Source organism: Heptranchias perlo, chromosome 5 (assembly GCF_035084215.1).
Source record: "Heptranchias perlo isolate sHepPer1 chromosome 5, sHepPer1.hap1, whole genome shotgun sequence".
Taxonomy (NCBI): domain Eukaryota; kingdom Metazoa; phylum Chordata; class Chondrichthyes; order Hexanchiformes; family Hexanchidae; genus Heptranchias; species Heptranchias perlo.
Genome location: NC_090329.1, coordinates 107941497 through 108000382, shown reverse-complemented (window position 1 = coordinate 108000382; position 58886 = coordinate 107941497). Strand labels below are relative to the sequence as shown.

Genomic DNA, 58886 nt, shown 5'->3' with positions numbered 1-58886 from the left:
AGAGCAATACTGAGGGAGTGCCATTTGTTAGAGGTGTTTTTTTATTCATTCATGGGATGTGGGCGGCGCTGGCGAGGCCGGCATTTATTGCCCATCCCTAATTGCCCTTGAGAAAGTGGTGGTGAGGTGCTGTCTTTTGGATGGGATGTTAATGACGGGCCCTTTCAGTCTCTTTAGGAAGATGTAAAAGATCCCAAGACACTATTCAAAGAAGAGCAGGCCAGTGCCTTGGCCAACATTTATTCTTTGGCCAATACCACCAAGAATAACTGCTCCTTTACCTCATCTAATACTTGTGGGACCTTGCTGTGCACAAATTGGCAGCCAGGTTTGCTTACATGGGGGTCGATTTTAGCATCCGCGATTGGGTGCGTTCCTGGCGGGGGGAGGGCTCCGAAAATCGGGGAATCCCGGGGCGGGTTGGGAGCCCGGCTCCAACCCGCCCACTTCCAGGTTTCCCACAGAAGCGCTGACATGTGCATGCAGCCCCTGCATGTGGGACTCCCGCAGGCAATTAAAGCTGGCGGGGTGCCACTTAAGCTATTTATTTAGGGATTTCAGGTCGTTTACAGACCTGATTAAGGATATATTTCAGGAGGGTTGGGATTTTACAAAAAACTGGGACTGTTTCTCGTACTGGGGGAAACACTCCCAGTTCAAATGGACGTGTTGCAGCTATCAGCCTGTGGCAGCTGCTAAGGTCCATTTGACAGGTTGGGGGAGAGACCCTCCCTCATTGCAGGAGGCCGCTCTGTCACTTTGGACAAAGTTTGGCCTCCACCACCCTCCTCCTAACAACAAAATTCACCAACTTGCACACTTACCCTGGTGTCCAGACACATGTACCTACCTTGCGGACCCCCTCAGATGTACATCTTCCGGATGGGGGCTGCCATAGCTGCAGTCATGACCTCCTCGGAGGGCGAACAGCATCACCAGCCTCGCCGGCCACGCTGTCCACCTCTGCCACGTGGAGCTCCACAACACAGTGCTGTGACACATCCACCTGCACAGCAGGAGGGAGGGCAACCGCAGAGAGAGATGCGTCGCAGAGGACACTACCCTCGCCACAGTGTCCACAGACCGAGGCTCAGCTTCCTGGACCTCTCTGAGCAGCAGTGCACACGGAGGCTCAGAGTCACTCGACATGTAGTCGTGGACATCTGTAGCCTCCTTCATGCCGAGCTGCTCCTGGCTGGCCCGAGCACCATCTTCTTACCTGTCGCTGTCAAAGTCACCACTGCCCTCAATAACTTCTCCTCCGCATCCTTCCAGGGTGCAACCGGGGACATCGCCGATGTCTCTCAGTCGTCTGCACAAAAGAGCCCTGCAAATACACCTACACCCACTCTGCAGTGACACAATGGGTGTCATCAGTTGTGGGTCTTCATTGTGATCCTCAGGAGAGGGCATTATTGCACAAACCAGACAAGATTCGCAAAGACGTGGCAGTAGTGGTGCCAATATAATATGTGATGTGAGTTGATCAGAAATTAAATATAAGTAAAAACCATGACAAACCCTCAAACACCCTTGTGCATCCCCTTCATGCTCACGACACATTTGCCTTACGCTGCCTACTGCACATATGTGATGCATGCCCTGTGGCTGCAGCACAGGTAGTGGCAGGTTGAGTGAGGCTGACCGTGAAAGAGATGCACGAGAGGGTGAGTATGAGATAGAGCCATGAGATTGTATGAGGATTGGGTTGAGTGGTAGTGGCGGGATGAGTACTGGCGAGGTGAGTAAGTGCAGGTAAGATGAGGATGAGGTTTGAGTGGGTGTGAGGGGTGATGTGACAGAGTAGTGTTGGCTGTGCAGAAGGAGGTGTGGGATGGGGGCGGTGATGTGGCAGACGGGGTGTAGGGGAATGAGTAAGTGTACTCACTTTAGCTGACCTACTTAGGTCATTGCAGTGCCTCCTGCACTGTATGCAGGTGGGCGATATGTTGGTGGTGCAGGTGACCTCCTCTGCCACCACGAGCCAGGCCTTCTTGGTGGCAGAGGCAGGCCGCTTCCTCCCACCCGCCGGGGGGAAGATCTGTGTCCTCCCCCTCCTCCTCACCCCATCCAATGATACCTGGAGTGAGGCATCATTAAACTGGGAGCAGCCTTCCTCCTGGGCTGCTCCATGCTGTAATTTTTCCTATTTCTTGCAGCATCTGTCAGTGGAGGACTGCCCCTTTAAATAGAGCTCCTCCAGCTGACAGACCTTACTGCGCATTCACAGTCAGCCCGACGCGCAGCTCAGCAGTGGGGAACCCGGAACAAGAGGTAAGTGAATCCAATTAGCCTGCGATTGCCCGCAGGGCAGATTGATTTCACCGGGCGCGTTACCCACGCGCCCAATCGCCCCCCGCCGCGAACCCGCCGCCCTGGTAATATCGGGCCCATTGTTACTTCTGACAGATCGACCAACAACCTGCATTTATACAGTGCCTTTATGGTAGTAAAACGTCCCAAGGAGCTTCACAGGAGTGATTATCAAACAAAATTTGACACCAAGCCACTTAAGGAGATATTAGGACCAGTGACCAAAACTTGGTCAAAGGGGTAGGTTTTTTAACAAAAAAAGGAGGTAGATTTTATGGAGCGTCTTAAACGAGAGAGAGGCGGAGAGGTTTAGGGAGGGAATTCCAGAGCTTCAGACAGAAGCAACCCGTGTGCTTGAGTCAACCCCTTTATTTTGCTTTAACGATGAGTAGAGTTTAATTTCCACCCGTCATTGCTTGCTTTCAATATTACCACATGCTTCTTGGGCAACGCCACTTTATTGGTGTACATACACAGTGCAGCCAAAATACTGTTGGGTTTCACACTGGCCGGGTGTGCCGAGTTACTCAGATGCCAGTTTGTTTGCAGTGTTTCTCGTGTGCTTGCACATTTTAATTTCTCGGCAAATGACTCTTCGCCCCCCCCCCCCCCACCACCACCAAAAAAGTCTGGAAAAGCGACGAGTTGGACTGTGCTGTCCATCCCGTGTCAAAACCCTGAGGTGAGATCGTGCCGGGAGTGGGGGGGCTGCTGACTGCCGCTTGAATACCGGTTGGATTGCGTTTTCACATGCTGTCTGCAGCTGAGATAGCGGTAATACGAGATTTGTAACTATTTTTAATACAGTAACAGGGTGGTTCATATATCCCGCTATATATAAAGTGATTGATGGTTGCTGCTAAATCTAGCGTGGATGGTTTTAACCCTAAGCATTCCTTAAGCAATACATTGTTTTCAGACAAAAACTTTTATCATAAGCCCTAAAGCTTCCAGAATACCAAGTCCAAAGTAATAAAGGTTATACTGTAATTTCTAAAACGAGGTGTATCCACTACACATGGCCCTGAGGGGACGTTTTAAATATTTCTGGCATCTAAGCTGGAGATGGGAGATTTTAGTTATCTCTTGTAAATATGGTATTGCTGCAAGGACGGTGTAACAAAAATGTAGTGCTGTTAATTGGAGAGAACATGTTCAATGACTCATCCACCCTGATGGGTTTCCGATCTCTGCCACCCTGATGTGGGCAGGGGCTGAACGGAGGCCGGCCAGGTGCTGCCCTAGCGCAATGCAAGTAGTCACCAGGTCCTATCGTGCACCTCCTACCGGTTAGCTGACGAGGGTATTAGCAGATGGTGCCTGGGAGCAGGTTGACTACCCACACCAAGTGTGTGGCCTGGTGAGATCTATGCAGGGACAGCGAGGATGGATAGCGGAATTTCTTGCCCTCAAAAATACACATGGTTTGAAAAGTATTTTTATATCAGGGCGCAGCTGAGGACAGTGATAACTAGAACAGAACAGGAAGCGAAAAGAAACACTTGGAGGAATGGTTTCGGGATTCCCGCCCTCTAGTCAAAGCTTTCCCATAGTTAGCACGGCTCCAGCAAGCCTAATTCAGTAAGTGGTAGATAACCGTGTGTTTAGACTTCTGTCTGGCAGTTACAGGGAATTACACTTTAAATGGGTTGTGGAAATGCTACTTGAAAGTAATTGAGATTTTGATACCAAGAGATAACAAACCCCGCCAACAATAATTGATGCTCTTTCAGGCCTAGAAGAAGTTTTAATGGAATAGTAGAATTTTTCAAGACAGAATGAAACCATTTGGCCCATCAAACCTGTGCGGGATCTCTCTACTTTACCATTACTTTCCCAGAGATGCATTTAAGGGGAAGCTAGACAAGTACACGAGGGAGAAAGGAATAGAAGGGTATGGTGATAGGATTAGATAAAGTAGGCTAGGAGGAGGTTCATGTGGGGTATAAACACCAACATAGACCAGTTGGACCGAATGGCCTGTTTCTGTGCTCTAAGGAATTACCTGCCCTTTCCCCATATTGTTTTACTTTTTTCAAACATTTATCTACTTTCCTTTTAAAAGTTTTCATGGATTCTGCTTCTACTACTGTTACTGGTAGGGCATTCCATGTTGGAACAACCCTCATTTAAAAAAAAAATCTACTAACCTCTCCCTTAATTCTTTTGATGATAATTTTGAAATTATGCCCTTTAGTTACCAACTAGTCGACCAGTGGAAATAAATCTTACCGTATCAAAACCTTTCAAAACTGTTAACAATGCTGCAATATTGATGTCTCCTGAGTCTGTTTCACGCTTTAATCCTTTTTGCCATCCCTACTAAAAACAAGTAATGGACTAACCCAGCTGTAAGGGGGATCAGGGTACCCAAGTAATTGTCGGCTTTCAATATATCTGGACTTGTTCCGTGTCCGTAAATCGATGGTCACTAGGACCCGTTATAAACCTGGTTTCAGCAGTGACTGTGGCACATGTTACATCCTCAACATACGGGGTGTATCTGGTCGCACCCGGGACTTGGGCTTCACTTCGTCGCTCTCAGAGCCGTTGTTTTATTTATTTTTTAAAATAAAAAAAATGAAAGAAAAGAAAGTCATAAAGTGTGGTCCATAACCGTGAAGAGATGGACCCTTTCCCCCCTAACGAGGCAGCCCTTCCCGCTCCAGCCTCCTCCCCGGACCTCGTCCTACTGCTATTTCTGACACTGTTTCCAAACATCTTTCGCACGCAGATCAGATCTGAGTGAGCGATCGCTGCAGGATGGAAGGCGAAAACATAACTTTATGGGAGACGCTGATATACAGTCACCATGCCTGCAACGGCTGGAAGCAGAGCGTGGAAGGTTCCATCTATCATTTAGCCAACATCTTTTTTATTTTGGGTTACATGGGCGGCAGCGGGCTCGTTGGGCTCCTGTACATCAACCTTTTCTTGTGCTGTGGTTTCCTCTGCACTTCCATCTGGGCGTGGACGGACGTGTGCGCCGCCGATATCTTCTCCTGGAATTTTGCTCTGGTGGCCATCTCCACGGTGCAGATCATCCACGTTGCCTACCAGCTCCGGAGTGTCACCTTCCAGGAGGATTTACAGAACCTGTACGGCGCTCTCTTCCAGCCGCTGGGGATCCCTTTGACCATCTACAAGAGAATCGTCACCTGTTGCAATGTGGTCTCTTTGGAGAAGGATCACTGCTACGCCATGGAGGGCAAAACCCCAATCGAAAGGCTTTCTCTTCTCTTGTCTGGAAGGTTTGTGACACTGCCCGGCTTATTTCATGTATGTATGTGTGTATGTGTGTGTTTTAAAACAAGGAGATACAGAGTGCTACACACGTTAGTGCCGCGAACTTCAATTTGACACCGGTACATGAAGGAAAGCAAACTAGATGCTCCTGGATGATTATTGGCAACTGTGATTCAATGAGGAGAAAAGTCCAGTTCCACCATAGGTGTAAATTCGTGTTTTATTCGTTAAATTTCATCTGAATTAATGTGATGTTTTTAAAAGCAAATGCATTGCAAATAAATTAACTTCTCAGAAACCTCAGGGCGCGCCTCCCGAAGAATTAAGGAACGAGCGGTCTGGTATACTGGCTGTTAGCGGATTCGTTACTATTTTATTCTTGTAAGACGATTATACTCTGTGTTTAGATCTATTATATTTCTATACTGTGATCGGCACACTGATGCCCAGAGGCTGCACTGTACTGATGTCTACTGGTGTCACATACTGTAAATAATCTCCCTTATTTGTCGGCAGGATTAGGGTGACGGTGGATGGGGAGTTTTTACATTACATTTATCCGTATCAGTTTTTGGATTCTCCTGAATGGGACTCACTCAGACCGTCAGAGGACGGGATCTTCCAGGTAAAGTGAGGAGCACACGTTTAGTGAGAGTTTAAGAGTAACTTTCTGATTCGCACCAAGCCGGCCACTTATGATTTTTTTAAAATAGTGCACCTTATCTTAGTCCATATACTTGAACCGTCTATTAGTTCATAAACACAAACCACCAACGTCGCCAGTCACTCCCTTCTCTGTGTATTAGTGAAGATTTTCAAGCTAAATCCCGAACTCGTTCTCTGAGGACCTGTTTACGATTTCACGAGAGGAAATTTTGAACACATTTGCCAGGTCCCAGCGCTCAGTGACCAGAGGAATTCCTCCTATTCCGCCTATTGTTAACTATCTTGGTCCCAATGGATCAAAAAAGATCCTGAACGAAGGATCAACTTCAGCCTATCTGTCGATTCTAGTCTTAGGCGCTGCTATACAGAGATTAAAATTAATATTACTGTAAAACTGTTAACCGGCCTAATCTATTTAGATTGCAACCCATGCCTTGTCACGGGTTAAAGTAACAGTAACAGAGCCTGCTTTCAGACTTTGAAAGCACCAGTTTGTAGGACTATTTTGCTGTTCTAATGGTTATTGGATGGCTATTTAAATCTGGACTGTCCGCTCTGATGAATATATTTTTATTTTGGATGACTTGAAGGCTGAGATGTTACACCGTTATACAATGATAAAATTGTAGGACCAGATATTGCAACCTCTCGGGATTTCAATCCATATTTTGTCTTATATATTCCTGTTATTCCCCCTTGTCTAGGTGACTCTAACAGCCGAGACGGGCTGTCGTTTTGCGGCCTGGAGGAGAAAGAAACTCTACTTGTTATTCGCCCAGCACCGCCGCATTTCCAGACTGTTTTCTGTCTTAATTGGGAAAGATATTGCCGACAAACTGCACTCGTTGAACGACAAAGTCTGCATCAGCAATGGATTCCGTTATGATATCAGGCTGCCAAGCTTCTATCACTTGGCCGTGTCTGTTGGCGAGCTGTCAGAAAGAAACCCCAGGCAACTTAAGATGTGAGCCGCCTTCCCCAGGAACGAAGCCCAGGACTGGCGGCGCGACCTGCTCCGGGATCCCCTTTATCGAGGGAGGGGCGAGATTGGAAGTCGGGAGGCTCTCTCCGCCGGGAGTCTTCTATTCCAGATAGATCTAAGGGACAGAATAGAGCAAAACCGAGTGACTGCTGATTCAGTGCTGTTGATGTATATATATATAGATTTTGTATGTGACGACGCCTATATGCATCCGTTCAACCTGACCTTTCAGAATATGTAAGGGAGTAAAAACAGCCTCGTGCTTTACGTTACCCCTGTTGGTTCGTAAATAAGAGATGAGGTCGGCACTTAGAGACATCCAAATACCAGAGCGTTTGAATCAGTGGTGTTTGCCAATAGTGTGTTAATGATTTACTAACATTTGAAAATGCACATACCCTATAAATTTATACAGTATTTTAGTTCAGTTCTGTACTGCCTTTTATTCTCGATCAGTGAAATATGCCTAGAGGAAACATTTGGAAAAGCTGAGGAACTTCCGAATTCTCTTGTACAGCTGTCATCAATCCCTTTATTTTGAATGTCGAACATGCACCGCCTGATCCACCGTGGTCCATATAACCGGCTGTGATCAAACAATGAGCACTCTGCATTTTGACTGTCTCCTGCTGGATTCTGATTCTCACACTGATGTTTCTTTTCTGTGGGGGTTGTGTTTACCTGCGTGCCTTTAACACAAAGATGGGGCTAGGCCGTACCGAATTACAAGGCACTCAAAATAAACCCTAAAGCTCGCCATACTTTCGAGGACAGGACTTACACTGCGAAATGAACGTTGAACGGGCTGCTTCCGTGATCCCTGGTGTTAACGGGCAGTGACAGATTAGTGAAATGCACGGCATATATTTCTATTTGTTTTTCCCACATCAATAATGAAAGTGGAATTTTTAAAAAACAAAATCTGAAACTGCGGCTCTAATTCATTTACTAAACTTTACATTGTGGTTTATTGTCCTGGGAAATTAGAACATTAAGGAAGGAAGGATATGTTTTGCATTTGCACTGAATACATATAAACATAAGTGGAACAAGTGCAGTTTCCTTTAAAAGGAGAAATTACTTGTTTAGTTGCGATCAATAATCACATTTGCTCTGAACGACAAAGGAAAGATATCTGGTTTCCTTGTAATACAATACATTAATGGTAGTTACTGACATGGAAGTTCAAAGCAATCGATGTAATTGGCACTTTCCAGCTGATTTATGTTCAATAAAGACTTAGCATCAAATGTATTCGGATTACCATATTACATCAATCCCCGAGAATGCCAGTATATGATTATAAATGTTTGCCGGTAGACTGGATATATTATCAAATAACAATAATTAATTCGGTCCCGGGAATTTACTGAAGTTATAATCATCCTCCTTTCTGCCAGAGCTGCAGCAAAGACACATCAGCCATGCACGTTACCTAAAAACAGAAATCAATTAAATTAAATGTTCTACTTTCATGAAGCCTTAAGGGGTAGTTTTTGGAAGCACAGTAATGTGGGCCAAGTATGTTCGTATCCAAAGAGATAGCTTCAAGACACTGATGTTTTAAAACTCTAGGGATGTCTTGCTCATGGGCGTTTTTAAAATTGAGAAACCAAGGTGAAGGGCTAAAGACCAGAATGTAAGACACAACCAAAGGGGAACATTATAATAATCAGGAAATAACGATTATGGTGGCAAGCTTAGGTTTTAAACACCTGAAAACTGTAAGTGAAATGAAAAGACTGTGGAAAGTAAGGTCATCCACAGTTTTACGATCCTGGGAAAGCATGAACCTGAATATTGAATGTACCATGAGTCTTGGTTTCAATGCAGTGATTATGTAGGAGGCCATGTAGGATGGCATATTTCAGCCTAGGAGAAACAACAGCTGAAAGTTCAGAGAATCACTGAGCATCATAGTACCAATAAAATTAAAACAAGAAAGGTTACAATAGAGAGAAGTTGAAAGCTAGAGGTGAGGGAGGACATGCCTATCAAATGATAAACCTTTTCTTGTATCCAAGAGTATGAAAGAGGTGGTAGAAGAACTTCCCCAGATATGGGAGCCATATTGATGCCTTGGATGGACTTGGGCCTTAGATAGAATTATCAGTTGTTGCAGAAATAGAGCAAACCAAGCTTTTGATTTTTAGCAGTGGAGGAGATGTGGGAGTTCCATTTGAGGCCAGAGAAGAAAGGGAGATCAAGAATGCTGATGGGCGAGAAGGACTAACATCAGGGTGATCAAGGATAACATAATCGTACTGTGATTCTAGGGACATAGTGAGAAATAACACAGGGCGAATGAAATGGATCAAATAATCTCTGCTGCCATCTGGATTGGTTCTCTAATTCCTTGTTTAGACACACTGATCCTCAATCTGCCAGCTAGAGTTTGCAAACATACCCAATGTATAGATTCATAGACATGTAATAGGGTAGAAATTGGACGGTGCCCTAAACTGAGTGAGATCGCAATGGTGCACAGCGATGGCGTGCTTGAACAGAGGCCCAAGGACTATCCTAAATTGGTCCTCAGGCCTCATCAAAATAATTCTGGTGAACTGCAGGCACCAATTGGACAGCCCAATGTAGCCTGATGGTCGAGGTCCAACTAATTTGAGCTGGCACCAAGGCCCGCAGCTTAGTCCAGGAGGGGAGAGATCATCATGGGGGGGTGGAATAAGCGTGGGCCATCAACAGACCGCAGTTGTTCTGTGAAACCAGGAGGAGCACTCCTGCTCCTTCGGACTCCACAAAAAATGACATTTCTCAAAGTTTTGGGGTCTCTAATCGAGCAGCCTCCAGTGTTCCCTTTAAGGACTGCTGATTAAGCTGCTCAAGACCCGGAAATACCAGCATCATAAGTTCTGACTAGTCTAACCGAATTTAAGAATTTGGGTTGGAAATAAGGAGCCTCATTCCGATGTTAAAATGAGGCCTGTGCTCATTTCAGGTGGCCATTAGAGTTTACTAAAAAAAAAGGTCCCGACCAATTTAGCAGTGGTTCGAATGCTCATACAGATTGGGCGCTGGCCTCTGCCCTGTTAAACTGGTTATCGTTATGGCCATTTTACATCAGTAAATTTATGCCCCAATGTGTCTTTGATGGTCTATGGCAAAACAAACCTTTCATAGAAGAAACATTATAAAATGTCCGACTTTATTTTGCTAATCAGAAATGGACTAATGTTAGTGACGAATGCATAATATATCTTCTCAAATGGGAAAAAGTAGTCTGCACTGGACTTTATATTTGATATTTGGCCTACACTTAGTGCCAGGTAACAGTGAAGGAAAGTTAATCAATCATATTGAAATTCAACATATATTATTGAAATGATGTAAAGGCGATGTAACAGTGGGTGAAATAAGTGGTTCTGTATCAAATTGCATGAATCTGTGGTCTGCATGCTCTCTAGTCTAATCAAGGTACAAGAATCTTTCTTGACAAACGCTGACCTTCAAATTGGAGCTCTTTTTTTTTGTGATTAATTTATATGCTCTTCAGGGTGAGGGATATTTGTGCTGGGCAACTGAACATTTTCCCATTTTAAATACTCAGTGTCAGCATCAAGCGCTCCTAGGTCAGGTGTAGCACAGCTAGCTGCAGAATAAATTTCCTTCCTCTCAGCTTCCGCAAACTGGTTTTAGCCTCAACATCAAAAGAACATCTTCCACTACAGTAGCGTAACCTTTCTATTTCCTACAATAGACTAAGTGATGTTACCAATTAGTGCTGCAAGTCCATGTCCATTGGGAACTGGGCTGAGATTTCCCAAACACATTTTACAAAGGAACCTCAAAGCCAACAGAGAGCAGACATTCATCGCATTAGTTTGAGCTGGATTCAAACCTATGGCAGAGGTGAAAATGCTAACCCACCGCACTACCCAATTGCATCCAGAACTAGAGCTCTATACTTCAGTAGTGGTTCCAGTATACTGAATGAAACTGCTACAATTTGGGCCACCTCCCAGCCCTCTTTACTTGTGCTCATTGTAAAAGGTGGCTTTCATAAAACAGGTCGACACTTCTTATGAACTGAAACATTTTATATATGTGGTGAATGGGATGTATCATGCCTCAGCAGAAACATCTACTCTTTTACCACTGGGTTATGTTGTAATATATATTATATTATTTATTATAATATACAATATAATAATAATATTGCCCAATTTGTACTCCGGATCTGTTGGAAAAACACCACACTGACAGACCACATAATTCAGGTAAAACAATGAATCATTTATTGTAAGAAAAGCAAGTGAATTCAGCAGATGAAATCAACAATATAGTATATAACTTTAAGCAGTACATTCAACTGTTTTCTGAATCAGAGCATAACAAATCATTTTGAGATTCTTATTTCATTAATTTGAGTCTTTTGAAGAGCTTTTATGTAAGTAAAGCCGTGGTGCTCACAGACTGTGGTCTTGTCACAGTGACTTGGGAATACAATTGATCTGCGTGAACTAAAGAACAAGTCATCGTCTTCTTGTATTTATCAAAGAGGCTTCCAAGCACAGAATTGTCAATCGAGCTAGGTTCAAAGGTACAATGGAGCATCTCAAATGTGGCACCATTTGATTGACTTATGGTTCACATATCATCCAGGCCTTGTACACCTGATTAATGCCTTGACAAGGTATAATCAGATTAGTCCTGGAAACAGCATTCTGTACCTCACTGATTTTGAAATCAAAGCACCTAGTTTGTGATGACCAAAGCATTAAGAAGACAATAGTGGCTTCAAGCTCATATCTTCTAACGCTTGTCAGTTTGGAATCTACAAAATAAAATATAAACTAGTAATATAATGTAAAATAATCATTGCCTTCAAAAGATCCATAATTTATATTTTCAAAAGTCATTGGGTCAATTAGAAGAGAATTTCTACTGCAATTAATGTGTATTTGCTCAAATCACACATATATATATACAAATACCTACAAAAAGACAGAATAAACTTCTTCCAGAGAACAGTTAAAAGAAACCAGTTTAAATTTACCAAATTTGGCTCAGTTAAAATTCCATTAAAAAGGAATATGGATGTATTTTCCATTTAGCAAAGTTCATGCACGATTGCTTAATGTGTTGATATTACATTCCTCTGTGCACTATTTTTAGGCAGGTGGAATCATATCAAATGTCTTCTGAAAGTTCAAGCATATTATATCCACTGAATATATCTTATTCTCTAACTTAGTCACCTTCTCAAACAATTCCAGTAGATTTGTGATGCACAACCTTCTGCATTTAAAAACCATGCTGTGACATCAATACTCTTTAATTGAACATTGATGTAATCTTGTAAAAGGTCCTCCAGAATTTCCCTAACAACAGATGTCAGACTAATTGATCTATAATTCTCCAATTCAGGCTTAACTCTTTGAATAGTGGGACTAGATGAAGAGCTTTCCAGGCCTCAGGAACAACTTAATTTATGTAAATAGTAACCAGAGCCTCATCCAGTTCATCATTCAATTCCTTAAGGGCTTTAACATGTGCCATATTTGGTACCAGGTGCTCCATAAACTTTAATGCTTTGGTTTTGCTTACAGTACATGCATAAGTAACCTCCACATCTATTATACATTCCAGAGGCATTTGAAACAGGTCCAGATCTTGTCAACCATCTTTAATTCTGAAGACTGAAGTTAAGAATTCATTTAGTTTAACTATTTCATGATTTCCCATGTCCACATGCCCAACATTGTCCATTAGGAGACCAATCTGGATCGTAACAATCTGTCCACTGTGTACATCAATAATATATAATATATAAAAAAACTTATGTCAGCACACATTTCCTGTCTGCACAACTTGACTTCCTGTTGTCATGCTTTTTGTTATTCTTTTCATGTCAACATTTTCCCATTAAAAATTCTTATCTCCATATTTATAATGGATTTTGTCTATGTAAACTTATCACTGTGATTGTGCAATCTGGCCATCTGTTTCCCACAAATCATTCAAATTATTTCTGAATTTTTTTTTTCCATTTTTTTCCCAGTGACCGAAATTTTTAATGCCCAAAATAAGGTTTTAAACAAATAAAAAATTCAATTAATAACATATTTCACAATAAAATAATTATATTTACCAATTGAATTTTCTTTTGTTTCTTCTAATGCCTTCATTGAAGTTTTAACTTAACGGCCTCAACCTCTCCCAAAAGCCTGGGCTTGGACTTGATATTTTTTATCTAGAGCTGTAACTGTGAGCTGAATTTGGAGTGTGCAGTCTGAGCATGTGCAGTGCACCCAATTTCCCAAGAAGTATTAGTACCATTCAGTCAGCTGTACTGATGGAATATTGTAGCAGTTTCTGCTCAAAAGCTTTTCAAAATTACTTGAAGAAAAGCTAGAGGACAAATTTCAAAATCTTTATTCAGAAAAAAATTATATTGAGTGTTTTTATTAAACTAAAAGGCTCTTTATGTTTTGTAAATAGGGAGGCTGTGTGTATGTGAATCTGATTAATAAAAAAGACAGACTACTAATTACACATCTATTGTAGCTTTTTTTTGCCCTATAAACTTCAAAAAGTGCATTAAGCTCAGAGAAAGACAAAATGGTGGTTTTTCTTCCACTATCCCACCTGATTTCAATTAGATATTAGGCGGTGCGTACCACCATGTTCCCACCCAACTACAACGAAAGCCCAAGTCCATCCCCTGGTGCAGCTAACGCCCATTCCCCCACCCTAGTATTGCTAAATACCAGCTATCTAGCTCCAATTTGTGAATCTTGCATACCAGCTTGCAGTGCATTCTCAGCTTTGCAAACGGCACAAGATAAAGATTAAATACATAAATATAGGAGTGTATAAACTAGCCACTCATTTATAGTTTTCACAGAATAATTGTGCTGTGAAATTGAATCCCCAAAGCACCATTAAAAAATCCCAGAATCCTAATTCGAGCAAGGCGCTGCACACTCACTGAGTGCTAGCGGGCAACTTACCACAGCAGGGGAGGGGCAGGAAATTCAGCTGCTCCATGGGTGAGCCAACTGGAAGTCAGCAGTAACAGAGGAAGGAGAGGCACACTGGGAGTGGGCCGTGGTATTTTTGTGGGACCAGGAGGAACATTCCTGTTCCTCCTGGCCCACTAAAAATTACACCCAAACATGTCCAGGCTATTTCTGGAGCCGCCTCCAGCAGTCTCTTTAATCTACAAATGGGCACAGCGTCCGTAGTGCGCACTCTGCCCATTTGTACCTGAAAATTGCAAAAGGGGTCCTACAACCGGCGTAGTACCCTAATTTGCATATGTAAGCAGCCTCTCACCCGTTTCAGGTGAACGAGCTGTGCGCCCATTTGCAGGCCCGTCTGAAAATTACATCAGGAAGGCCTTGGGCAACCACGGGGCAGCAGCTAAAAATCACCCCAATTATCTCCGCTGACTTCAAATGAAATTCCCACAATTTCTCCATTTTTAAAGCTGCATCCAAGAAGTTGAGTTTCCTCTTTAATGCCAAACATTTCTTTTCCTATCAATAACTCCTAAGTCTTTCTAAAGTCCAAGTCCATCCAAGACTAGAATGGGGTGACTAGAGTGGGGAGACTCTCTCTTGCACTCATAGAGGAGACACAATAAAAAGATTATTTTCTGATAGAGTTTTATCCTTTTTGTATTTGGGGCTTGTACTTTTAGCCTTGTTAAAAAATAATTCTGTAACTAGTGTTGTATAAAGCTGTTTTTGATATCTTGCTTAAACAAGACACAGTTAAATTGGTAAATATTGTTTTTTTATATTCCGGTAGAGGTACTTATAATTTCATATCTCAGTCATAATTGTAGTTTTTCTGGTAATACAACACATCATTACTTTTTGATTTTAAAATGTAAAGTTTAAAATGCAACAAGACCACACAATTAGACACCATAACTGTACATTAAGAGCATGGTTGAAATCCTGTGGCTATGATGTTTCTTGCTGCACAATTGCTTTGCATTAGTCTAATTTGGCCATATAATTGCAACTGAAGTAGGGATAAAACATCTCTAATGGATATCATTTCTATAAACCTCTTATCCAACCATAGCACATTTAATGAATCACAATTAAACAGAAAATCCTGTGTAAATTGAATGAACTCTACTTTTTTCTCCGTTGCAATCACCATTACAATAAAAGTAAAAGGAAAATGTTGCAGATGCTGGAAATCTGAAGAAATCTCTAACATCTTCGACTTGAAACGTTAACTCTGTTTCTCTCTCTACAGATGCTGCCTGACCTACTGAGTGCTGCCAGCATTTACTTCTTATTTTATAATAAAAATAAAATTGTGCAGGAGTAATATTATGCTCACTCTTATTAAGAACAATAATTTTGGTCAAGTACCGGTCATGTTCCACATAAGTGTTCACTGAATTTAAATTAGCTGTTATGTTGACCTTGTTTTGAACCATTAAATTAAACAGCAATGGGCTTTACTGGGACTTTCTCCAGAGTAATTGCTAAAGATTGTGGAATATGAGATAACAAATACCGGAAGGTTGTGCCTAAACCCAATTACAAATGTAGGTTTAAAGAGTTGCCTTGTTTCTGTTTTAAGAGCAGATGTTTGGTGCAGGCTCGGCCTCAGCTCCGTATAACTGTCCCTCTCCCGCTACCGGTTACATTGATCCCTGGACGTATGCCTCTCTCAGCCACTGGCTGCTTCATCTACAAGCAGGCCCTGTTTATTTGTAGAGTTGGTGGTGCAAAGAAAAAATGTTTGTTTGAGGCAGACGGATATTTAATAAAGGCAACCCAAACCAGGTTTCGATAAACGTTGCCATATGTCCCCGTGTTAATGAAATCAAAGCCACATATGTGCAAATTTGATGTAAGGAGATATCTAATCTAGTACAAATATTTAACAAGCGCACAGTATGGTACTGGGATAGCCATTCCTGTCGGATACGAGTCTGTTTATAATAAGTCTGATTTGCTTCATTCTGACCTAAAAAAATCTAATGATGTCACTGTATGTGTAGGAATAACGCAGACTGGAAGATCTCTGCAAAGATTCTCCATCCTCACGGCTCAATCAATTACAGTTCAGAAGTAACGTGGATATGTTGTAAAATACTTCTCATCCTGTCACGTTATACAGAGTTTTGATGATTGAAAAACATCAGCTTCAGTTGGGACACACTCCAGCCCAAGTGATACCCTGCGTGTATATTTATTGTTTGGATAACACTAAATAAAAAAACAATAAGGCTACGACGATGACCGAAAACTGGAGCTGTCCATGATTGAATTTTTAGCAATTTACACATTAACATGACCAAACCACTGCCTCCTCTTCCTACAAAAAAGTGTTCAGGCGTTCAATTAAAACCACGGGTTAAATGCTCCTGTTTGATTTCTGTTGCTAAAAATTGTGCATTGTATCTTTAAAAAACATTATTGGAAATACAAAGCTTGAAATTACAATTCGGACAAAAAGTAAATATTTTAAACGGGTCTTGGATATTCTTCATCAAAAGCAAAATGCTGGAAATCTGAAATAAAAACAGAAAACGCTGGAGAAGGTCAGCAAGCGAGGCAGCGTCTGCGGAGAAAGAAACAGAGTTAACGTTTAACTGTTTCTTTCTCCACAGATGCTGCCTCACTTGCTGACCTTCTCCAGCATTTTATCTTGGATATTCTTAGTACGTTTCCTTTTCCACCCACCCTCCAAAAAATAGTTGAACTATACCTGGCAATGAAATGACTGCCCTATTTGTCCTGACCCAGGAGGGAGCTGTGCGGTTGCATTGCGAGTGGTGTTGCCGCCTGGTGCTTGCACCACGCGTGTGTTTTAAGTGTGAGAGTGGAGCAGTGCCCGGGTGGCCTGTCAATCACGGCTCGCTCCCGGTATGTGTGTGCGCTGCTCGCCAGTCTGCCTCCTGCAAGCACAGCGCAGCTCCGCTCATGTCCATTTTAGTCAATGCTCAGCGTCGCGTACTAGAAGGCTTTTTAAAAAGAAACTCTCCCTATCGCGCCCTGTGCTATTTGGCATTGAAGCCTCTATCTGCGGACTGGATTTTTTTGTATTCTTCCCCCCCCCAAAAACAAACAAACAACTTTCAAAAGTGACGGGCGGCTGCGGCAAGGTAAACTATGTTTTCTTTTTGGTAAAAGTTTCTCCCCCACCACCCTCGTATTAGTTATTCGGAGAATTCCCAGCACGTACTGAGAGAATAAATTTAGACGGAAAGTTGCGAGGGCACCGCGCCCAGTCAGCAAGGAATGGGGCAAATCTGCGTTTATTTGTGTGGGGGGGGGGGGATTTCTGATCGACAATATGGGTCAGGATTGTACCGATTAGTATGTAATCTGTATACAATTTGTATCGATTAGTGTTTTTGGGCGGTTGCAATGTGAAGAGTGAGGGAAGTAACATTGTAACTGTTGTTCGCGCAGAGAGTCTGGACCGTCACCGACTGCCAGTCCAGGCGGGCGGGAGCGGGACATCTCACTCCCTTGCCCCAGCGCTGCACAAAGAATCTGTCGGTCATGGTGGATCTGCAAAGCCGCCGACCGCCTGGATTACTCGAGGCAGATTTTTAAAAAACTGCAAACTGAAAGCGCCCATTTGAAACAGTCGCTTCTTTAAAATGTTTAAGCGCGCTACAAAGTTGCATGCATTTGTGTTGACAGAATGTTTTACATCCGTCACCCCGTTGGAACCTAATTTCCAGTAGTCGCTTTTAGAATAGTAAACCTTTTTTTTTTGTTTTGTGCGTTGTAAATGTATTAAAGGTTTGCTGCAAGAATGGGCAGCCCCCCCGGGGCCTCCTCCGTGTGTTCAGAGCTCCGGGCTGCCATCACCAGTCCTCGCACATCACCATGTTGATATATTTCTGTTCAATGTGTTTGGCTTTGCAGAATGAACGTTACACCGCATAACCCCTGGACATTCAGCTTCCTCTCAGTGAACACGTCTGCCGGTACTTTGGACTATGGTTTCAGCGATGGGATGGACCCGCTTTCCAATAAGACCGAAAGCTGCGACAACTGGAAAGAATTCCATCATTTGGTTTTTCACGTCGCCAACCTCTGCTTTGCCGTCGGACTGCTTATCCCAACCACCGTTAAGGTCCACATGATACTTCTGCGCGGTATGATAAGCATTGGTAAGTAGCGTGTTGCAGAGAGTGGAAGGGAGGGAAAAGATCTGGGAATCCAGGTCAACCCGCCGCTGAGATTGCACAGCGTGATACAACAGTTCACACATAGGCAGTTACATTCCGGTGTGCCCCAAATCCAAAGTGGTTGTACTTTTTTTTTATTCGTTCATGGGATGCGGGTGTCGCTGGCGAGGCCGGCATTTATTGCCCATCCCTAATTGCCCTTGAGAAGGTGGTGGTGAGCCGCCTTCTTGAACCGCTGCAGTCCGTGTGGTGAAGGTTCTCCCACAGTGCTGTTAGGTAGGGAGTTCCAGGATTTTGACCCAGCGACGATGAAGGAATGGCGATATATTTCCACTGACCCTGTAATAATGAGTAATAAAGGTGAGCTGAGTGCATTGTCCTTATTTCCATCTCATCATCAACTTCCTTCTAAATTAAGGAATGCACTTAGACTCTCTGGGCTTACTTAGTCGTCAATTCTGAAAATCAACAGCTTTGGGTGTGGAAAAAGGTATGCCTGAAATTTAGCTTCATCAGGTTCATTTCTAAGTACCAGTGGAGATCCCGTAGCATTGCGTACAGTGTGACTAACGATACAGTCTACAGCGGTAAAGTAGATATTTCAAATATTGGCCTGCTTAGAATTTGAAGATTGCCTTAAGGGGTTCGGGGTATCTAAAAGCCAGATTAGAAGGATATGTGAGGAATGAAGGGAATCCAGTATCTAGAAGAATGAAAACTGAAGAAAGCCAGGCCTGGGATGGGGCAAATGATATGGGGAAAACAGACAAAGTGGATGACTGTAGGAAGTTGGAATGATGTTGAATTTAATAAAAGACACTGTAAAATGTTATATAAACACAGTTCCTTCTTTCAGCACCACTACTGTGATTTTAATACTTACGCTTGTAGTGTGCGCATATCAAACAAGGTTGACCGTTTTCTCAGCACGGTTACTGCTACCTGGGTACCTTGAATGTAAGTTGCCTTTTCTGTGGCAGAATTCAGATAGTTCGCACAGTTCGCTGGTTAAGTGTCAACAAATGGAACTTAGTATCACAGAACAGCTTTCATAGCAAGTTGAAAACTTAACATTTATCACAATTTTCACACCCAAATTCAGTCATGTTCATCTCTAAATTTAGTTATGTTAAACTTCTATGAATACAGCCTATAGCTTCTATAGAAATTTAATTAGATGCTTTAGCTGTTAAAACTGTGGGGCTAGTCATTTCAGTGGTTTTTAATAGTGTGAAAATCAAGCAATCTGGGGGGGTGAAATTATGGGGTGGAACCTGTTTACCACCAGGGCTCTTCCCCTTTCTGCCCTGATTCAAAATTCCGCTGTGTGGACGAGGTGCATATTCCACCCATCTCCTCTTGTGGTGGTGACTGTGAACGAGGCGAGACTGGCAGGATGACATCGGACATCCTAAATCCTGCTTAAAGTTGCCCTATTGCACTTTATACCTGTTTCATGCAGGTACACAGCGTGTGCCAGGACTAAATTCCTGTTGGAAGTGGGGCCCAGCAGGTTTTAAGGTGTGGCTTTGCATGTGACTGCTTCTTGGGGTGGCAAATTTTCAGCCTTATGTTAGCTTCATCTGTCTGGGTCAGCCCCGGTACAGTCCGGCAAAATGCTGCAGTTAAATTCCTTCCATACCCACTCACTGGAATAGGTGCCCCAGTTGTGCCAAGATGGCGTGGGCAACTGCTCAAAATATATAAATTTTCTGACCCTGCGACATCAGATTGGGGTGAGCTCTGTAGCCAGTCGGCGCCCAGAAGTCCTAACCCATGCACCTCTGGTGACATGTGATCTGCCAGCAATTTTGGGGCTATATCTTACACCCGGTGTAAATGTGAGTGGATTCAAATATATACTGTAGTTGCTACACATGCACAGGCCAATATTTCTCATGCTTCTATATTTCAAGTCATAAAAGCACAGTTTTTTCACAAATGGTATCTTAGGTTGTAGAAATAGAATACAGCAAGGCTAGCATTGAAAGCTATCACTTGTGAAAATACTTATCATTTTACCTTGTGTTCCTGCCACATCCACTCTCTAAATTGGAGTTTTTTTCTTATATTCTGATTTTAAATATTGGTATTAGTGCAGCACCAGTTAAATAATGGCCTTCAACACCTTTGTCATGGTCACCTTTATTACTCTTTCAACTGTGTCACACCATATCTCCTGAACTCAACCTACCGTATAACTAAAATAAAAACAGAAAGTGCTGGAAGCTCTCAGCAGGTCAGGCAGCATCTGTGGAGAGAGGAACAAGAGTTAACGAGGATAATTTTAACCTAACCCATCCGTCGGGAAACTGAGAATATTGGGTGCAGCGCTGGTTTTACACCCTGCCTGATTTTACTCTCCTTTGTAGTCACTGGAGAGTAATATTGGCTGGGGAGTAAAACCGGCATTCCACCTGATCCCGTTGGTTTTCCGTCCAGCGAGTTAGGTTAAAATTACCCCCAGTGTTTCAGGTCGATGACCTTTTATCAGCACTCAATCTGCCACATAACTATTTTGGTTGACTCAATGTAATAAGAATTGTTCTGGTTGCTGTTTAGTGATATCATGAAGCAGCCTCTGAAGATTTCTTCTGATTAGTATTTCTAGTGAGATTGAAAATCATATTTATTAAAAAATTAACAAATATACAGTAGCGAGTTTAAGGTGGTAGTTAAAACTCTAGAGCAGTTTATGATGTGATAAGAACTGTCAATCGAGTGACTTTCTTCTAACTCACTGCCAGCCAGTGAATTACTGCTGTCATTCTTATCATTTATTTTAAATGGGTTACAGCCACTGTTAAAATAGTAGAAGGAATGAGTACATTAAGAGTTTGTATGATTACATCGTCTACAGTAATTTATAGCTATGTATCTTCATAGGCACATAGGAACAAGGATAGGCCAGTCAGCCTCTCGAGCCTGTTCCCATTCAGTTAGTTTGTGGCTGAACTGTATCTTAACTCCATCTACCTGCCTTGGTCCCGTAACCCCTAATATCCTTGCCAAACAAAAATCTATCAATCTTAGTTTTGAAATTTTCAATTGACCTAGCCTCAGCAGCTTTTTGGGGAGAGAGTTCCAGATTTCCACTACCCTTTGTGTGAAGAAGTGCTTTCTGACATCACCCTGAACGGCCTTGTTCCAATTTTAAGGTTATGCCGCCTTGTTCTGGGCTCTCCCACCAGAGGAAATAGTTTCTCTCTATCTACCTCATCAAATCCTTTAATCAATTTAAACTCTTCAGTAGATCACCCCTTAGTCTTCTATACTTAGGGGAATACAAGCCTAGTCTATGCCAACTGGCCTCATAACTTAACCCTGGTATCTTTCTGGTGAATCTGGGCTACACCCACTGCAAAGCCACTATATCCTTCCTGAGGTGCAGTGCTCAGAACTAAATGCAGTATTCCAGATGGGGTCTAACCAGAGCTCTCTACGGCTGTAACATAACTTCCAACCGTTTGTATTCCAGCCCTCTTGAGATAAAGGCCAATGTTCCATTAGCCTTTTTAATTATTTTTTGTACCTGAGCTTTTAGCGATTTCTGTTCTTGGACCCCTAAATCTCTCTGCTCATTCACAGTTCCTAGCTTCTCGCCATTTAGAAAATACTCTGATTTACCTTTCTTAGGTCCAAAGTGGATGACCTCACACTTTTCCACATTGAACTCCATCTGCCACAGTTTTGCCCACTCACTTAATGTCCCTTTAAGGTGTCTGTAAATGTCCCTTTGCAACTTTTTGCTCCTATCTACACTATTTTACTGTGCCACATAACTTAGTATCGTTAGCAAACTTAGATATATGGCTCCCTAATCCTTCATCCAAGTCTTTTATAAATATAGTGAAAACTGTGGCCCTGGTACAGATCCTTGGGGAGACACCACTAGTCACATCCTGCCAATTTGAGTACATATCCATTATCCCTACTCTCTGTCTCCTACTTCCTATCCAAGCCAATAGGTTGCCTCCAATTCCAAGCACTCTCATTTTTGTTAACAGTCTCTTATGTGGAACCTTGTTGAATGCCTTCTGGAAGTCCATATAAATAACATCCATAGACACTCCCTTGTCTACCACGTTAGTTACCTCCTCAAAAAATTCAGCTAGGTTCGTTAGACATGACTTGCCCTTTACAAATCCATGCTGGCTCTCTCTGATCAGCTCCTATTTGTCCAAGTGCTCAGTCGCTCTGTCCCTAATAACAGATTCTGGTAACCTCCCCACTACTGACATTAGACTAATAGGCCTATAATTTCCTAGTTTATCTCTCATACCCTTCTTAAATAGTGGAGTGACATTGGCAGTTTTCCAATCCAAAGGAACAATTCCTGAATCGAGATAGTTTTGGAAGGTCATGACTAACGTATCAACAATTTCCCCACCTACTATTTAGTAAGTCTGCCTTTTCCTGATTTCCAATTGCAATATCATTTCCAATTACAATATCTTCATATGTTTTATTCCCATTATATATTTTTTTCTATGCTTTGCACCTGTGTAAGACTGTGTTTCTGTGATGGGGAATTTTAGGTTGACTAGATTTGATTTTTCTATTCACAGGTTGTGCTCTCTTCATTGTGTGGGCAGTACTTTATCGATGTGCTTTAGACATAATGATCTGGAACTGTGTGTTTCTTACTCTCAACATGATGCATTTTCTCTATCTGTTGTACAAAAGGAGGCCTGTAAGTATAAACCACTTTTTCTGGGGTTTGATTTTCTCTGATAGCGCACTGGTTAATGCATTCACCCGGAATACTGTTGCGTGCTATTTTAGGATATGAACAAGTTAGCAACTGCATTAAAAGAGTGCACAAAGAAATGTTACATGAACGTGTTAACCAGTGTGCCTGCAATAAAAATTAAACATCTTGGTTGTTAATTTTGATCTTTTAAGTGTAATGGCTTTGCCCAATACTGAATTTTAAAAATTATATTAGAGCACTGGGTGAATCCAGCATCCAGGACAAAAATGATAAGTACCCTCTCTCTTCCAGCTGGGAGATGTGAAGTGTTGTGACTAGTTCTTCAGCAGCTGCCTAATGGGTGTGGATGTTTAGATTGCCCCCTAACAGGTGGAAGAAATTAAGCCAAATTTTTAAGCTCCATTTATAGAGAGAAATTGTTTAGATTAAAAAAATAAGTTTGATTTTTTGAAGGGATGTATTAATGACAAGACTCCCTCTTAGAAAACTGTTCTTAGAAGAAATAGGAGCTGGATTAGGCCATATGGCCCCTCGAGCCTGCTCTTGTTATTTGCTACAGATATGCTAATGGGAGGATTTTTCAGCTAATAAATCTTGAATCTAAGATAATCTTATTGCACTTCACTCAATGCCTAGGGCTCTTATTATTACAAATACCTACTTCCTTGAAGTAGAATCATCAAAAGGAAATGCAGCAGGGTGAAGCTCCAATACTCTGTGATACAGAATGACAGGAAACGAGCTCGATTTTCCATGTGGTGAATTTCTGCTCTTCTGTGTGTCATCTTGATCATGCTGAATGGACAATTGCTATCCTTCAGAGGGGGGCAGACACTTTGGGCTGGTGGATGGGGGGAGGTTTCTTGTTGTCCTTTCTTGGAATTGTAAAAAATGCCTTTAAAAAAATTTTTACTTCTATAATTTGTAAAAGAATTTTCACCATTCAGCAGCATCTGTGGCAGTCGAGCAACTATGTTGTTCCAGTTGGCATGGAAGCTTTCCTTTCTCTCTTCTATCAGGTTTGGCTCACGTCTGTTCTGATGGCTTTTAAAAAAATTCTACCTAAAAATTCAAGGACAGAATCTGTTTGGTTAGAGTTAAGAAACAATAGAGGCGCCATTACACTACTGAGTGTTTTCTATAGACCACCAACTAGTGGGAAGGATATAGAGGAGCAAATTTGCAGGGAAATTACAGAAAGGTACAAGAACCATAGAGTAGTGATAATGGGGGACTTCAACTATTCTAATAAAGACAGGGATAGTAATAGTGTAAAGGGCAAAGAAGGAGAAGCATTTTTGAAGTGTGTTCAGGAGAACTTTCTTGATTAGTATGTTTCCAGCCCAACAAGGAAGGAGGCATTGCTAGATCTGGTTCTGGGGAATGAGGTGGGCCAAGTGGATCAAGTGTCAGTGGGGGAACATTTAGGGAACAGTGATAATAGTATCATAAGGTTTAGATTATTTATGGAAAAGGATACAGAGCAATCTAAAGTAAAAATACTTAATTGGGGGAGGACCGATTTCAGTAGGTTTAGAACGGATCTGGCCCGGGTAAATTGGATTCAAAGAGTGGCAGGCAAAACTGTAATTGAACAATGGGTGGCCTTTAAAGAAGAAATGGTTTGGGTACAGTCGAGATACATTCCCACGAGGGGGAAAGGTAGGACAACCAAAGCCAGACCTCCCTGGATGACGAAAGAGATAGAGAGCAAGATAAAACAGAAAAAGGGGGCGTATGACAGATGTCAGGTTGTTAATACAAGTGAGAACCAGGCTGAGTATAGAAAGTTCAAAGGGGAAGTAAAAAAGGAAACAAGAGGGGCAAAGAGAGAGTATGAGAATAGACTGGCAGCCAACATAAAAGGGAATCCAAAAGTCTTCTATTGGCATATAAATAGTAAACGGGTAGTAAAAGGAGGGGTGTGGCCAATTAGGGACCAAAAAGAGGATATACTCATGGAGGAAGAGGGCGTGGCAGAGGTACTAAATGAGTACTTTGCATCTGTGTTTACCAAGAAAGAAGATATGGCCAAAGCTACAGTAAAAGAGGAGGTGGTTGAGATACTGTATGCAATAAAAATTGATAAAGAGGAGGCACTAGAAAGGCTGGCTGTACTTAAAATAGCTAAGTCACCTGGTCTGGAGGGGATGCATCCTAGGTTACTGAGGGAAGTAAAGGTGGAAATTGCGGCCACAATCTTCCAATCCTCCTTAAGCACAGAGGTGGTGCCAGAGGACTGGAGAATTGCAACTGTTACACCCTTGTTCAAAAAGGATGTAAAGATAAACCCAGCAACTACAGGCCAGTCAGTTTACATAAGAACATAAGAAATAGGAGCAGGAGTAGGCCAATCGGCCCCTCGAGCCTGCTCCGCCATTCAATAAGATCATGGCTGATCTGATCCTAACCTCAAATCTAAATTCATGTCCAATTTCCTGCCCGCTCCCCGTAACCCCTAATTCCCTTTACTTCTAGGAAACTGTCGATTTCTGTTTTAAATTTATTTAATGATGTAGCTTCCACAGCTTCCTGGGGCAGCAAATTCCACAGACCTACTACCCTCTGAGTGAAGAAGTTTCTCCCCATCTCAGTTTTGAAAGAGCAGCCCCTTATTCTAAGATTATGCCCCCTAGTTCTAGTTTCACCCATCCTTGGGAACATCCTTACCGCATCCACCCGATCAAGACCCTTCACAATCTTATATGTTTCAATAAGATCGCCTCTCATTCTTCTGAACTCCAATGAGTAGAGTCCCAATCTACTCAACCTCTCCTCATATGTCCGCCCCCTCATCCCCGGGATTAACCAAGTGAACCTTCTTTGTACTGCCTCGAGAGCAAGTATGTCTTTTCTTAAGTATGGACACCAAAACTGTATGCAGTATTCCAGGTGCGGTCTCACCAATACTTTATATAACTGCAGCAATACCTCCCTGTTTTTATATTCTATCCCCCGAGCAATAAAAGCCAACATTCCGTTGGCCTTGTTGATCACCTGCTGCACCTGCATACTAAATTTTTGATTTTCTTGCACTAGGACCCCCAGATCCCTTTGTACTGCAGTACTTTCCAGTTTCTCGCCATTAAGATAATAACTTGCTCTCTGATTTTTCCTGCCAAATTGCATAACCTCACATTTTCCAATATTGTATTGCATCTGCCAAATCTCCGCCCACTCATCCAGCCCGTCTATATCCCCTTGTAGGTTTTTTATGTCCTCCTCACTCTCTACTTTCCCTCCCATCTTTATATCATCTGCAAACTTTGATATGTTACACTCGGTCCCCTCCTCCAAATCGTTAATATAGATTATAAAGAGTTGGGGACCCAGCACCGACCCCTGCGGAACACCACTGGCTACTGATTGCCAGTCCGAGAATGAACCATTTATCCCAACTCTCTGCTTCCTGTTAGATAACCAATCCTCCACCCATGCCAGAATATTACCCCCAATCCAGTGATTCTTTATCTTGAGCAATAATCTTTTATGTGGCACCTTGTCGAATGCCTTCTGGAAGTCTAAATACACTACGTCCACTGGTTCCCCTTTATCCACCCTGTACGTTATGTCCTCAAAGAACTCAAGCAAATTTGTCAGACATGACTTCTCCTTCGTAAAGCCATGCTGACTTTGTCCTATTAAATTATGTTTATCCAAATGTTCCGCTACTGTCTCCTTAATAATAGACTCCAAAATTTTACCCACCACAGACGTTAGGCTAACTGGTCTATAATTTCCAGCCTTCTGCCTACTACCCTTTTTAAATAAGGGTGTTACATTAGCAGTTTTCCAATCTGCCGGGACCTTTGCTGAGTCCAGAGAATTTTGGAAAATTATTACCAAAGCATCCACAATCCCTAATGCCACTTCCCTCAAGACCCTGATAAGCCATCTCCCCCAACAGTATCCAAAGCAGAATATCTGTTTGAGAGGGAGATGGCCCCAGGGGACTCCTGCTCTACCTGCCTAGTCCTTTTACTCTGCCTGGCGGTCACCCATTTCCTTTCTGCCTGCGTAATCTTTACCTGCGGTGTGACCACCTCACTGAATGTGCTGTCCACGATAGTCTCAGCATCGCGGATGCTCCACAGTGAATCCACCCGCAGCTCCAGCTCCGAAAGACGGTTAGCCAGTAGCTGCAGCTGGACACGCTTCCTGCACACATGGTCACCAGGGACACTGGTAGTGTCCATGACTTCCCACATAGTGCAGGAGGAGCATATCACGGGTGCAAGCTGTGCTGCCATGACTTGTCTTAGACTCTCAGACTCTCCTCCCGCTCTAGGTCTCTCCTTTTATACTATGCTCACCTCTCGGACTCTCCTGCCTCACCTGTGACGTCGCACAGTAGTTGTCTCTTGTTGCAGGTCTGCTGCTGCTTTTATTCCCCAATCTCAGTCTTCTACTCTCAGGTCCACTGCCGCTCTGGGGAAAAAGTTAGGAAAAGCAAGGCAAAGCAGCACCTCCTTCCCCCACTTCACCGAACTCCCACACTTACCAAACTCTCCGTTCACACTGTGTTGTCCGCACACAGTTTAACCTCGGTGGTGGAGAAGCTTTTAGAAACAATCATCCAGGACAAAATTAATAGTCACCTGGACAAGTGTGGATTAATAAGGGAAAGCCAGCACGGATTTGTTAAAGGCAAATCATGTTTGAGTAACTTGATTGAGTTTTTTGAGAGGGTCAATGAGGACAATATGGTTGATGTTGTGTATATGGACTTCCAAAAGGCATTTGATAAAGTGCCACATAATAGACTTGTCATTAAAATTGAAGCCCATAGAATAAAAAGGGCAGTAGCAACATGGATACGAAATTGGCTAAGTGACAAGAAACAGAAAGTAGTGGTGAACGGTTGTTTTTCAGACTGGAGGAAGGTATACAGTGTAGTTCCCCAGGAGTCGGTAGTGGGACCACTGCTTTTCTTGATATATATTAATGACTTGGACTTAGGTGTACAGGACACAATTTCCAAATTTGCAGATGACACAAAACTTGGAAGTGTAGTAAACAGTGAGGAGGATAGTGATAGACTTTAAGAGGACATAGGCAGGCTGGTGGAATGGGCGGACACGTGGCAGATGAAATTTAACGCTGAGAAGTGTGAGGTGATACATTTTGATAGGAAGAACGAGGAGAGGCAGTATAAACTAAAGGGCACAACTCTAAAGGGGGTGCAGGAACATATACCCTGGGCATATATGTACACAGGTCATTGAAGGTGGCAGGAGAGGTTGAGAAAGTGGTTAAGAAAGCATATGGGATCCTAGGCTTTATAAGTAGAGGCATAGAGTACAAAAGTGAGGATGTTATGTTGAACCTTTATAAAACACTGGTTCGGCCACAATTGGAGTATTGTGTCCAGTTCTGGGCACCGCACTTTAGGAAGGATGTAACGACCTTAGAGAGGTGCAGAAAAGATTTACTAGAATGATTCCAGGGATGAGGGACCTCAGTTCCATGGATAGACTGGAAAAGCTGGGATTATTCTCCTTGGAGCAGAGAAGGTTAAGAGGAGATTTGATAGAAGTGTTCAAAATCATGAGGGGTCTAGACAAAGTAAATAAAGAAAAACTGTTCCTACTGGCGGAAGGGTCGCGAATCAGAGGACACAGGTTTAAGGTGATTGGCAAAAGAATCAAAGGCGACATGAGGAAAACCATTTTAGGCCGTGAGTGGTTATGATCTGGAATGCGCTGCCTGAAAGGATGGTGGAAGCAGGGTCAATTGTGGATTTCAAAAAGGAATTAGATGGGTACCTGAAGGAGAAAAATTTGCAGGGCTACGGGGAAAGAGTGGGGGAGTGGGATTAGCTGGAATGCTCTTGCACAGAACCAGCGCTGGCTCGATGGGCCAAATGGCCTCCTTCTGTGCCATAAGCATTATATGATTTTTCTATGATTCTCTTGCACCTCACGACTTGTTCAGTCTGAGGCACCTCAAGCCAACTTTACTTCTGCTTGTAATTTCTGTAAATCCACTATTAGAGCTGCCAAATGCATTTTTATTAAGAGCAAGTTCTGCTCACTTTCACTCAATAAAAATATTTTCTCTCTTGCCCTTCTAAACACTGCTCTGTTGCTTTACATCAGCACTTTCTAAACTGTTAAAAGCTGCTGCTAACTGTCAAATTATCCATCACTTTGAAATTTCTGGCTTAATCATTCCGTTGGCCATCATGGTGTTTGTGTAATGCGTCTCTGCAACTCTGTTCTTGAACAGTTGAATGAAACACCTGTCATTGCCTTAGATATCACTAAAATCTTAATTAGGGTCTGGCATCATACACTTTTTTTTCAGCTCATCAATGTAAGGGATGTTCATGCTGGGTAATGGAATGTTTTCCACTTTAGGCACTCAATGTGGCATCAAGCACTCCCAGGTCAGGTATAGCACAGCTACAGTGGGTCAGTCACAATCTCAGGAGAGCACCAGTGTGGCATTTTTCCATTTCCCTCACCAACTGACCATAGGCTTATCAGGGTAACATTGTCAGTTGGTAGTGAATGAATTTTGTGCTATAAGCCCATGACCACCAGATATTGAGACTTCCCAAACTCGTTTCACTTAGGACCTTGCTAACAGACAGAGGACGCTTTGATCCCATTAGTCTAGGCTGGATTTGAACCCAGGTCAGAAAGATGAAAGGCAAATGTATGTGCAAGCCAGTTTCTGTTTGGTATCATATACTTCTAAGCAGATTATGATGATGTGGCTTCCCACCAAAGTTGTCTTCATGACTATCTAGTTTCCTCTCAAATGACTCTATGCAGTAATTGAGACATCCTCTACCTCTTTTTCATTAACTCTGTGATTCCCCACGGCTCTGTCATCTCTCCTAGTCTGTTCCTTCATATCAGTAACTTCATCTTCTCATCACAAACTCTATCCAGTTGTTTTCCACAATTCCACTCTACATCATCAACTTTCTTTTGATATTACACTCTCTTAGTACAGTTCTTTTGCAGTGCAGTGGCTAAATCATTACTTGATCTATTCCCTTGCAATTGGGTATTGAAAATCTGGTGGTAGAATTTCCATGGGCCGGGGTTCCCTGATCTCGGAGAAGATTGGTGAAAACCCTGGAGAAATGGTGTAATTGGCTGTTTACGTCATTTCTCTGGGGTTTCTGCTGAGGTTATGGGTGGAGATTGGGGAACCCATTGGAAATTACTGGCGCTTGTTTCTTTCAATTCTCTTCATGTCCCTTGGAAGTCTGACAGATATCCACCATCTCAGATCTTCAGTGGCTACATCTTTAGCTCTTCTTCATTTATCAACAGTCTTCATTTATTGACATATCTGTGGAATCACTTTCAGGACCTGTTGCACATTCCTGGACAGGATATTAAAAAAATCTGTCACTTCTAGTATTCATTCACTCCCTGTCACACCCTTTCTTGTCTCTCTCCCATTTTGTAGATACAGTTATGGTCATTATTCCTTCTAAGTTCCAAGTACATTGTCCTGCATACCCTTGCTCCTCCTACATTCCCACTGTTGAAATCAAGACTCTTTGCATAGTTTGCTAATCTCAATTTAGTTTTCCCTAGGATTTCTAAACTGTGGAACTCCTACCTTCCCTCAGTCTTCCGTTCCTCCTTCAATCTGCAGGATCTTAAAGATTGATGTCACGTAATCATTACATCCTTATCTACCTCAGCGTCTCTTTGACTGTTTCCAACCTTGGTGGTTTCCTGCACTATAAGCCTTGGCCCTTCATATTATTCATTTAATAAAAGTAAATTAGGGACATGCTTTTCAATGCTTTAAGCAGTACCAATCTAATTTGGTTATTAATTAATAACTGCTTGTCAACTAAACCATTGCACTCATGGCCATTAGATACAAGTCTGAGACCAAATTTATTGTTGCTGGTCTCCATCTTTCCTGGAAGAAGCCTTCACTCCCCATTTGGACCACAAGTATGGGGGTGGGAATTGTAAAAGCATTTAGAGCCCCTATTTCAGAGCCTCTTACCTTTATATCACTGTTCATGATATATAACAAAGAAGCCAAATCTGGTCCTCTGGGAAAATTCACATCAATATCGTACCAGCTAGATTTGAAAAAGAGATAACAACTTCAATACAGCCAGTAATACTCTCTGGGGTCATGGAGGCTAAAGCTCCCGAGATCCTTTGGATAGCAAGGTTTAAAAAGCGTATCACAGGTTGTCCCATTTAAAAACAAATTGTACTTTTTCTACTGTTTTACAGCGAGTGGCTCTCCCTGAATTTAGCTGTAAAGGAGGAAAACATTTATATTGTCCAATACCATCATCCATCACTTTGAGTACAAATACACCAAAACAGTGACTGTTAAATAGAACAATGTGATTTTTTTTAGTCGTGTACACATACCTAGAGTTGCCTATGTGCTGTACTGAAATCAGTAAATCGCATTGCACCTAACCATATTATTGCATTACAGATCAAGATTGATAAGGAGCTCAAGGTGCTTTACAGGAGAATGTTCGAGCCGCTTCATGTCCCTCCAGATTTGTTCCAAAGACTGACTGGACAGTTCTGCAGTGTTATGACTCTTAAAAAAGATCAGACTTATGCTGCAGAAGATAAAACATCTGTTGACGATCGATTTAGTGTCCTGCTAAAGGGAAAGTAAGTCAATAACAAGCTCTTGTTTCTGTACTTAAAAAAAAACTTGAATTTATACAGTGCCTTAAGGTATCCTCAGGACATCCCAAAGCACTAAACATCCAATGAATTTTTTTTTGAAGTACGGTCACTGTTGTGTAGGCAAAAGCAGCAGCCAATTTGCATGCAGCAAGATCCAGCAAAAGCGTATGAGATGAATGACCAGATAATCTGTTTGGTGGTGATGGTTGAGGGAGAAATATTGGCCAGGACATGAGAGGAACTGCCTGCTCTTCATCAAATAGTGCTATGAGATCTTTTACATCCATCTGAACAGGGAGACAGTTGAACATCTCACACAGAAGACAGCACCTTCAACAGTGCAGCATTCCCTCAGTATTGCACTGAAGTGTCAGCCTAGATCATGCGCTCAAATCGTGGAGTGGGGCTTGAACTTTCTGACAAGAGTGGGCAAGAGTGCTGTCAACTGTGCCAAATTGATATTTTATTCTGGGTCTAGATCCACTAAGTGGTTTTTATTTAGTGCAATTTTTGTACCATTCTAATTTATTCATTTTATGCTGTAAATTAAGAACTGTTCAGGCCATCCATTTTAAAATGTATATAATATGGCAAGTGCTGCAGAAACTTGATAAAACAGACTTGGAGTATCATCAACAGCAACTTGCAATTATAAAGTACCTATAATATAGAAAATGTCCCATAGTGCTTCACAGAGGACATGTTACAGCTGTAGTCATGGACCTTTTGTTACTCTTCTACAGATCTTGTCCCAAACCAGAATTCAGCAGCAACCAACAAACTGGTTGTTCTTTCAAAAATATAGTTCTCGGTATTATATATGAGAAACACTGTTCATTTCTCTCATTCTTCAGTAGTTTTCCCCTCATCTGTAAGTGCTTCTGCCCCTTGCTTCCTGCCCGAAAGTGTAAAGTAAGAGCTGGTATGAAGCCAAGAAATTTATAAATAATAGCCACTCCTCCACAAGGATCAGATTGTGACCTTTCAGCAGTTGGTTGATAAATTCCATCCTGCACAATGTGAAATATTCTATTTCCATTGCTGATGCCATCTCCAGCACCCAGGGGCAATAATGTCCTGTGTTCTGCATACCTCACATACATCTCTACTCCATGCATTATGCTTATCTCCATAGTAGCAGAAATGTGCAAAGTCTGAAAACTAGATCACAGCCACTATCTAACCAAGGAGAATTAGGATGAAATATGAAGTTTGACCCTGGTAAAGTATTCAGTATGTCAGAGAACCAACTCATAATTGTAAATCTTACATACTACACCCCATAAGTTCTGCCTCTCCCTGTCAGACCTTCAGCTACAAGGGAACACAAAAGGGCTAAGTGAGTGGGCAAAATTATGGCAGATTAAGTTCAATGTGGAGAAGTGTGAGGTCATCCACTTTGTACCTGAGAAAGAAAAATTGGAATATTTTCTAAATGGTGAGAGACAAGGAGATGCGGAGGCTCTGATGAATCAGTCCTCCTCCATATTAAGCACTACTTGGAGGAAGGACTGAGGGTAGCAAGGGCACAGAATGTACTCTGGGTGGGGAACTTCAATGTCCATCACCGGGAGTGGCTCGGTAGCACCACTACTTACCGAGCTGGCCGAGTCCTGAAGGAAATAGCTGCCAGACTGGGCCTGCAGCAGATGGTGAGCAAACCAACATGAGAGAGAAACCTACTTGACCTCGTCGACACCAATCTACCTGTCGCAGATGCATCTGCCCATGACAGTATTGGTGGGAGTGATCACCGCACAGTCCTTGTGGTGACGAACTCCCGTCTTCACACTGAGGACACCATCCAATGTGTTGTGTGGCACTACCACCGTGCTAAATGGGATAGATTCACAACAGATCTAGCAGCTCAAAACTTGGGCATCCATGAGGCGCTGTAGGCCATTAGCAGCAGCAGAATTGTATTCCAGCACAATCTGTAACCTCATGGCCCGGCATATTCCTCACTCTACCATTACCAACAAGCCAGGGGATCAACCCTGGTTCAATGAGGAGTGTAGAAGAGCATGCCAGGAGCAGCACCAGGCGTACCTAAAAATGAGGTGCCAACCTGGTGAAGCTACAACACAGGACTACATGCATGCTAAACAACGGAAGCAACATGCTATAGACAGAGCTAAGCGATTCCACAACCAACAGATCAGATCAAAGCTCTGCAGTCCTGCCACATCCAGTCATGAATGGTGGTGGACAATTAAACAACTAACGGGAGAAGGAGGCTCTGTGAACATCCCCCTCAATGATGGCAGAGTCCAGCACGAGAGTGCAAAAGACAAGGCTTAAGCGTTTGCAACCATCTTCAGCCAGAAGTGCCGAGTGGATGATCCAACTCGGCCTCCTCCCGATATTCCCACCATCACAGAAGCCAGTCTTCAGCCAATTCAATTCACTCCACGTGATATCAAGAAACGGCTGAGTGCACTGGATACAGCAAAGGCTATGGGCCCCGACAACATCCCGGCTGTAGTGCTGAAAACTTGTGCTCCAGAACTAGCCGCGCCTCTAGCCAAGCTGTTCCAGTACAGCTACAACACTGGCATCTACCCGACAATGTGGAAAATTGCCCAGGTATGTCCTGTCCACAAAAAGCAGGACAAATTCAATCCTGCCAATAACCGCCCCATCAATCTACTCTCAATCATCAGCAAAGTGATGGAAGGTGTCGTCGACAGTGCTATCAAGCGGCACTTACTTACCAATAACCTGCTCACCGATGCTCAGTTTGGGTTCTGCCAGGACCACTCGGCTCCAGACCTCATTACAGCCTTGGCCCAAACATTGACAAAAGAGCTGAATTGCAGAGTTGAGGTGAGAGTGACTGCCCTTGACATCAAGGCAGCATTTGACCGAGTATGGCACCAAGGAGCCCTAATAAAATTGAAGTCAGTGGGAATCGGGGAAAGCTCTCCAGTGGCTGGAGTCATACCTAGCACAAAGGAAGATGGTAGTGGTTGTTGGAGGCCAATCATCTCAGCCTCAGGGCATTGCTGCAGGAGTTCCTCAGGGCAGTGTCCTAGGTCCAACCATCTTCAGCTGCTTCATCAATGACCTTCCCTCCATCTTAAGGTCAGAAATTGGAACGTTCGCTGATGATTGCACATTGTTCAGTTCCATTCGCCACCCCTCAGAAAATGAAGCAGTCCGAGCCCGCATGCAGCAAGACATGGACAACATCCAGGCTTGGGCTGATAAATGGCAAGTAACATTCGCACCAGACAAATGCCAGGCAATGACCATCTCCAATGAGAGAGAGTCTGACTACCATCCCTTGACATTCAACAACATTACCATCGCCGAATCCTCCACCATCAACATCCTGGGGATCACCATTGACCAGAAACTTAACTGGACCAGCCACATAAATACTGTGGCTACAAGAGCAGGTCAGAGGCTGGGTATTCTGCGGCGAGTGACTCACCTCCTGACTCCCCAAAGCTTTTCCATCATCTACAAGGCACAAGTCAGGAATGTGATGGAATACTTTCCACTTGCCTGGATGAGTGCAGCTCCAACAACACTCAAGAAGCTCGAAACCATCCAGGACAAAGCAATCCACTTGATTGGCACCCCATCCACCACCCTAAACATTCATTCCTTTCACCACCAGCACACCGTGGCTGCAGTGTGCACCATTTACAGGATGCATTGCAGCAACTCGCCAAGGCTTCTTCAACAGCACCTCCCAAACCCACGACCTCTACCACCTAGAAGGACAAGGGCAGCAGGCACATGGGAACAATACCACCTGCATGTTCCCCTCCAAGTCACACACCATCCCGACTTGGAAATATATCGCCGTTCCTTCATCGTCACTGGGTCAAAATCCTGGAACTCCCTACCTAACTGCACTGTGGGAGAACCTACACCACACGGACTGCAGCGGTTCAAGGAGGCGGCTCACCACCACCTTCTCGAGGGCAATTGCCAGCGATGCCCATGTCCCATTAATGAATTATAAAAAGTGGTTTGGATGTTCTTTTGCACAGATTACTAAAAGCTAGTGCACAGGTACAAAACATAATTAAGGCTAATGGAATGTTGGCTTTTATCTCAAGGGGCTTAGAATACAAAAGTGAGGAATTGATGCTTCAGGTGTACAGAGACTTGGGGCCCAATATTAGCACCCGCTATCGGGTGCGTTCCTGGCGGAGGGACTCCGAAAATCAGGGAATCCCGGAGCGGGTCGGGAGCCCGGCTCCAACCCGCCCACTTCCGGGTTCCCCACAGACGTGCCAACGTGCGCGCGCAGCCCCAGCATGTGGGACTCCCGCAGGCAATTAAAGACAGCGGGGAGCCACTTAACAGTATTTATTCTGCTATTTCAGATCATTAACAGACCTGATTAAGGGAATATGTCTGGAGGGTTGGGATTTTAGAAACGACTGGGACTGTTTCCCGTACTGGGGGAAACACTCCTAGTTGAAATGGACGTGTTGCAGCTGTCAGCCTGTGGCAGCTGCAAAGGTCCATTTGACGGGTGGGGGGAGCGGGGAGACCCTCACTCATTGCAGGAGGCCACTCTGTCACTTGGGACAAAGTTTGGCCTCCACCACCCTCCTCCTAACAATCAAATTCACCAACTTGCACACTTACCCCGGAGTCCAGACACATGTACCTACCTTGCGGACCCCCTCAGATGTACATCTTCCGGATGGGGGCCGCCGTAGCTGCAGTCATGACCGCCTCGGAGGGCGAACAGCATCACCAGCCTCGCCATCCACACCGTCCACCTCTGACATGTGGAGCTCCACAACACAGTGCTGTGACACATCCACCTGCACAGCAGGAGGAAGGGCAGCCGCAGAGAGAGATGCTTCGCAGAGGGCACTACCCTCGCCACAGGGTCCACAGACCGAGGCTCAGCTTCCTGGACCTCTCTGAGCAGCAGTGCACACGGAGGCTCAGAGTCACTCGACATGTAGTCGTGGACATCTGCAGCCTCCTTCATGCCGAGCTGCTCCCAGCTGGCCCGAGCACCATCTTCTTACCTGTCGCTGTTAAAGTCACCACTGCCCTCAACAACTTCTCCTCCGCATCCTTCCAGGGTGCCACCGGGGACATCGCTGACGTCTCTCAGTCGTCTGCACAAAAGAGCCCTGCAAATACACACCTACACCCACTCTGCAGTGACACAATGGGTGGCATCAGGTGTGGGTCTTCATAGTGATCCTCAGGAAAGGGCATTATTGCACAAACCAGACAAGATTCGCAAAGACGTGGCAGTAGTGGTGCCAATATAATATGTGATGTGAGTGGGTCAGAAATTAAATATAAGTAAAAACCATGACAAACCCTCAAACACCCTTGTGCATCCCCTTCATGCTCACAACACGTTTGCCTTATGCTTCCTACTGCACATATGTGATGCATGCCCTGTGGCTGCAGCACAGGTAGTGGCAGGTTGAGCGAGGCTGACCGTGAAAGAGATGCATGAGAGGGTGAGTATGAGAGAGCCATGAGATTGTATGAGGATTGGGTTGAGTGGTAGTGGCGGGATGAGTACAGGCGAGGTGAGTAAGTGCAGGTAAGATGAGGATGAGGTTTGAGTGGGTGTGAGGGGTGATGTGACAGAGTAGTGTTGGCAGTGCCGAAGGAGGTGTGGGGTGGGGGCGGTGATGTGGCAGACGGAGTGTAGGGGAATGAGTAAGTGTACTCACTTTGGCTGACCTACTTAGGTCATTGCAGCGCTTCCTGCACTGTATGCAGGTGGGCGATATGTTGGTGGTGCAGGTGACCTCCTCTGCCACCTTGAGCCGGGCCTTCTTGGTGGCAGAGGCAGGCTGCTTCCTCCCGCCCGCAGGGGGGATGATCTCTATCCTCCTCCTCACCCCATCCAATGATACCTGGAGTGAGGCATCATTAAACCTGGTAGCAGCCTTCCCTCTGGGCTGCTTCATGCTGTAATTTTTCCTATTTGTTGCAGCATCTGTCAGAGCTCCTCCAGCTGACAGACCTTACTGCGCATGCGCAGTCAGCCCGACGCGCAGCTCAGCAGCAGGGCACCCGGAAGACCAGGTAAGTGGATCCAATTAGGCTGCGATCGCGCACAGGGCAGACTGATTTCACCGGGCGCGTTACCCACACGCCCAATAGACCCCCCCGCCGCGAACCCACAGCCCTGCTAATATCGAGCTCTTGGTCAGAACCAATCTGGACTACAGAGCTTTGGGTATCAAACCTCGGAAAAGATATATTGGCTTTGGAGGGGGTACAGTGCAGATTAATCAGAATGATACCAGGGCTGAAAGGTTTAAATTATGGGGACAGGTTGCATAAACTTGGTTTGTATTCCCTTGCGTTTAGAAAGTTAAGGGGTGGTTTAATCGAGGTTCTTAAAATGATAAAGGGTTTCGATGGGGTACATGCAGAGAAACTATTTCCTCTGGTGGGAGGTTCAAGAACATGAGGGCTCAATCTTAAAATTAGAGCTCGGCCATTTAGCAGTGAAATCAGGAAGCACTTTTTTCACACAAAAAGGATAGTGGAAATCTGGAACTCCCTCCCCCAAAAGGCTGTGTCAATTGAAATTTTCCAGAATGAGATCAAAAGATTTTTGTTAGGTAAGGGTGTCAAGTGTTATGGAGCAAAGGCGAGTTGATGGAGTTGAGGTACAGATCAATCATGATCTAATTGAATGGCAGAATAGGCTTGAGGGGCTGAATGACCTACACCTGTTCCTGTGGGTGGCAAGTGTCTTTAATCACTGATGCATGGCCTCACTGAATATTGACATATGGACTCACACCTGTGATTCCCCACTACAATGTGTCCCTGATCTCAGCCAAGTTACTGTGGAGCTCTCCATAGGGGAGGGTATTCAGAGTAAGTGTCAGCACCAGGTTGTTCTTGTATCTTATAATAGCCAGATCAGAGTGGCATGGCAGAGCCCTGCCATTTTTTTCTGACAGTTCATGTAGTCCAGCGAATAGGCCAGAGGGTTATTTGGACAAAAATAATTGTCCTGGTCTACGTTACAAACATGAGCTTCCTCAGAGTTACTGGTAGGCAGAAATCTCATTTCAGAACTCAAATGATTTCGTCTGACCCACCCTGTGATTACACTCCCAGATATCTTTTTTTCTTATGTAATGTACCTACAGTAAATTTTTGACTCAACAGGATGAAAGTCTCTTATCGTGGGCACTTCCTGCACAACATTTACCCCACTGCTTTCATCGACTCTCCTGAATTCCGATCAACTCAGATGAACAAAGGAGAAAAATTTCAGGTGGGGTTTGAGGAGTGCATTTTACCAGTTTGGGATTGTACACAGACAGTGTATGTGAAACTAATTTGTGTAAAGGCATGAATGAAAATGACAGTGATGCAGTGCTGAGGGATGGAGAACTGGAACTTGACATTAAAGTGGTTAAGGACTTCTAAAGTGCCAGTGTGCTTTGGTATGCGAGTACTATACTAGGGAGCTATGCATGCTTCTTGTTTTCTTTTTTCTTTTTTCTGTTAGTGTTTGTTTTCTAGAATAAAGCTATCCATTACAAGAATACAAAATGTTAGCTATACAAATACTAACAGTCACCTGCATCCATGATTTCCCTAATAAATGATTTTTAAAATTGTTAATTTTTAAATTTCTTCCCCCCCCCCCCCCCCCCCCCCCCCGCAACCCTTGTCTCTCTTGCTTCTGCACCCAAATTTTACTGAAAAGAGCAGACATACAATCTCAGCCCTCTGTCAATCTAACTCTGAGCTGACCGGTCGGGCTGTCCAACAGCTGTCTTTTCTCCTTTCCCTATGTGGAACCACATGGCTCCCACACAGTTCCTACTCCTGAATTCCCAGGTGAGATGGATTGTGCCATCCTGTGGTTCCACTGGCCCACCCAAAATGGATGGATAATCAAACAACAGGATAAAACCATCAGTCGTCTATCTGTCGAGTTATAAATTGATTATCTTCTAGCTCACTGGGGACCAGTGAAGCACTAATGCATTCAGAGTCTGACTCATTTTATAATTTATAGTATATTTAGAGAACACTGGAAGTAGAGGCATGTGTCCCAGTTTAGCTTGTGCATATTCGCTATCATTGAATATTAGAGACTCCAAGGATTAACAACTTTGTTTCTACACTTAAAATGTGTGTAGTTCCATATGATCCTGCTTTGTTCTTCTCCATGACTAAACTGTACTTTCATTTTACGTAGTGAAATATACATCCATTTTGGAGGCTCACTTTTGCTGTTACCCCATCCCTTTTAAGTAACGTAAACACGTGAACTAGCTTAATCCATTTTTTTGTGGTTACAAAATAGATATTTTCTGTTGCGTATCTTGAATCAGTACAGTTTAGTCTCAATATGTTGAAGTAAAACTACAAGAACATTTCCTAATTTTAAGTGTTTGGACAGAAATATTGGGCACATCCTTAAAGAATTGGTTACAGACATCTGTCAGATTGTCTTCAAAGGATTTTTTTTTGCATGTTGCATGCTATTCTTGCCGAAAAGGGGGGCCAAACAACCTGATCCCAGGGCTCCATTGCTAAGAAATTGACTGCTAGGTGGAGAGGGAGAACATCCTGTGATAATTACGGTTTGATTTTCCCTTCGTTCCTGTGGGGGTGAATCTGGCCTCCACCTGCCACCTTCCACAGTAGAAGAGCCGAGGTTAGTAACTGTGTGGAGGAAACAAATAGAAAACTCTGTTCGGCAAAATGCAGAGTTTTCGAGATGTTGGTCGGGGCACACGATGCCCTCAGTTTCTGAAGAACAGAAATCTGATCATCTTGCGTGCCCCCTGGGATTTCATTGCAGACCCCAGTTGAAGACCTATGCTTTAAACAATCATTAGCTGGGGAGTGACTCACGGTGCCTCATGGTTGGTAGATTCAATTATTGCCTTCCACTGGGACTGAGCCCAAGTACGCTTATTTCACCATTAGCATTTTCATTAGAGATCAAGGTTATTTTTACTCTTAGCAGTGTCCTGGACAGTTATGATGTCTCACACTGATGTCCTCTCTCTTCAGGTAACTATTGTAGCTGAAGATAACTGCAAGTTTTTGTGCTGGTCCAGAGAGCGGCTGACTTTCTTCCTGGAGACTGAACCGTTTCTTCATGAAGTGTTTAAGTATCTAATAGGCAAAGATATCACAAACAAGCTGTATTCCTTGAATGACCCGACACTAAGTGACAAAGTAGGTATTGGACTTGTATCCCTGAAGTTTAGTATTATGTAAATTTCCTAAGCGAGGTGGAGATTTAATGATGCATTAAAGTTGCACAGTTCTAAAATATTTTGCATGAGAAATGGACTGAGAATAAAAAAGTTCCTTTTTAAGAACAGCTATTTAAAAATATCTTCTAATATAATTACACTTGTAAGTCGATCTTCCTTGGTGTTACACATAGTGAGTCAAGACCAAGTGTCACTTTTGGGTCAAGCAGGATTACAGGGTCGGGGAGGAGTGACAGTTGGACCCAGGCAGGTGAGGGAGAAGGAGAACTAGAAAGGAAGGGGAGAAAGGAGAGGGAGGGAGAAGAGGAAGGGGAAAGAGAGAGGGGTTGGGAGGGGAGGGAAGGAAAGGAAGAGAGAATGAGGAGGGAATGGGGGGAATAAAGGCAGGGAAATTTCTCAGTGGGAAGGGGTCTGAGCAGGAGGGCTTCTGTCCTGCCAGGCCAGGCAGTTGTGCTCACTGCTAGCCTACATTCCAGCCAAAATGCTACGGGTACAGGGACTCATTTACTGCTGAAAGGCGACAGGAACGAAGGAATCCGAGTTAAGTACCCATTTCACAGGTCCCTGCGTGGACATTTTGATCCATTAACTCAGTTTAATTCATTTCAGGTTTGTTTTGGCTAAGGCTGCGGAGAGAGATGTCTGTATAGTTTGCTGATAGTTATTGATCTTTAGGTAACAGCAGTGTAAAATCTGTGACGGCATAAATCTGTTTCAAGTTGAACTGCTTAACTGAACAGACAATTTTTTAAGAACAGCAGAAGTAAAAATTCCAAAAAAGCTTTGATAGAAAAATAATTGTGCTAGTACTATTTAAAGTCCTACCGGTATATTTAATACTGCCATGTAGGACTCGAGGCTTGGTGAGTGCATGACAGGCAATATGTGACATTCATGACATCGAAAACACCTATCATAGCACCACCTAAAGATATAGCTGGTACTACAGGCAGTATAATGGGGCACGTGATCATGAAAGTTTTTGATGAAATGTGCGCCTTGCATGCCAAATTAAAAATACATGGATAACTGCAATGTATTGTGATTAAATAATCACATTTGTCTTTGCTTGATGGCCAGTTTAAAGGGACACTTTTTAAAACTTTGTTATTGCTATACTGTACTTCAGATCTAATGAAACCCAAATTAGTTAATTTGGATGAAGTCATGCTTTCACTTCTGATGATATAGATTGGCTTTTAGTAGTCAAGTACATAACATAAAGTATGTACAATATCTAAAACATATAATGAACAGGCTGTGATGTGATAAAAAGAAAAGTATGTAGGCTTTATTGTGTGATAGTTTTCAACCTTTTCATTAACCTAGGCTTGTTTGTTTTTGTTTTCCAATTTTTCTCCTCCACTTCTCTTGAAGTAGTAAATCTTACATGGGTCTGATCGAATGGGTGCTAGATCCTGTCTGATACCTTGCCTATTCTTCATGTGTGAGCCTAGGTCCATGGGACACAGACTTGAACGTTTATGGCAGACAACTGGTTTAGCAATACTTCGCTAGATTTGGCTGGACCGCATAAAGCACTATCGGGTCCTGCTCTCCTCTGCCAAAACTGCTCACTATTCCAGGATCATCCTGGAATGCAAAGATAAACCCCGGCTTCTCTTCCCCACTACAAACCGTCTTCTTAAACCCCTCTCCCCTGCCCCTCCACCCTCACTTCCAACAATAAGTGCGAGGAGCTCATAGACTTCTTTGTCACTAAGATTGAGACCATCCGTTCAGCTGCCTCTGCTGCTTCCCTCCCTTCCCCTAGCCCACCAAGCCAAACATCCCCCCTGCCCCAACCCAGAATGTGCATCTTTCTCTAGTTTCTCTCCTATCTTCCTTCATGCCCAGTCTGAGCTCATTTTATCCAACTTCTGCTCCATCCCACCAAACTGCTGAGCACCCAACTTCCCTTCCTGGCCCCCATGTTAGCTGATATTGTTAATAGTTCCCTCTCCTTCGATAAGGTACCGCATTGTAGACTCATGGCTAATGTCAGAGCATGTGGAGTCAGGGGACAGGTAGCAGAATGAATAGCAAGCTGGGTACAAAACAGAAAGCAGAGAGTAGAGGTTAAAGGTAGCTGCTCAAACTGGCAAAAGGTGGAAAGTGCTGTACCCCAGGGATCGGTGCTGGGACCACTGTTGTTCACAATTTACATTTACGATTTGGATTCGGGAATTGGAAGTACAATTTCAAAATTAGCTGACAACACCAAATTGGGGGGTATAGTTAATACAAAGGAAGAATGTATCAAAATACAAGAAGACATTAATAACTTGCACAATGGGCATGTAATTGGCGAATGAATTTCAATATAGATAAGTGAGGTGGTACATTTTGGTAGGAAGAATAAGGAGGCCACATACTGCTTGAATAATAAGAGTCTAAATGGGATAGAGGAGCAAAGGGACCTAGGGATACAGATACACAAATCACTAAAAGTGGCAAAGCAGGATAATAAGGCTATAAAAATAGGCAAATCAAGCACTCTGGCTCATTTCTGGAAGAGTAGAATTGAAAAGCAAAGAAGTTATGTTAAACTTGGAAAGAACCTTGGTTAGACCACACTTGGAGTAATTTGCACAGTTCTGGTTTCCATATTATAGAAACGATGTAGAGGCATTGGAAAAGGTGCAAAAAAGATTCATAAGAATGATACAAAAACTGAGAGGATAGTCTTATCAAGAAAGGCTGAACAGGCTGGGGCTTTTTTCTCTAGGAAAGAGAAGGCTGAGGGGTGACCTGATTGAGGTCTTAAGATAATGATAGGGTTTGATAGGGTAGACATAGAGAAAATGTTTCCACTTGCGGGGAAGTCCAAAACTAGAGGTCATAATATAAAATAGTCACTAATAAATCCAATAGGGAATTCAGGAGAAACTTCTTTGCCCAAGGAGTGATAAGAATGAGGAACCCCCCCCCTGCCATCACAAGGAGTAGCTGAGGCAGATAGCATAGATGCATTTAAGGAGAAGCTACATAAGCACATGAGCGAGAAAGTAATAGAAGGGTATCCAGATAGTTGTAAACAATTTTACAACACCAAGTTATAGTCCAGCAATTTTATTTTAAATTCACAAGCTTTCGGAGGCTTCCTCCTTCGTCAGGTGAACGATGTGAAAATGACGAAGGAGGAAGCCTCCTCGTTCACCTGACGAAGGAGGAAGCCTCCGAAAGCTTGTGAATTTAAAATAAAATTGCTGGACTATAACTTGGTGTTGTAAAATTGTTTACAATTGTCAACCCCAGTCCATCACCGGCATCTCCACATCATGACTATCCAGATAGTGTTAGATGAAGTGGGTAGGGAGGAGGCTCGTGTGGAGCATAAATGCCGGCATCGACCAGTTGGGCCTAATGGCCTCTTTCAGTGCTGTCGTTTTGATATAACTCCTCAGATACTGTGCCCCTCCCCTTCAAATCTGCCATCATCACCCACCTCCTCAAAAAACCTACCTTTGGCCCCTCTGTCAATGCCCATCTCCAATCTCCTTTTCCTCTTCAAAGTCCTGGAACGTGTTGTTGCTTCCTAAATCTGTACCCACCTTTCTTGCAACTCATTGTTTGAGCCCTTCCAATCAGGTTTCTGCTGCTGCCATAGCATTGAAATGGCACTTATCACAGTCACAAATATGTGGCTGTATGTGACTGTGACGATGGTAAACTATCCCTCTTCATCCTTCTTGACCTGTCTGCAGCCTTTTACACGGTTGACCACACCATCTTCCTCCAACACCTCTCCTCTGTCGTCCAGCTGGGTGGGACTGCCCTCACCTGGTTCCATTCTTATCTGTCCAGTCGTAGTCAGAGAATTACGCACAATAGCTTCTTCTTCCGCTCCTGCACTGTTAGTTTGGAGTCCCCCAAGTATCTATCTTGGCCTCCTCCTATTGCTCATCTACATGCTGCCCCTTGGTGACATAATCCGAAAACAAAATGTAAGGTTCCATATGTACACTGACGACACCCAGCTCTAACTCACAGCCATCTCTCACTATCCCTTCAGTGTCTCTGAAATGTCACGCTTCTTGTCTAACATCCAGTACTGAATTTTTTTTTCATTCGTTCATGGGATGTGGGCGTCGCTGGCGAGGCCAGCATTTATTGCCCATCCCTAATTGCCCTCGAGAAGGTGATGGTGAGCCGCCTTCTTGAACCGCTGCAATCCGTGTGGTGAAGGTTCTCCCACAGTGCTGTTAGGAAGGGAGTTCCAGGATTTTGACCCAGCGACGATGAAGGAACGGCGATATATTTCCAAGTCGGGATGGTGTGTGACTTGGAGGGGAACGTTCAGGTGGTGTTGTTCCCATGTGCCTGCTACCCTTGTCCTTCTAGGTGGTAGAGGTCGTGGGTTTGGGAGGTGCTGTCGAAGAAGCCGTGGTGAGTTGCTGCAGTGCATCCTGTGGTTGCTACACACTGCAGCCAAGGTGCGCCGGTGGTGAAGGGAGTGAATGTTTAGGGTGGTGGATGGAGTGCCAATCAAGTGGGCTGCTTTGTCCAGGATGGTGTCGAGCTTCTTGAGTGTTGTTGGAGCTGCACTCATCCAGGCAAATGGAGAGTATTCCATCACACTCCTGACTTGTGCCTTGTAGATGGTGGAATGTTGGTAAATGAGCAGGAATTTCCTCCAACTAAATATTGGGAAGTCCGAAGCCGTTGTCTTCGGACCCCACCACAAACTCTGTTCACAACCACCGACTCCATCCCTCTCCCTGCCCGCTGTCTGAGGCTGAACCAGCCCGTTCACAACCTTGGCGTCTGATTTGACCCTGAGATGAGCTTCCGACCACATATCTGCTCCATCACCAAGACAGCCTACTTCCACTCTTGTAACATCGCCCACCTCCGCCCCGCCTCAGCTCATCTGCTGCTGAAACTCTCATCCATGGTTTTCTTACCTCCAGACTCGACTATTCCAGCACTCTCCTGACCATCCTCCCAACTTCCACCCTCCATAAACTTGAGCTCATCCAAAACTCTGCTGCCCGTATCCTAACCATTCCATCACCATCCCTGGGTATGTCCTGTCCCACCGGCAGGACAGACCCACCAGAGGAGGCGGTACAGTGATATGCAGTCAGGAGGGAGTGGCCCTGGGAGTCGTCAACATTGACTTCGGACCCCATGAAATCTCATGTAATCAGGTCAAACATAGGCAAGGAAACCTCCTGCTGATTACTACCTACCGTCCTCCCTCAGCTGATGAATCAGTCCTCCTCCATGTTGAACACCACTTGGAGGAAGCACTGAGGGTAGCAAGGGCACAAAATGTACTCTGGGTGGGGGACTTCAATGTCCATCACCAAGAGTGGCTCGGTAGCACCACTACTGACCGAGCTGGCCGAGTCATGAAGGACATAGCTGCCAGACTGGGCTTGCGGCAGGTGGTGAGTGAACCAACACGATGGAAAAACCTACTTGACCTCGTCCTCACCAATCTACCTGTCGCAGATGCATCTGTCCATGACAGTATTGGTAGGAGTGACCACCACACTGTCCTCGTGGAGACAACTCCCGTCTTCGCACCGAGGACACTGTCCCAACGTGTTGTGTGGCACTACCACCGTGCTAAATGGGATAGATTCATAACAGATCTAGCAGCTCAAAACTGGGCATCCATGAGGCGCTGTGGGCCATCAGCAGCAGCAGAATTATATTCCAGCACAATCTGTAACCACATGGCCCGGCATATTACTCACTCTACCATTACCAACAAGCCAGGGGGTCATCCCTATTTCAATGAGGAGTGTAGAAGAGTATACCAGGAGCAGCACCAGGTGTACCTAAAAATGAGGTGCCAACCTGGTGTAGCTACAACACAGGACTACATGCATGCTAAACAACGGAAGCAACATGCTATAAACAGAGCTAAGCGATTCCACAACCAACGGATCAGATCAGAATTTTACAGTCCTGCCACATCCAGTCATGAATGGTGGTGGACAATTAAACAACTAATGGGAGGAGGAGGCTCTGCAAACATCCTCAATGATGGCGGAGTCCAGCACGTAAGTGCAAAAGACAAGGCTGAAGCATTTGCAACCATCTTCAGCCAGAATGTGCTGAGTGGATGATCCATCTTGGCCTCTTCACGATATCCCCACCATCACAGAAGCCAGTCTTCAGCCAATTTGATTCACTCCACGTGATATCAAGAAACGGCTGAGTGCACTGGATACAGCAAAGGCTAAGAGCCCCGACAACATCGCAGCTGTAGTGCTGAAGACTTGTGCTCCAGAACTAGCCGCGCCTCTAGCCAAGCTGTTCCAGTACAGCTACAACACTGGCATCTACCCGACAATGTGGAAAATTGCCCAGGTATGTCCTGTCCACAAAAAGCAGGACAAATCCAATCTAGCCAGTTACCGCCCCATCAGTCTACTCTCAATCATCAGCAAAGTGATGGAAGGTGTCGTTGACAGTGCTATCAAGCGGCACTTATTCACCAATAAGCTGCTCACCGATGCTCAGTTTGGGTTCCGCCAGGACCACCCGGCTCCAGACCTCATTACAGCCTTGGTCCAAACATGGATAAAAGAGCTGAATTCCAGAGTTGAGGTGAGAGTGACTGCCCTTGACATCAAGGCAGCATTTGACCGAGTGTGGCACCAAGGAGCCCGAGTAAAATTGAAGTCAATGGGAATCAGAGGGAAATCTCTCCAGTGGCTGGAGTCATACCTAGCTCAAAGGAAGATGGTAGTGGTTGTTGGAGGCCAATCATCTCAGCCCCAGGACATTGCCGCAGGAGTTCCTCAGGGCAGTGTCCTTGGCCCAACCATCTTCAGCTGCTTCATCAATGACCTTCCCTCCATCGTAAGGTTAGAAATGGGAATGTTCGCTGATGATTGCACATTGTTCAGTTCCATTCGCCACCCCTCAGGTAATGAAGCAGTCCGTGCCCGCATGCAGCAAGACCTGGACAACATCCAGGCTTGGGCTGATAAGTGGCAAGTAACATTCCTGCCAGACAAGTGCCAAGCAATGACCATCTCCAACAAGAGAGAGTCTAACCACCTCCCCTTGACATTCAACGGCATTACCATCGCCGAATCCCCCGCCATCAACATCCTGGGGGTCACCATTGACCAGAAACTTAACTGGACCAGCCATATAAATACTGTGGCTACGAGAGCAGGTCAGAGGCTGGGTATTCTGCGGCGAGTGACTCACCTCCTGACTCCCCAAAGCCTTTCCACCATCTACAAGGCACAGGTCAGGAGTTTGATGGAATACTCTCCACTTGCCTGGATGAGTGCAGCTCCAACAACACTCAAGAAGCTCGACACCATCCAGGACAAAGCAGCCTGCTTGATTGGCACCCCATCCACCACCCTAAACATTCACTCCCTTCACCATCGGTGTACAGTGGCTGCAGTGTGTACCATCCACAGGATGCACTGCAGCAACTCGCCAAGGCTTCTTCGACAGCACCTCCCAAACCCGCGACCTCTACCACCTCGAAGGACAAGGGCAGCAGGCACATGGTAACAACACCACCTGCACTTCCCCCTCCAAGTCACACAGCATCCCGACTTGGAAATATATCGCCATTCCTTCATCGCCGCTGGGTCAAAATCCTGGAAGTCCCTACCTAACCGCACTGTGGGAGAACCTTCACCACATGGACTGCAGCGGTTCAAGAAGGCGGCTCACCACCACCTTCTCAAGGGCAATTAGGGATGAACAATAAATGCTGGCCATGAACGAATAAAAAAAATAAAACAAATTAAAAAAATACTCATACCAAGTCCCATTAACACATCACCCCTGTGTTCGCTGATCTACATTGGCTCCTGGTCCACCAGTGCCTCGATTTTAAAATCTCTTCCTTGTTTTCATGTCCCTCCATGGCCTCGCCCCTCCCTGTCTCTGTAACCTCCTCCAGCCCTACAACCCTCCAAATCTCTGCGATCCTCCAATTCTGGCCTCTTGTGCAGCCCTGATTTTAATCACTCCACCATTGACAGCCGTGCCTTCAGCTGCCAAGGCCCTAAGCTCTGGAATTCCCTCCCTAAACTTCTCCGCCTTGCTACCTCTCTCTCCTCCTTTAAGACGCTCCTTAAAACCTACCTTTTTGACCAAGCTTTTGGTCACCTAACCTACTATCTCCTTATGTGGCTCGGCGTCAAATTTTGTTTGATAACGCTCTTGTGAAGCGCCTTGGGACGTTTTACTACATTAAAGGCGCAATATAAATTCAAGTTGTCGTTGGTAGCAGGCTATTCTACTGTACTCGAGTCAGCTCCTGTTCTCACCCAATGTCCACACATTCAGCAAGGGTCAGTAGATAGCAGTTGGGAATAGGAATCCTGGCTGATTGTTTTTTTCCTCCTTAACTCAGGTTATTGTAACACTCCAGCTGCTTCCCTGGCTGAGAACTTAACATAAACCAGGGACCAAACGTGGGACCCTATGGACTGTAACGGGTGGTTCATTAACCAATTGAGGAGCTCTATTAACCTAACCCAGGCTTATTAATAGCCCTTTTATTGAAGTGCACTTGCAGTATATTTTCTCTTGTTATCTACTAACAACAAGTTTCATGTGTATGTACATGAAATGCCTTAGAAAGATAATTCCCAAAATGGATCCTTTCAAACCCAGCCACAATAAATGCAAACACAACTTTACAACTCTCAGAATTCAGTGCGGGTGATGAGTTTCTGTGCAGAAATGGATGGTCAGGAAAGTGTTTGCACTACAGCTTTAATGTTTGACTAACCCATGTATACACTCCAACCTGAGAGGACAAACGTAAGAAAATCAAACAGTCTGACTACAATTCTGAGGGATTGTAAACTGATAGAACACAACTTCCAAATGTATGCAGGCCATTCATTAGTGAGGCCAACTGAACATTTTAGCAGGCAGTTAATCCTTCAAAGAAACTAATTGGCAAATCGAATTGTTTCTGGTTAATTTATTTTGCATAAATATTAAATTATGTTTAATTAGCTAGTGTACAGTTGCTGTTGTGTGTCATATTTGTAACTGTCGTGGTCTTCTGTTGCTTTGCACGCGTAAACTTGCTGTACACTATTGGATATTTGGTGACACCCGCTTGTGCAGAATGTTTAGGAAAAAGATTTTTAGCGATGACTATGAAAGTTGGAGAGCAGGTAATAAGGCTGTCATTTATTTGAAGGATTCAGTAACACATAAGCCTCAAAAATAGTTGAAGGATGTTAGGTGAACATTGAGAGTAAATATTAAGCCTTGTATACTTCTGTACTACTTTAGTTAAAAGTAACGCTGAATTAACATGGAAGACACTGATATAATTACAGAATCCTTTGATGATTGATGGGGAGGATGTCATTGAATTATTTCACAGTGCTAATGCAGAGATGCGATTTGTAAAGGAAGTAAGAGCCAGCTATATGTTATGATGGTTGTGAATATATCTCTAATGAATGGAGCTTAAATTATGCTGACTAGGCTTTGTTTTTGTTGAAATAGAATTGGCCGAATGTAATGGGAAATATCAGAGCATTGTAGACAGAACTTCATTATCCATTGCTGCCTAGATGTTTTATCATTTATCATTTGCGTAATCTTCCGCAATCTTAACAAGCAAGCCCTCAATGAGCAAATGAATTTCCTTGCTGCATCCTTCATTCTGCAATTAGTTGATAAGATTTAGCGAGGAAATAGTGTTTGGATTCAGTTAAATTACTGCCAGCTCTTAGCAGTCCAATCAGAGTAGTGGAAATATGTCCTAAAGCTTTATGAAGCAAAGTAAATAACCCTGTAATAAGTATTATGGGTTTTCCATCCCCAAGATTGATGGAAAAGCTACAAAGGCTAAGGATTTTACATAAAATTGAAGGGGAGGGAAAATTGTTTTCCTTTTTGTTAATCCCTGTGTTCCCCCACCCCCACAGCACTGTATTGCTATTAAAACATTGACACCATTACTAAGGCATACAGACCAGACGGTCCCAGGTTGATCCTTGGTCTGTGTTAAATTACCTGGCCTCACCCAGGGCAGTGTTGGGATGCTGTAATTGGGCCGAGTCCCTGGAATTGGGAGTAGAAAAATTGGCCAAGGTTCCCATTCATAATCTCTATTCAGTGACTCCTGCTGGAAAGTGTGTATGTGTGTGTTTGTGAATGTCAGGTAAGGACAGGAACGGACTCAACTTTGATTCCCTTATGGTAGAATAGCCTGCTAACAATCACTGTCCAGGCTCACACATGGAGAATGGCCACTGGAGAGCTGATGACACAGGCAGAACTGCACCCCACTGCGGCTGGAGGGGAGGGGGAGGGGAGGGAGCCAGTGGGCACTAAGTTCCAGTCAGTAGATTACTGAATGAAGCGAGTGTTTAAAGACCATAAAAATGTAAAGACTGAGGACGACAATAACAAATTCTATAGCATATTCTAATAGTGGGACATGAATATGATTTTAAAACTTGCAGTATTATTTTTCTTTGTGTATCCTGTTATAAATCAATATTGGCCTGGAATTTCCTCAGAGCTGCTCCACATGACTTCGCTGGAAGTGCAGCGGAAACCCTCTTTGTGTTTTTGCCACGCTTTGGACGAAGTTACGGCAACGGAGTGGGAGCAGCTCCGGGGAAATTCCGGGCTATTTCAGATATTTCAGAAAAAATATGCACCTTCTGCAGTGTTGTTGTGTAACACATAGTTTAAAACTGGTTTAACATGTTTTATTCACCCGATATATTATGTGTTTTGGACCCCTCATCTTCCCCCACCCTCTTCTCCCCAAATGTTGTTATTTTAAAGGAATGCTTCAATCCACACTTTGAGATATAAATTGGACTTTCTGGTAACAGACAAGGAGTCTACCGAGTCCCCTGGAAGGTTAGTTCCCTTATTGTAAAGCACACCATATGTAGATCACAGTACGTGTTGCTACTGCTATTAATATGCCTCACTTGAATTTTATGTTCCTGTAAATTGCTGTAAGATATCCCAGTACCTTGTGATTGTTTTCCTATTACGTTATCCAATAACAGTTTAGAGGGAAATGGATTCAAGTGAGGCAGACTTGGTGCCAGTGTCCAATGCAGACTAGATGTTCGTTACAAGTAATTTTTTCCTTTCAAAATAGGGAGGACTTTGTAGACAATCTATCTATTACCAGCAAGTCCCAATCAAACATTTACAAAAACTAACAAACAGGCCTACAAACATAACATAAAAACTTGTATACAATGTTCAACATGGAGAAAGGTAAACAATTCTCCTAAACAAAGTGGAGAGTACAACACTTAAAGATGGAATCTAACATCTACATTAGAACTGGAATCGATATTGGCGCTTTCTGTATTTTGAATTTTGTCTTGAAAAGGGAGAGAACCAAGTCAGCAGGGACCTAATTATTACAGGTCTAAGACATGGAGGGGAGCTGAGCAGCCCAAACAGGCTCAGTTGAAGAGGAGTCTTTTTTGGTGAACTGTTGCCTTGTAGCCCAGAACCTTTAGTAGAGAGCTACGTCAGACGTTTACCCTCGATCAAAAGGGCCACCTGAGTAGCACTCCTATAACTTCTGTACCATGTATCTGCAGTTGGAACTGTGGCCGACTTCCAGTTGCCAAGAACGGTTTTGGCAATTACAAGACCATAAAGAAACAACCTAGTATTAAGCTGGAATCGCCCAATGTTGCTAAAGTGGGGGGAGTAGGTTGTTTTAACTGGAAGTTACTTTGGAGGAAGGAAAAGAACCTTTCTATTATTTCAGAGTTGCCCCACAATCCAAAAAGGGTGCCTAACTCCTCCAGTTCAAAGTTGAAAATGGTGTCTTGATGTTCCTTATGTGGCAACTGGAAATGTACCTCCCTTCTATTTTAGAGGCGTAGGCTAAATTCTAAAATAGCAAGACTGTCCCAGAAAAAATGAGTGGTGAGTAAAGTGCCATAAATGGATTACCTTCCAGTCATTCAGTGGTAAATTGTAGTGAGAAATAATGTTCTGTTTATCTTTTTCTGAAAATCCAGTTTCCTTTCTGTTACAGACCGCCAAAAAGTTTGAGCGACAGCCAAGCCTATGCTCCCAGCTTTCAATGATGAAAGTAAGAAACAGTATGGCCAGTACAAGCGATACAGAAGATGGACTATCTCATTTTCTACATGGAAGTTCTACTGCTTCGTCAATCCGTGAGCATCAAATAAATGGCACTTTTGTTCGCCTTTCTTGCACATAATAAGAAATTGAGATGATTTTCAGGATTTAATCACACACAATCAAACTAACTGTTGCCCAATCAAACTAACTGGCTTAACCAGGAGGTTGGCTTCATTCAGACCAAACCAACCCATAAACATCAAACAGAGCTTTCAGAACCTTATGTCCTAAAATCCTTAAAGTGATACTGTAATATGATCTATAAAAGGAACTTAACATAACCTACTGTCCTTAAAGCTAACACCTAATATTAGCCACTGAGGCACATGCTCCACACTGGGTCCAGCTCATATTCCATTCCCCCTCTGAGACCAGTCATCAACCTGATACTCCGTGCTTCCCAAATAATTATATCCTATATCCAGTTATGCTTCTTGTAGGTTATAGCCACACGCACTTCAAACTGACCATGATGGCCAACCAACAAACACTTTGACCATAAGCATTTTTAGTAATTTAAGAATATAAGAAAGCATAGAGTGCTAAAATGCCTTCAGTCCATCAAACCCATTCCTTCCACAGATCATATAGAATGCTCTGTATCACAGACTCTAAACCACCCATTTAATCTCCTGAAGAAAAATTCTGTAAAGTTTCTCCGTCACTTAAGATAAATCGAGCAAAACTCAAGAACATTTTTCTATATTTCCTCCCTGATGTAATCGTGCAACGGCAAATAAATTTTCACTAATTTTGTCCAAAAAAAAGTGACATCTGATTAAAAACTTTCCAAGCAGATTCATCCTTTTTGACGTGGCCCAACAGACTAACCCTCAGCTGATTCTGTCTTCTGACCTAATTCCATGCCCATCTGCACGAATTCAAGGTTGTTATGGTAGCAGTGTGCTCCCTTGTGTGTATCTGTGGATTTTTTGTGCCTGAAGTTAACACTTTGTGTTATTCTCATTTTGTGAAAAGGAACTAACCTGCAAGACTGCTCTAATTTGTTTGAGTGGAGTCAACTGCTGCACTTTGTTCATGCTCGATCAAATTGTGACTAACTACATAGTCCCAGGTACTGGATAAAATAGGTCACTGCATTATTATAAACCCACAATTTAAATTGTTCTAGTTACAGAGAAACCTTGATTAAATCACTAGGTCTTAGAGGAAAAATTCATTCATCAAAGTTTTGATGACTCATGTTAACTAGAGTGCCCTTAGAAGACATTGTACCAGAATGTTGTGGGTTGAAACACTGCTCCAGGACTCGGGCACATAGCCCAGACTGGCACTTTAGTGCAGTACTGAGGGAGTGCTGCATTATCAGAAGTGGTGTCTTTTGAACTGGACATAAAAGATCCCATGGTACTATTTGAAGAAGAACAGAATAATAGAAATTACTCTCATTACTGGAAACCACAATTTTGAACCTTTAATAGTATTGGAAGGACTTACATGAGTTACAATTTTTAACAAATCTGACCTTAAAGGTAATGGTGCAAGGTTTAAAATGTTTTGCCTAATTTGTAACTCATGATTAATTGTAAACTTATTTGAGTCATTGGTTGCTTTTCTGTATTTTCCCCGCAACAGTGGATGATGCCTAGTTGTAATCTTTCTTAAGTATTAAGGTTTCAACAATGGAGTCCTAGCCAGATTTCATTGGTTGCTTGTCATTCAAATCTGCCCATGTTATGATGTGTCTTTTTCTTTTTAAATTCTTGACTGGACTGTGCTGTACTTTACCTTATTATTAAGTGGGAAAATTTGGTTTTATTTATGTCCACGTGTTGGGAGAATGTGTAACGAGTTCTGTAGTTGCTATTCTCTGCTTTAATTTTTTTGTACCTATGTCTAAATTACAAACTTCTGTGCTGCAGTGAAATAGGCACAATATCCAACACTGTAGCTCTAATGGCTCAATGGATAAATGTTCCGCATCATGTGGTACTGAGCCATACAGGTTAGAAACATCCCACGCTGATCCTTGGTCTGAGTGATTTTAATGCGAATGATGCAGTTGCCCTCAGCCTTAAGGAGAGATGGGGTAAAGGGAGAAAATCCCACACTGTTACAGTAGCAGTGACAAATATATGTAGGTTAACAAAAACACATTTTAGCATGAGCATGGAAAAACCTTGTCTGACCTTTGAATGACCTTTAAGAGTTGTCGTTCAGTTCTAATTATTGGTCAGGGATGTTTGTTGTGTGATTAGCGATGAGCATCCAGATTGTTTTGAAAATTTGCATTTGATACATGAAATTTGGATGGTCTGAAATGGTTTTTATTTCTAGCACCAAAAAAAACCTGCATCTTTCTGTTCCTTCCAACAACAAACACTGGAAGCCCCTAATGAGGCATAAACACTGTCTGGCTGTTTAGTGCATGCACACAACTGCCATGATAGTATTGCATCTGGGCAGAATGGGAAACAGCTGGCAAAATGGAAACTTGCATGCACAATAAGGTATGTTTCTTAAGGTGGTAATGAATCTCATTGAATTTGACATCACTAAATCTTCTATGCTAGTTGCCCTTTCAACTTAATTAAGATTGATTAAAAATGTAGATTTCTTTCCCATATGATCTCTTCAGTTTGGATAATTTTCAAAAAAAAAATGTTTGCTCATCTCTAGCAGTTGAGGGTTGTGTATGTGACTACATTTAGTGTATCCCTTCAATCTGCACAAATGCTGTTGCACCAGAGTTAAAACTTAATGTAATACTTCAATATCGGCTGGTATTAACCACATGTATTTGAATAAAACAAGGCTTACTAATGCAAGACTTTTTCTTTGTTCCCCAAGATTTCAGGTGGACTCTGTGTGATATTTAGTAACTGTGAACAGTAATTTACTCTTCTGTTTTCAATCAGATAAGTCCAGCTCCATTTATGCAACTGATCATAGGTAGATTTTCAATGATTGACATTGATGGATGGATAGAAAATCTTTATTTACAAAGATGTCAAGGTTTCAAGTGGGCCTGTGGAGCTGGACAAGTAGTCGTTTCTGAGGCAGGAATAGACAAATGTTATCATCATTTTGCATGATTACATTTGTAATACTGTTTAGTTCTATTATGTTCAGTTTTAATTCGCAGAATATTCTTATTTAATTTTTATTGTCAGATTTCTTTGCCTATGGGAATTTTAATATTCAGAATAATTTCTTTGGATGTGCTCAATAAATTAACTTGCATGCTGTTTGATGTAATGATTGTAATCAAGCATAATACTGAGCGCAGAGTAATTGAGTGGCTTTTATTTTGCCAATATAAGGAAAATATTTAATTGAGAAGCTATTCAGAATCTAAATAGCAAGTAAGCCCGTTGTCAGAATGATTGCAGATATAAACAACCATGTAAATTAACATTTTCTCATTTATTATTGCTGAACTTTTAAAATCTAAATAGGGATTAATTCAAGTGGGAATATAATTAGGTTCCATTTTGTTAGAGCCTCCATCCGAAGAAGAAGCTAATCAAGTTTGTACAAAAAGTTCTCTGTGCATTATTGCCAATTAACTTGGATGAGAACATTTAATTGCAGAGAGATTTTTATTTTTGTTTCTGTTTTCTATTAAATACAACAGAGAGGTCCCCATATACTAGGACTTCGGGAAAAATGAGATCCATTGAGGAAACTATTGAGGATGATGTCTTTGAGCCGCCTTCACCAGTTGTCCATTTGGCTCCCGACTGGTCCTGAGCAAAACAAAATGGAATGTTCCTAGCAGAGAGAAGCTCTTGTCTGCTGGAGAGTACAAGAATCTTACAAATAAGTCCTATTGTTTTTAACCACTGAACCACCAATACACAGCCAGCTTTGGCAACTGTGTAAAATACACGAAGGTCCAGGATTTGGCATGTGTTCATTTGCTTTATCACCCCATCACATTTCTGTTCCTTTCTTAAATTTGTTGTTGGCTATGAGGTGTGAAACAATGCACTCATGACTTGAGCCTTTGTGGGCAACTCAATGCACATTAACACGTCAACCATTTGATTGAAGCACCATTAGATTTTTTTCCACCATTCACACTTTTGTTCAAAATGTGTAATCTTATTAAAGATAAAAGCAGATTAATTCAGTTCCACATATGTTGCAGTAATAAGGTTAATGATTGGAATTGATTGGTGAGGGTCAGTGGCAGAGCTGTTAGTTCTCTGTTAAAAAATCTCCGAGTTCTTTAAGCTAAGATTTGGTTACATGCTTGTGTTCTTACCCAAGTCAAGTTGAAAATAATTTGTTAGGGTCATTATTGCTACTTCTGCTTTTTGAATAGTATGGGTCACTAAAGACAGCCTGGCCAGGAAAAGAGCTATCTATCATGGGCTCCTTGATGCACTAAACCAGGAAGCAGTCATGCTGAATAATGACAAGCTCATCAATGGTAATGACAAGCTGGTATCCCATCAGCACTATCTTCCTTTGCTCACTCACCCTTCTAGTATTGTCATAAAGTTATAGGTTCTCCCTATTTTTCCTGGTGGTCTGTAGTAAACCCCAAATATCCTGGCCCATTTCTCAGTAAATACATCTAGCAGCTGATTTTTCTTTGGTGTGGGGTGGGGGTACCATTACTCTTCAGAGGTTAGCGGGCTAAGCATAGTAAGAGATTGGGGGCACTACTCACAAATAAATCTGTCAAGGATGAATGGACAGTCTTCAAAATTGTTACACAGTGCACACAGGAGATTTCACACTCCTAAGCTTGTCAAAGTCGAAATATACTTTTTAAATGCTCCAAAATGGATCAACAGGAAAAGTAATAGTGGTGAACAATGATTTACAGAGCCTGAAAGAGAGATGGTGAGGGTGAGCATTGGACAGCTTGTCATCACCATTGATGAGCTTGTCATTACCATTGATGAGCTTGTCATTATTCAGCATGACTGCTACCTGGTTTAGTGCATCAAGGAGCCCATGATAGATAGCTCTTTTCCAGGCCAGGCTGTCTTTAGTGTCTTTAGAATACAATATCATACAAAAGCAGTTTAAAATCTATATTACTGACTTAGATGAAGGGACCGAGTGTCATGTATCCAAGTTTGCTGACAATACAAAGCTAGGTGGGAGAGTAAGCTGTGAGGAGGACCAAGGGCATGATTTTGACCCTGAGCCGGGAAGGGGCGGGGGTGTCAAATTTGCGGACGGGAAACCTGGAAGTACGTGGGATTTCGATGTAAAGACATTTTTTTTGTCGGTTTGCCATCCGACTGACCGGCCTGATTGTCAGGTGGAAGGGAGAGCAGCCAGGGAGAGGACGTGTTCAGGTACGTCTTCAGGTAAGTCTTTGATTGTATGGATTGGGGGGGGGGGCAGCATGGGTGGGCATGGGGGCACCGGTGGGCATGGGGGTCAGGGGTCGGTGTCGGGACCAGTGGTCATCGTGGGGATCCGCAATTGTTGGCGGGGGGGGGAATCGGATGTCCACGATCGATTGAGGGGGGGCGGTCGGAGATCGGGGGGGGGATTCTGCGATCCTTTCGGGGGTGGGGTGCGCGATCGTTGGCGGGGTGGGGGGGGTCAGAGATCGGGGTGGGGGGGTTGTTGCAGGTAGGCTTGTTGGGCCTGGGGGAAGCATTCCTGCTCCTCCAGGCCCACAAGCTGTGCCAGAAAGGCACTTACCTGCAGTTTCAGGCCTTCTCACCTCCTCTCACGAGGCTTGAAGGAGAAGGCCTGGGAATCGCGGCCCCCAGGGGTTGAAATTGCAAAATCTGCAAAAGTGGAGGCCTGCAGCCTCCTTGAAAGATTTTAGTGACCAACCCGCCTCCTGGGAGTGAGTTGGTCGCCCGTCCCTCGTTTCGCCCCGGTGAAAACCAGAAATGGGCGGGTTGGAGTCAGGTTGGGA

At 43.4% G+C, this 58886-nt stretch overlaps 1 protein-coding gene across 1 annotated transcript; it reads left to right on the top strand.

Annotated features, from left to right (window-relative positions):
* The first annotated feature begins 3925 nt into the window (after positions 1–3925).
* On the top strand, positions 3926–57118 carry bves (blood vessel epicardial substance). The gene is made up of 10 exons (XM_067985301.1): positions 3926–5564; positions 6076–6184; positions 6930–7189; positions 18082–18329; positions 22916–23040; positions 31501–31688; positions 38844–38952; positions 40713–40880; positions 52917–53058; positions 56625–57118. The coding sequence occupies exons 1-10, from the start codon at positions 5077–5079 to the stop codon at positions 56738–56740; spliced, it is 1953 nt and encodes a 650-aa protein (XP_067841402.1). The 5' UTR covers positions 3926–5076; the 3' UTR covers positions 56741–57118.
* Positions 57119–58886: the final 1768 nt, after the last annotated feature.

Bases quoted from the DNA above. Each gene is read 5' to 3' on its own strand.
- bves (XM_067985301.1), top strand. From the start codon at position 5,077: ATGGAAGGCGAAAACATAACTTTATGGGAGACGCTGATATACAGTCAC. The intron at 5,565-6,075 runs GTTTGTGACACT...ATTTGTCGGCAG, and splicing joins TCTCTTCTCTTGTCTGGAAG to GATTAGGGTGACGGTGGATG. The intron at 23,041-31,500 runs GTAAGTATAAAC...ATTGCATTACAG, and splicing joins TGTTGTACAAAAGGAGGCCT to ATCAAGATTGATAAGGAGCT.